This window comes from Aythya marila (genome assembly GCF_965140915.1).
Source record: "Aythya marila genome assembly, chromosome: 2".
NCBI classification, from domain to species: Eukaryota; Metazoa; Chordata; class Aves; order Anseriformes; family Anatidae; genus Aythya; species Aythya marila.
Window position 1 is genome coordinate 23,783,445 of NC_139043.1, and position 72,089 is coordinate 23,855,533.

Here is a 72,089-nt window from a genome sequence, read left to right on the forward strand (position 1 = left end):
GCTAGACAAAACAAATATTTGATTACCTCTTCATGATTCAGAGAGAAAACACTCATAAAATCCAGACAGAAGAGCCACAGAATCAGGCAGTGATAAAGAGTGTGCTCAGTAGGAGACCCTAGGTGATGGAAACTTAGTATGAAATTCTGCAGGTATCTTAGCATGACCTTAGCATTACATGAGTAGGTGCTAACTGAAGAAAGAAGCTGTGGCAACTAAACTAATGCATTCGTTTTCTTAACTCCTCTTCAGCACTCATCTTTTTCTCCTCTAAATATATTTGGATAGCAAACAAAGATACATGTGGGTAAGAAATAAAAGAGAATTCATATTTTATCAGAGCAGACAGAATAGCTTGGCTAAATCAATATATTGCAAACAGAAAAGGACATTTTTTGAAACCAATCTTGAAGTGTTCATATAAAATACATGGAAATGGAAAATGTCAGCAAGCAGTGCTGCACCTGGTCCTTCAGTTTTCAGGGAGTTTTTTCAGTTAAATTAGCATTATGTAACATAGGCATAAATAACCACTGCTTTTGTTTTCCAGTCCAGGAGTTCACACCAAAAGCAAACCACTCAAAGTGGCAATGGACAGAACAGATCGGCTTTGAAAGCTTACCTTTCTTAGTAAAAATGAGCACAAGTCAACCATTTAGGATGGTTGGAAGTAGGAAGCTTATTTTTTTGTAGACGTTCCTTTTGTTTGCTAGCACAACTCTATAAAATTTTCTGGGGCGATTATTACTAAAACCTTTCTTGCCCAAACACTTCAAGGAAGAGCTGCTCTGCCTTGTTTTCCCCACTAGAACAGAATACTTTCCCCCAGAATAAAGTATGAGGTGTAGATATTTAGCAAGTTTATGAGTAAGATTCCAGTCAGAATTGCTACAGGCAGTTAATAAGTTTAGCAATATCCTCTTCTTGGGAGAATTTGAGGTACACCTCACATAAACACAGGCTTTGGAAAATGCCTGTTCTATGTATGCATTGTTAGAAGTTACTCAACCATTGTGAAGGTAAAAACCCCTGAAGCAGATTTGTTTCACAGCACATTTCTGTCTCTGTATATGTACATCTTCTTGGTAATATTTTACAGATTTTTCGCCTACATCTTTTCTACTCCTTTAGCACTTTGTTTTCTGTGTTGTTTTTTCCCCCCAATAATGCCAGTTTGTCCAATTTATCCGTAGCCTTGGCTGTGAATCCTGTACATTAGCTAAAAAAAATAACTTTGATCAGGAAGGAAAAGAAACAAAATAGAGACGACTGACAAAAAAGACAAAAGAATTGGCAAGTCCATTGGAAACATGCTAATCTATTACTCAGCTTCCAGGAAACACAATTCAGTGGAAGATTAGGAAGCAAAGCAACCAATGTTCTTCCCTTCTTCTCAGCAGACTTTCTAGAGCCTTGCCAGAGGGGTTCTCAGCATTTACAACTAATATTGCTACATACTCACTCACCAATATGAAGTTACCAGTCACCAAAAAGTATTCCTTCTTGCTGCTTTCAAGCAGTCCTTTGCTCTTATAACATCAGCATGCTGTGCCTCTCCTGGTCTCTCTTTGGTAACATCAGTGTAATTGATCTTTGAGCTCTTGTAGCCATTTTCATCCCTTTCTTTTTACATCTTAAGAAGTAAGGAAAAGATGACAGAATTCCAGTATGTATTCCTTCCAAGGCACAACTACGTTTGAGGAGATCTGTTGTCTTTAATCCCTGCATTCCCTCCTCCATGTTGTCCAGTCATAAACCTCTGCAGAAGGAAGTAGCCTTGTAAACCTGAGTGACAGCTGCTCTCCCTTTCACCTTCTGAGAATTAAACAGATTGCTTTCTAGCAGTTAATAGCTTCCACAGCGCAGTCATCGTTTATTGCTCAGTTGAAACATCTTTTCTGTTAGCATCTATACAGATGGGCAGCTTTGGCTTTTTGAGGCTACCACTGGTCAATATTTGTCCTATGATCCAGTCCTGCCACCCAGTTTTATTTTACTGTTCCGCTACCCACCAGTGCCTTTTTCTGCACTGGTTGCTGTCTTTTTGTCCAAGCCTGCTTCAATCAGTTCCCATGAGTTTCCTCATTTCATAACTGCTCATTGCTGTAATGCTGCAGTTGCAGGCACTGCTCTAGTCTTTGAGCAGATACAGGCAAAATCAAGTGCATCGTCCTTATAACAAACACAAGTGTTGTACTGACACAGCCTCTTGCAGTAAGTTTTTACTTAAGTAGCCAAGGCAGCCAGTCTTGCCTGTTCTTCTGGAAAAGTCATTGTCAGTAACTGCAAGCTGGGAAAGATGACATTTCTTAATGGGAATTTCTAGTGCAGATCCGCCCTAAATAAACAAACAAATGAACAGAAACCCTGCAGAACACTAAGTTGTGTGGAGAATGTCCTCTTTCTCGCTAAGCAATGTTGTTACTGTCAAAAGTACAGCACTGAAATACAACAACAGAGGCAATTAAGAGCCTAGTGGAAGAAAACACTGCCAGTAGCTGACAAACTCCTCTAGGACTGTCTTTGGAGCCATATTATTACATCCATATTATTACATGAGTCGTTGAAATAGACCAGTACATACTACTAGCAGGTGCCCTGCCAACACTTCAAAGAAGCATACAACAACTTTACACAGGGAAAAAAAGAACTGAAGAGAGTCTCTATGCATCACATTTTTTTCTCATCCTTATACTGTTAGTTCTTAATGTTTGTATCAGTACTTGCTAGCTTCCATTTTGACCATTATATACAAAAACATACATAGATGTGTCAAAACTAGTTTGTAAATGGAGTTTAAAAAAGCATTAAAATGATTTTGAAAATTCTGGGAAGAGGTTGTACAGCATTTCCCTCCTGATTCTTTTTCAAGAATTGTTGCAGTTCTCATCAGAAAACCTGATGAAGAAATGGGGGATATGATTCATTCGTGCCTTTTTCTCTGCTGGCAGTGATATAAAAGCAATGACTGCAGGACAGCCACACCACCAAAAATCTGCAATAATTTATCAGACATCAGGGTTGATAGTATTGTTTACAGCCTGAATTTCTTACCAGAATTTCTGTTCAGATGCTGCATTTGCCATTTTAGTATCCATGAATGATCATCTTGGATTGTTTCATTTCTTACAGAATTGTTCTTCTTAAAGAAACTTAAATGCTACAGCATATCTAAAACCTAAGTGGCTCTGATACGTCTCCACATTGGCAAAAATAATGGATAAATATTGGCAAGTTAAAAAACATGGTAGCGATCTGCAGAAATTAATGAAAGTACTTCTCCTTTTATACCAGTTAATCCTTGCAAATGGTATTGGCTCAGACATTCTCCTGTCCCTAGAAACTGGTTAATCTTGATGCAGAAAAAATTCTTTTGCTATTGTAGACCCTAATAGTCCTTTTACCATGGTTTGGAAAAGTCAATATATTAACTCAACTCTGCAGATCAGTGGCATTTAAAAGGGCAGATTCACAGAAACTGTGAATGACCCCCCCAGAAGAAAGACTTAGGTTAAGTGATAAGAGGTCCTCTGCAGGGTGCTGTGCAAACCTTCTACTTGCCATTTAATCCAGTACTACCCATTTAAGAACTGCACGGTTGCCTTGTGCCATTCTGCCCAAATCCCATAGTCCTGATATTCCCATTAACTAGTGGGTAGGAAAAGGTAAGGGATGGTTTATGCAAAGTTCAAACTTGTGGATATAGGTCATAGTGAGGAAGAAGCAAATGGCTCTTCTTGAAGCAATAAAACTTTGGATCAATAAACCCGGATCTCTTCCAACAGAGTTGCACTGTTCCATAATAAGCATGAATCTTGTTGCCATCTAACCTCATAGGTGAGAAACAGGAAAATTGCAAATCCAGCTGAGTTTGTTCTGGTAATTTCGCTGAGATTATTCCTTATTTATCTACATGTCTTGTAATTGACTTTCATTACTTACAATTTGGACAAAGATTATTTTCATTCAATTTTTACTGCAGCCTATAGATTCTAGTGTTTTAAATCAGTGCTCGATTCAGTTCTTAGTTGGACACGTGAACTTAAAACCAAATAGTGCTAATTTAAAATAGCGCATTGTGCATTAACACAATGTCTAATAGAAATATTAAAATCATGGGTTAGAAGTGTCTGATGAAGGACCAAGTGCTGTTATCTCATCTTTTTTTCCCCATTTTCTCTTTTTTTTTCAAAGTCTACACTCGGATATGTTGCTCTGATCATAAGTACTTTCCACGTACTGATTTATGGATGGAAGAGAGCTTTTGAAGAAGAGTATTACAGATTTTATACACCACCAAATTTTGTTCTTGCCCTTGTTCTGCCCTCCATTGTAATTCTAGGTAAGATCATTTTACTTTTGCCATGTGTAAGTAGGAAACTAAGGAGAATTAGAAGAGGATGGGAGAAAAGCCACGTTATAGAAGAAGCAAGTGGGTCTGCTCCACATCTCTCCCCAGAAAGGATAACTGTGATGTGATGGTAGACTATTATTTGTTACTACTGTTGCAGATGGTCTTTTTTGTTTGTTTGTTGTTCTTTTGTCATAAACTTATATTTTCAGGAGTTTATGTATTGTCTGAGTAAAGTCACTGTGGACTTGCTTGGCATACAGTACAAGCTCTCAAAAAAACTATAAGACATTTATAATTAGGAAACTGCTCCTTCAGATAACTACAAATACTTTATTTTGAATTACAGAGGGAAGATAATTATGAAATCAGAACATTTTAATGCGTCTTTGCACAGTTGTATCATGGCAGTATTTCATTATAACCATACTTTTGAGATATTTCTTTGACTCAGAGCATGTGTCAGAGTGTTATTTATTAATACCACATTTTTCTGGGCAGTGTTTCTTTTATTTAAACGACACTTCCGTGTTAGGGAGTTCAACATATGGGCTAATAGAGTTAGTAATTTAGGAAATAATCAGGTTTTGAAGCAACTGAAATTAATTTGTAATGAAGTATTGCACATATTTATTTGTGTGTGGTTTTACAACTTTCCATGATTTGAATATGCAAAACCAATTTCAGTTATGGTTTAATTATACATCTTGTAAGCAAATAGTATTATACTAACATGGGTTTTTTTAAAAAGAATCACATAGAATTTTACTTCTTTATTTCTTTTATTCTTTATTTCTTTATTTCTGTAAGTCATACAATGAAAATTCAAAACATTCTTGTGTAAAAAAAACATGCAAGTACACGTGCAAGCAACTAGTTTTTGATTTAAGAATGATTTTGAAATATCGGAAATAATACTGAGAGGTCTGCAAAAATAAAAGTCTGTTTTCACTTTGAAGCTCCAGTATGTTGCTACAACATGGAAGCATCACATTACTCATGCTCTGTGTTTCTACACTGGAGTTTCAGTAGTTACACATGAATTTCCCAGAATCTGTCTTAAAATCTTACTATTTTTTTTGTGCAAATACAATCTTCTATTTTTATAAGAAAGTCTTACTTTTACACCAGATGTTTCTGGGATGTGCATCAATTTTTAAGAAACAAAATTATTCTTAGACCTAAAAATGAAATTTTACCTCTGAAACTTGGCATTTTCATTTCCTGTGAGATTCAGAAGAACATTCAAAATTGTTTATTACCACTGCTTGTCTGGTTTTATTCTTAACAAAATAGCCAAACCCAACTCATGTACCTTCAGGCTACCCCTACTTATTTAGGAAAAATATTTATTTTAATGAATGAGAATAGGTCCAAATATTCCTTAGATATATGGAATTATATTTTTCATATCTATTTTTGCACTATTTAGGATCTCTGACTTTCTTAGCTGAAACTTCACTTACTATTTCCAGGAAATTGTCATTAGTATATGATGTCTGTCAGAAATACACAGTACTTAAGTTGAATATATCCTTAAACGTTATTAGTCCTGTAAATCTGAGTACCTCTGTAATGAAACCAACAGCTCCACAGAACAAATAAAATCTAGAATCAAATTCTGCTCCCAGTTACACCAGCCTAAATCTGAAGAGTTTTTGTTAGTTGTTCATAATTCCAATTCAGACTCAAAAATCTACTACAATTTTATTTTAATTAAAGGTCCCGGTATAATAATATAATGTAATAATATAAGGTCCCGTTAGACTGGAAGCTGGCAAATGTTGTGCCGATTTTCAAGAAGGGTCAGAAAGAAGACCCTAGCAATTACAGGCCTGTCAGTCTCACTCACGTCAGTGCCTGGTAAAATCATGGAGAAGATGGTTCTCGAACTTACTGAGGCGCACCTGGGGGACAAAGCAGTCATTGGTCCCAGCCAGCATGGGTTTGTGAAGGGTAGGTCCTGCCTAACTAACCTGATTTCCTTTTATGATAAGATCACCCGTATGATGGGCCAAGGGAAACCAGCTGATGTGATTTTTTTGGACTTCAGCAAGGCTTTTGACACGGTTTCCCACAGGATCCTACTGGACAAAATGTCCACCATACAGCTAAATAAAAACATCATACGATGGGTGAGCAATTGGCTAACGGGCAGGGCCCAAAGGGTTATGGTAAATGGGGCTGCGTCAGGCTGGCGGGCGGTCACCAGTGGGGTCCCTCAAGGCTCCATTTTAGGGCCGGTACTTTTCAATATTTTTATAAACGATCTGGATGTAGGAATAGAAGGTATTTTGAGCAAGTTTGCTGATGACACCAAACTTGGAGGAGTTGTGGACTCGAATGAGGGTGTAAAGGCCTTACAGAGGGATCTGGACAGGTTGGAGAGCTGGGCGATCACCAACCGCATGAAGTTCAATAAGAGCAAGTGCCGGGTCCTGCACCTGGGACGGGGAAACCCTGGCTGCACGTACAGACTGGGCGACGAGACGCTGAAGAGCAGCCTAGAAGAGAGGGATCTGGGGGTCGTGGTAGACAGCAAGTTGAATATGAGCCAGCAGTGTGCCCTGGCAGCCAGGAGGGCCAACTGTGTCCTGGGGTGCATCAAGCACGGCATCGCTAGTAGGTCAAGGGAGGTGATTGTCCCGCTCTACTCTGCGCTGGTGCGGCCTCACCTCGAGTACTGTGTGCAGTTCTGGGCACCACAGTATAAAAAGGACATGAAACTGTTGGAAAGTGTCCAGAGGAGGGCTACGAAGATGGTGAAAGGCCTTGAGGGGAAGACGTACGAGGAACGGCTGAGGTCACTGGGCCTGTTCAGCCTGGAGAAGAGGAGGCTGAGGGGAGACCTCATCACAGTCTACAACTTCCTCGTAAGGGGTTGTCAAGACGCAGGAGACCTTTTCTCCATTAACACTAGTGACAGGACTCGCGGGAACGGGGTTAAGCTGAGGCAGGGGAAATTTAGGCTGGACCTCAGGAGGGGGTTCTTCACAGAGAGGGTGGTTGCACACTGGAACAGGCTCCCCAGGGAAGTGGTCACTGCACCGAGCCTGTCTGAATTTAAGAAGAGATTGGACTGTGAACTTAGGCACATGGTCTGAACTTTTGGGTAGACCTGTGCGGTGTCAAGAGTTGGACTTGATGATCCTTAAGGGTCCCTTCCAACTCAGGATATTCTATGATTCTATGATTCTATTTGTATTCGCCAAACGTCAAGCCAATGTTATATTTTGGGTTTGTTGCAAATCAAAAAGCAGCTAGATTTTTTTTTTCCAATTTCAAGTACATTCAATTCCAACGCTGCAATGAAATTTTCACACCAAATATATTTGCATGCATTTTTTTTCCAGAATTAAAGCATTTATGTCTTTAAACATTCTTTGTATGTAACATGTTGTCAGTAAATCTTTTTTCTCTTTGAAAATGGAGGTTTCTGAAAACATGTTTTGGAAAAAATAGAATTCAACCATATTTCATAGAATAGAACCATATTTCAATTGTATTTCATAGAATCATAGAATATTTTGGGTTGGAAGGGACCTTAAAGATCACCCCTTTCCATCTCCCCCCCTGCCATGGGCAGGGACACCTCCCACCAGACCAGGTTGCCCAAAGCCCCATCCAGCCTGGCCTTGAACACCTCCAGGGATGGGGCATCCACAGCTTCTCTGGGCAGCCTGTGCCAGGGCCTCACCACCCTCTGAGGGAAGAATTTCTTTCTTAATATCTAATCTAAATCTTCTGTTTTAGTTTCGAACTATTACTCCTTGTAATCACTGAACTCCCTGATAAAGAGACCATCTCCTGCTTCCTTGTAGGGCCCCTAGTGATTGTAGTGATTTTCATGTTTGTCAGCAGAAACATGAGAATTGCAGGAGATCAGGAGCAGAAAGAGAAATCTATTTTTTTTCACCTAGTTTTGAAAAGTAAGCTATTGGTTAGACAAGGGTCCATTGAGACTTTTCTCCAATAGCAGACTAGTGGCAGATTCTTCCAAAAAGAGCATCTGTCCAGTGATTTATCCTCAAACATAACCCCTCAGCACCTTGGAAGTCAATGATTTAGGGCTTCTTTGGGACACATACTGCCTCTGGACTATTGTATTGTACTTCCTCCAAAAGTTAGAAATTAGAAACTTTGAAACTTTCCCATTTTTTTTCTGGAAGGAAAAGATGGAAGAGAAAAAGAAATACATTAAAAAAAAAAAAAAAAGTTTAATAAACCTATCAATAAGCCCATCAAATTAATTTAAAAAAAATGTGTATTCTTTCTCTGTTCTTAAAAAAATGAGCAGATAATTTCAAAGCAATAACCTTATTTTCCCTTTCCCAATATGCAGCTATTTCAGTGATAAATGTGGTGATGCACAAACCCAATACTACTTTATCAAACAGTCTGGATACTAAACAAAATATCTGTTATTGTTGCATATAGACAGGAGCCTAAGCTAGTAGATATCCAATAAAATGAAGCACAAGTGACGGTTGCAACTGCTAATTTTGCCTCTGCGTAAATACACTCCAATACAGAAAGTTGTATATTTTCAAAAGGCTTGCAAAAGTTCATGTAACTGAATTTCCTAGCTTCTTATTCCATTATTTCTGACAGAAACTACACAAAGCTTAGGCATTTGTGCTCCAGTTCTTTAAATAAAATTAATTAAAGAATTAGCATAAATAGTTCCACTGATACAGCTTTTCTCGTGGTTATACTAAGTCACACACATAGGTGTTTGCAGGAATATTTGCTTGTGAGCTGTCTGGAAAGGATTTAATCTTCACACCCGTGGTATTGTTTGTGTAAAACTATTTCAAGTCCTTGATATTAATTTCATGCTAGAGAAAACAGCGTGTGAATAATATTAAAATACACAAAGTCTTGGAGTATTTTAATGAGATAAATTCCGTGCTGCGTTCTGCCCCAGAATGGTGCCTGTACATGAAACCTCATTAAAACTACGGGAATTGGACAGTGTAACTGAAAGCAGAATTTCATACCTATGAACAAATTTAGGGTGGAAACCATTGCTGTTGACAAGCTGATTACATTTCATCATTATGTATGCTGCTATTATTTTTATATTAATTCAACTTATGTAATTAACATTCATCTTGCCTATAATTACCTAATTCTTGTTTGATGCAACAGCGATAGTGTTGCAGAAGAAAGATGCTGTACTATTTGAGCATTACTTTCTAAGTCCATGCATTGTAATGTATCATGCAGCCACTCGTGGTGTATACAGAAATGTATTTGCCCTCTTCCTATGCAAAGTTATTTCATCATTAAACTTCTTCAAGATTGTTAAACTGTTAAATTTTGAACTGCCAAAGGTGTCCGGCGGGAATAGTGGTGTGCTGTTTATTCCTCAGACTGCGTGTATTGAAAGTCAAAAATGTGGTTTAATTTTATAAGTTACTTGAAAAGTTGAAATACTGAAGTATTAATAAATATATGATATTTTTAGATAAAATATATGAATACATTTTGTGAAATATTTGTGCTATTAAATAATATATGGTTTCCAGTTAGGCCATGTATTTACTTCTAACTGGAATGATAAGATGACTTGTTTAATCTCATGTAGTGTGCTTTATTTTAAGGACCAATTCACTCTAACAAGACACTGTAAGTCTGAAAATAAAATGACACTCATGCATTTATTACACATTCTGTATCATACCATGTATATGTTTAGTCACATAAGGAATCTTTATTCATGTGATCAAACCCATTGGTTTCTATAGGAGAACCTGAATAAGGACTTCTCATGGGAGTGAGACCTGAGGCTAAAAGTTTGGTTTCAATTGCCTAAATATATGAAAATACATTAATTTAGATTTTTTAGTTATTTAGGAGAATAAATATGTATTTTGAGGAATAGCTTGCTATGTATATTTTTTGGTAAAGTTACATAAAGTGTTTACTGATTGTGGGGATGTCCTGCCTAATGTGAAAACAACCTTCACTTCTCTCTATTACTGTTACATAAAAGCAAAATAGTGCTTGATATATAGTGCAGAACTTTACACATATTAGAAATTAGAAACCTCTGTGTATTTAGCAACAAGTTATTTGTTTTCCGTGGATGTGAAGGTATTTCTTCTTAACGCTGTTTGAAATGCAGTTCCATTCCAGATTCCGTATTTGTCTTTAATTTTATTTTACAATTCTATTAATGGTGGCAACTATGTACAAGTTAATTAGGTCCTCATGTTCTTGAATTATTCAGAGATTAATTATTTTGAAATTCCATTTTGCAAGTCCTTTGCTTATCTAGCTTGCGGTAATGGTTATTGTGAATTGGTGCCACATTTAACGTTTTGTTCTAACATTGTGCATAATATGATGTGCCAACACGAGAAGGGACATTTGCATTTTTACTTAGCATTAATTGGCTATAAAATATTGTGTGTCTATGTATGTAATTAGCTATACATGCTGCCCAACTTGCACTAAGAAAAATTACTGTTTAATATAAGGCAATGAGTTCCCAAGTGGATATAAATTTCACATACGACTATAGCTAGGAAACAGCTTTCCTCTGAATGTGATAAAATCAAAGTTATATATAAATGCATAAAGATTAGATAGATTGAGTTTGAAGTATATTTTCAATGGTAGCAATATGCAGTGGTAGTAGTTACATATGCATAGTTCCTTTCAGATATATGTCTCCTAATGCACACATTTTTGATTTCTTGGATGTTCATCCTGTAGTATTTTCTATAAATGTAATAAGTAAAGTTGCAGTACTGATACTGTATCGTTATATGATACTGCTTGAATTAACTAGATTGCAGTCTTTAAGACAAGTAACACATTGAACTGACTTGAACAACTTGTCATTGTATATTGTTTTTCATGCCTTGCTGGCAGTGTCTTGCAGTGAACATAGTTTGTCTTCCATATATGCAGTCTTTTCCTGGTATTCGGTTTGTAGTCATTTGTCAATTTGTTTGTGCTGTCTCTCTGAACAGGGCTATTATAAATTATTAGTAATGCTTTTACCTATTTTTCCATAGACTCTGTTTTTCACAAAAAATCAATAAAAAGTCAATGTCAGGTATGTGGCTTTTTCTTCTGTGCTTATGCATAATAGACTTCACTTTGCTTTTCTTTATAACACATGTACTCTGATTAACATTTTCCCTGAGATGCAGAACTTCAATGCGAGTTCATAAAAAAAAATAATCAGAAGAGCAGATTCACAGAAATAAACTGGAGAATTGTTTCCCGTATTTCATTGTAATGTACTCTCCGTGTTTTCAGAACCCAAAGTAGATACTGCAGTACTACTACCAGTAAGTATTAATCCACTAGTCATTCAAGAAACATCTGTGGCAAAAGGGAGACTGCTGGGCACAAGTAAGGTGGAGCCATTCTTCCTGTTTGGTTATGCCTTACTGTTTGTGAAAGCTTTACTGCTAAAATGAGAAAAACGGGTGAAGCACTTTGCAGTCCTTCACTTTGAAAGTATATGCCTTTTTTTTTTTTTTTTCCAAAAAGGCTTATGCCAACACAAGAGGAAAGAGGAAAAGGATACACACAAGGTGAAACTCTGCTTAACATAAACAGCAACGTAAACCATTCTGAATTCAGTTGAGATGCAGAAGTCAGTGAAGAGTGCAGAAGCAGAATTCACATTTACATGTATTTCGTATTAAGTTACATAGCTTTCCCAGATCCCTGGACAAAGACACTCCCTAGAAGCAATGGAATTTAGATATGTTTTAAATTAAAAATATTTTATATTTTTGCTATGCATGTCATAACAATAACTTTTTGGTCCTTGAAATCTGTCTTTTCTTAGATTCTTTAAATCTTTGCCTTGTTTCTGTACATCACAGTGCTTGTTTTACCATGTTGATAACTATATTAGCAACTGGGAACCCCAGCTTACTTTTGTCCAACTGGTACTGTAGAAAAAAAATAAGTTCTGTCTGCTGTGACTTACTGTGCTTCCTTTTAACAACAAAAATCAGCATGAAAGTCCCTGTCAAATCCCTAGCACACAGTGACCTAAGCACTGCATTGTCATGGTATAAGCAGGTAAATCCAGTTGTTGAAAGTTCTGTTGATTTCACAGGTTTAAGGTTGAGTGCTGCCAATTGATTTTCAGCTTTTTTTTTTTTTTTTCTCTGATGGTTATCAAACACAGGAGATCAGGAAGTACAGTACCACATTTTCCCATTCCTGTGTGCCCCCTTCTTTTTCCCCATCCTACTGACCAAAACAAGAAATAAGACTGAAAAAGAAGTCAAGTAGTCAGCAGACTGATTTCTGTACTGTAAGGAGCTTAGTGTCGTACTTGATACAGTATAGATGGCTTTGAAAAATGTACACATTCAGTACAGCCAAGCAAAGGTTTGGCTAGGGCAGAAGACCCACACAGCAAACCCACACCTAATTTGTAAAACAGCAAATGAAGAGTAGGAGAAGAACACTCAGCAAAGTCAGCAGGAGATTAATGGCAGACCTAGATACTGAACCTTGATCTTCCAATGCACGGCTGTGCCCTACGTGTTTGACTACACAGTCCTGTAGTTTTATGTAATTCAACATTACCTCAAGAATTAAAATTTACCGAAAGGTGTCTTCACAACAAAAGAATCTGTCTTCAGTTAAAACGGAAATCTCTACATCAAGTCTACTTTTAAAATATATTTGTTAGCATTTGTAGGGCTTAGCAGCTAATATTTGTGAAATAATATTCTCAGAGGTAAGGTAATACAGCCTTGATGTCTTAAATATTATTTGTTCCCGGTGGAAGAGGTAGGTGTGATAAGAAACAATATAAACTAGTTGTTTGGGGCAGAAAACTTAAGTAAATATTTTCACAGTTGACTGCAGCTTTTTGGGGATGGACGTTTGCCAGTTTGCCAAGGGCAGCAGAATCCCTGTAGTCAAACTTGCACAGTGTAGCTGCCACACAAATTTCTAAAAGCTTCATTTATGAAGAAGGTGCACAGTGAGCAAATGAACCGTTGCAGTATGATCTTTGGAACACTCAGGCTGTGTTTGGAACACAATGGGATGTGACCTAAGCTTATAATTTACAGACTATGTTGCCCAATTTAGATGTTCAGATACATTCTCTATACAAGTTTTGAATGACATTTGTCAATCAAAACACAAGCAACAGCTTAAAATTACTTGAGCCACAATAAATGTAAATTTTATGAGCTTAAAATTCATGAGCTTGAAAACTGGTTTAATGTATACAACATCAGCAAGTATCTGGGCATGAAGCAAAAAAAAAGTAAATCAGTTTGTTCAGCACTAACTGCTTGCAAACCTCTAAGCATTATCATTATGATTATTCTCAAATAATAAACAAACCTCTACAAACACAGTGTCTGAAAATATACTCAAACAAGTATTTAAAAAGAACATGGAAGGCAGATAGTAAAATGGATAAAGGAATAAAGATACATGTACATGGATGAATGAAAAACATCAGCCGGTAGCTCCGGGACTGGTTGTCACATTAGGTGAATGCACTATAGTGTACTACAGGTCCTGCCTTTGTATCACCTGTGTTTCTATGAATGCGACTCAGAAGGTTAAGGATGCCAACACCAAAGTGGTCAGAGCATTTTTCAAATTCAGGTACCATTCTGTCACTCAGAAGATCACCCAGTTCCAACCCCCTGCCATGGGCAGGGACACCTCCCACCAGACCAGGTTGCCCAAAGCCCCATCCAGCCTGGCCTTGAACACCCCCAGGGATGGGGCAGCCACAGCTTCTCTGGGCAGCCTGTGCCAGGGCCTCACCACCCTCTGAGTGAAGAATTTCTTCCTAATATCTAATCTAAATCTAACATCTTTTACCTTAAAGCCATAATCCCTTGTTCTGTCACCACACCCCCTGACAAAGAGTCCCTCCCCAGCTTTCCTGTAGGTCCCCATTTAGGTACTGGCAGGCCGCTGTAAGGTCTCCCCGGAGCCTTCTCTTCTCCAGGCTGAACAACCCCAGCACCCTTGGCCTGTATTCATAGGAGGTGCTCCAGCCCTCTGATCATCTTCATGGCCCTCCTCTGTACTCACTCAAACAGGTCCACATCCTTCTTATATTAATTAATAAAAATTCACATTAATTAATATGAAATTCTCCAAAGAAATGCCCAAATCCTACCAAGAGCAGCTGAACTGGGAATCTACCAGAACACCTGTGAGGACACCCAGTACGAGGCCGTTGCCTTTTGCTGTTACTATCTGGGGATACACAGCTCTCCTCCTCCAGGTGTATCAGCCCAGTGTGAAGGACGGGGCAATCCCAGACAGGTTGGAGTTGGTGGGCTCTGCCATGCTCCCATTTGGGAGAGAGCATCTCAGAGCACTAACACATGCCTGTTTCATGGGGTACACACACACACCTGTTTCATGGGGTACGCATATCCCATGGAAGCTATGAGCAAGTTGAAAATATTATGTTTAATATACATTATGTTTATGCTTCTGTCCACTTATGCTTCTGTCCCTTCTTTTATTACTTTCCAGGCATTAGTCACCCATGTTTTGTACCGGTCTATGCAGATAAAAAGAGTCTTTTCCCCCTTTTCTCTACAGTGTGGCTTCCCCAGAGCCACAGTTTATCTACAGAGGTGTCTCATCGTGAAATGTGTCATGACCAAAAACTGGGGATCTGCCAGCCGCTTCCCTCCAGCTGTCTCTGCATTGTGTATGGACGGGGAAATGGTTTTCTCGCGGTCTAGAGCAGGCTCAGGAATGGCACTAGCGGTGGGGTGGTAGCACCACTGGTGCCAGCACCGGAGGAGTGGCAGCACCGGCGGGTGCACCACAGGGCACTCAGCAGCCGGGCTGTCCCCACAGCGGGTCCCGCTTCCCGCTGCAGGCTGCCGGAGCCCCGAGGTGCTCCAGCCCCAGCCCCAGCCCGGCGTGGGTCGCCCACCGGCCGGGCCCCCACGGGCCTGGGCTCGGGCAGGCGGTGCCGCCCCGCTCCCATGGCAACAGCGCCGATGCCGCGGGCGGGCGGCGGCAGCCGGGCTCCCCGTCCTCCATGTCCTCCCTGGCCGAGCCCCCCGCCTCACGGGCGCTGTCCCGCTCCCCGGCCCGCTCCCCAGCGCTGTCGCCGGCCCTCGGCCCCTCTCGCTGCGGCGGGGAGCGGCGCCAGGGAGCCCCGGACGGCGGAGCCAGCCAGGTGAGCCCCCGGGCGCGCTGCCCTCATGGCGGCCCGGGCTGGGGCTGGGGCTGGGCGCTGCAGGCAGACGGGCTCTGCCCGGCCTTGGGGCGTTCCCTGTTGCATCAGCGTGGCACTCGCAGGTTTTAAGGTTTAAGCACTTTTTAAGGTGAGTCTAACGATGTTAAAAAGCGTGGCTGTTTTCTAGGAGACGCGGTCAGCGGATCTGAATCATGCCATCAGGCTACTTGGAGATTCTGACTCCGTAAGTGAGACCTCGTTATTTCTGTTTCACCAGCTGTAATGGGCTCAAAACAAACAAACACAATTGCAGTTGTATCTATCCCAAATAAAACCAGCTGCCACTGGTGGCTGCAGCTCCAAAGCACAAAGCTGAAGTATTTGTACTAGTCTTTGAACGCTTTTTAAAAAAGATGCCCTCTTTAATAGGAAATGACGTCTATGAATTGAGTTTTGTGGGTGTTTTTGTTTGTTTTGTTAAATATCCCCGTATGTCCTCACATGGGTACTTTTCCAAGACAAGACAAAAGTGTGTGCATTTATAAACTAGATGTGCAATCTTGCTAATCTGGGAGTTTTATGGTGCTGAAACCCACAGCTGAAAAATGGAAATACATACAGACTTATTCAAAGTATGACAGGAATTTATCAAATTGCCCAAGTTAACTGCTAACACTTCTCCAGGGAGATGATTTTAAAGGAAGGATAACTATACAATGTTCAGCATTCAAGAACAAATACAACTTCCTAGCCACACAGGAGAGCAGTATCTCATGGGCTTCCACAGACTGGTGTTTGTCTCCACAAGAAGATTTGGCAGACTAAATTCACTAAGCCATTAGTCACTTTTGATCTAGAAACTTAATAATTTATATTCTTAGGAATTGTTTAAACATACCACCTTCTAGTATTTTGTCCTGCAGAGAAATAGAGAACTAGTTCATGTCTTTTTTCTTTTTTTATTCCTTCTGAATAAGGAACACTCAGAATAAGTTTACAGACTGAAGAAAAATACTCTGCATGATATTGTTTATTGCTCCTCTAGACAGCATAGGGTATCTGATGAAATGCCCTCAGGATTCTGGGCTTGTAGATTCCTGAAACAACTTTCTGGCCTGCCTCAATTTGCAGTGCTCTTGCCCAGTGTGGAGGTGCTTGGGAGAGCTGGAATGAACACAGATACCCTTGGCACACCCTGCCATATCCTTATGTCAGTTGTTTTGCAGACTCTTTCCTAGTGGTTGTAGAGCTTCACTCTAATAACCTCAGATCTACATTTTTACACATTTATGTCATGTGTAACATAGGTTTGATTTTCTTAGCAAGTTCTCATGGAAACCCAAAGAATTTAGTAGAAAGAGCTCACACATTTGAACAAAAGATGCAGTTTTCAAAAGTCTCTTTAGTTACATTTCTAAGTACTGCACTCTTGTGGCTTGATCAAGGGGCTAATCCTCCTGCAAAGCACTTTCAGAATTTCATTTGTGTCTTGTGACTTTTTAATCTGATTTCTACTTTCATTAAAACTTAAAAGGGGACTAATATAATCATTTCATGTTCTAAAGCAAACTGCAATTAAAATCTGCTTTCTGTTTTCGTATTTAAGAGCAATTTGGAAGAAAAACAGTTGAAAGTTCTCAAGAAGGTAGTCAAACGTTTTGAAAATGGGCTTGTATCCTTTTTGACACGGTAGAATTCTAAAGTTGTGGTGTGTTATTGTTATGAATGATAATATTTTGACTTTTCAGCAAACCACTTTTAGGTCTGCTATGCTTCCACATGGAGAGCAGTGATAGTCCACGTGTTCTCATTATTGACCTTCTTATGCACTCATAGCTGAGGTTGGTAGGTTAGCGAGATTCTTGGCTTCCAGATTGATTTGCTACAAAATTAAATAGAGGGATCTCACCTGTACTGTGGTTGGAGGTGTTCAAAACATAATTAGTGTACTTTCAACTCAGAACAGACATGCATAATAATTTTAATTTCTTAAGAAGTAGAAAATGAAATAGCATTGACTTCCAGTGAGTAGATGTTCTAAAGAAAAACAAAGGGTATTTTACCTGAAACATTTTTGTATTTACAGTAAAATTGAAAGAAGTAATGAGAAGTACTAGGGAAAACGTAGGCATGTGGAAAGAGTGATTAATTTCATACATTTCAATTAATTGTCATAGTGATTTAAGCTATCACATTTCTTCTCAGTTGAGCTGTGGCTAAGCTCTTAAAGACAGTTTCCTTGAGTAAGTGCATTGGTAGTAACTTGGAAGTCTCAGTGACCAGTTAGTTTCAATCTTGTGCCTCTAAATTAGATTATATGTGTTCAGATCCAAACTTTCAATCTTTAGTACCCCAATTTAGCCACTTAGGATTTAAATGCCTCAGGGCTGTTTCAGATAGAATTTAGAAAGGTAAATCTGTCACTGTGATATAAAAGCTTTCCATCCCTTATTTTTTTTGGTACTCAGTGCTGAACCACCAGTGAGTTCAGCTGATGAGAAAGCTAAATAAGAGCTGCAAGAGTTCTGCTTCCTTAAAAGTAAGTTTGCTTCTGAAGGCCTAAGTATAGATTCGTACGCTTCATTTTAGTCATCTGACTTTGACAGCATTGGCCTTGGTTGTATCTTTGGAGAATGATAACTACAGTTTTCAAGGTTTTCTTCTAATTTATAGCAATGCAATCTGATTTCCTTAACTTTAAATTAAAAGCCCCTTAAGGATTTAGCACAAATAATTGACATTCTTAACCTGTGTGCAGAAAAAGTAAATGAACAAGAAGCTTTCATCGAGCCTGTATGTGAACTTATTAAACTATGTGGGTAAGTATTTAAGCCCTTCTTTTAGAGATCTCAAACACTATTAATTAACATGTTCGTACATTTTCTAAGGCAACTCACTGTATGGCACCTATATAGAAGGCATCTTTATCTGCAAGGCATCAGTTGTGTCATCCTTCCTTATTATGAACTGTTACCTTGAGTCCAATTTCTGTTGGCATGAAGGATCCAATTTAGGAATTGAGTATCTGTGCAGCCATGTATTACATCATGAAAAACTGTATTATAATTGGCTCCAGTGTGCTGGAAGCAAGATTCCCCAAGGTGTCTCATTGCCTAGAGTAACTTGTTCAGGGACTGCTGGCCCCAAGAGATTCAGCTGTTAAGTCTTGCTGAGGTGTGTTGCTGTTTCAAACAAGCTTTCTAAGTGAGTTTAAAATATTGACACTTCACCTGAAGGTAAACTTTATGAAATGACAAGCCATATTGGAGAAGAAAAAGAATCATAATAGTTGGAGGATTTGGGATTTATAATTGCTTTACAAATGTATTGCATTTTTTTTTTTTGCTTTTTTTTTTTTTTTTTTTTGCATTGACATACTGTACTTTAAATTATTTGTAGAATAGAATTCAAGTGTTACATGTACTTGCCCATGGTTTCCTTCTTCTGAAGAGCTTAATAAAGCCACTTACGGGATTTTTGTAGCTACGGTTACTTGTGTATTTAATTATAATTGGTGAGAACAAGGAAGAGAAAAATTATGCCAGACAGTAAATTTCTAAGCCGAGTATTCAAACAGGATTTTACATTGCTTCATTTCAGCAGTTGGTTTTAATAAACATACAACTTCTGAGCTGAATATTTTACTTTCTAGAGCAGTTATACTGCTTTCCTTTGCTGCCACACAGTGGAGAATGAGAAAGTACCTTATGAAGTTTGATTTTCTTCTGTGTGGCAGAAACATGACAAAACTGAGAATGGGGATATAAAGTCAATAAAAGTAGTACTTGCATAGTGGTTCAGCAATTTTGGTTTATGCAATAAATATATTTTGGAAGTTTGTGCCCTTGGGTTTAGCTTTAATTTTTATATTATGGAAATTCTCCTACCATTCACTACTATTTCATATGACAAAGAGAAGCCTGTAACTAGAAGGAAGGGCTGTTATTTAAAAATTCCTTTCAGATACTAGAAGTCACATAGTAGAATTTTCCACTCTTTCGTAACTACTGCTGTTTGCTGTCTTCTTCCCACTTTTTTTCAGTGTCTGTTTCTTTTTTTGTTTTCCCTTTTTATTCCATTATTTGATCTCTCCTTTCTTTTTCTCTGGCTGTGTTTACAGAGGTAAACCAACCGGAAAGCTGTTTCTGCACTATGAGCAGCAGAGACCTTAGCATAACATGGCAATGTTTACTGTTAGAGAATTTTTAGTACTTACATGTTTATGCCGTATCTGAATGTTTTGCAAATGTTATTGGATATTTCTTAATATCCTGTTTTTAAAAATGCATGCGTAATTGGACTATTTGGAGTCTGTTCATTGGTTTTATTTTCATCCATTTCTAGAGATCTTGTTCAGGGATTTGATCCTTTTTTCCATCTCTGCACATGTCTATTCACAGTGAGACTCTGGAATAACATGATAGTGCCTCGGTTCTAGGAGTCCATCCTCCACACTGAAATGACATTTGCTTGTTCAGAGTTTTTCTTATTGTACAGAACATGAATTATAGTACATACTCACAGACAACTTCTCTATTTGCCAAAATGTAACTGCCAGATTACGGAACTGAACTTTCAATGTTGTAGAATCAACATTGCAAAGATGTATTTTCCCTGGGAAAAGTCTTTATTTGCAAATATATATATATATGTAAAGGCAGAACAGAAAATCTGTTGAGCTTTTCTGGTGCATTATTGGAGAGAGTATTCTTCTGTAGTGTTTCAAGTATTATTTTAATGTTTTTTTGTAGGTTACCATTTCAAAAAAAGAAATTATCAGATGAAGTAAGCTATTCTGTGACAGTTTCAAAATCCATTGCACAACTTGGTGAGTGTATACCGAGATGCCACAATGCCATCAATGTGATAAAATTAACTGTATCTTTATCACAATTTTAATTGTTTGTTATTTCCCTAGTAAGTGCAAGTAATTTCTTTCAATTACTTGGTACTTTTTAGCATTTAGAACCTGTTCTTATTTTGCTGTGCAGCTCACCCAGAGCTTAGCTAGCAAAGTTACCTGTTTGCCAGTGTCAGTAGCTATGAGAGATAGTTTTAACAGTACAGCTGAAGAACTAAACCTGTGTGTATCCTGTTTGATTTCATTTCACTCTGAGAAATGTGTGTATTGCTATAAACACTGGGATAAGGGGAATACACTTCCTTCATGCTTCTTTGAATCCAAATGGAAGAAACAAGTGAGAAAATTATAACTCTTGACTCCAAGCTTCAACATCTAAAAGCCTGAGATTTATCACTTACAAAGGCAAAATACAGCAAGTCAGCGTAGTGCCATGCCTTTCTAGGAGCATCTTGCATCTGAGCCATCGTCTTCTGTTACTCAGGAATCCATTTTAAGAGAGCTTTTGAGCAAACGGTGTCCCAGTGTCACTGGATGTTGTAGTAGCAAAATATCTTATGACTTTGAATGTGGTATTTTTAATTTTCAAAGAAAATGCTGCAAGTGCTATAGGTCAAGAAGGATAGAGAATGGAGTACCAGTGATCTGTTAGCTAACTTGTTGGAAAGATTTAAATAGAGACGTAACGCAATCAGCCTGTCACAAGTGGAAAAATACTATCCCTGAAATGGGTGAGAAAAAAGTAATTCTTAAAAGTCTTTATTTTCACAGGCACGGGTGGCAGAATGGCTTCTCAGTTTCTGCTAGTTCCAGATTCTCTGTAGCCTGTCCAAAAAGACATTACAGTCAGAAAGATCATTTATATTATCCATGCTAGGCCCTGGTAGGTCTCAAAGGCTCTCTTCTTATCTTGTGGAAAAGGAATTCTTTCCGTGCTCCCATTTTGTCATATCATGTCTGCTAGAAGAAGAGTGCCTGACATCGTTATGATGACAGCAGCCTCGTGTAGTAGCTTAGTGCTGAGAGTACCTTCTGGAATAACATCCAGTCTCCTATAAGAATCTGTAGACATAAAGCAGAGGAGGTCACTTTTTGATAAACTGTTTGCTACTCCTCCGAGACCACTTTGTCCTATTGATTGTTATAGTCCTTGTCCCTGGAGTGTTTTATAATCAAACTTCTCATGATGTGGAAAGATTTGTAAGGGGGTATGACCAAAGGAGACACTAAGTACTGTAATACAAGTGTTAAGATGAATTTCTAAAACAATTGTAAACTTTGTAAATTATTTTTTTTTCTGTTTCTGATAGGTTATCTGATGAGGGTGCCAAGCTCTCAAGTTAGAATACAAATCTGTAAGTGTATAATTAGCTTTTATAAGGCGGAGCTACCGAGAAAACTACTCTCAGGTAAAGCACAGTATTTATAAGTGTCAGAAGAAATCTGTTTAATAATCCTGACTAGTTTGAAATGGCTTTTTAAATGGGATGATTTTTTCTGTATAACTATAGTTACTGTATCTCAAATATTAAATACATTGGTAGGTGTACAATTCATATTTTTATACACATAAGCACTCAAAATCTGAAATTATTTATCAAAGTGCAATGAATTAATTGTACTTATGGGACTAGGATTAAATAGTATCCAGAAAACGTGAAGTAGTCACAGGTTCTCTGAAACATGGCTAATGGAGGAAGAAAGAGTAATTAGGATCAGAGTTAAAAGAAAGGAAATATAATTTTCAATCATGTGTGTGTAGCCTGGAGAGTAACAGCTCTGGTTTCACTCATGTTGCCTTTGAGGTGATCTGCACCCATCTAAATTTGATCATATTCATGTTATATGGAAACATTTGAGCATAGGCTCTGAATAAATTATGGGACGTATCTTTGGAGAAAGAAACTGATGATGTGGGCAGATGAGCTCAAGCACGATCCTGTGATACTATGGAAAGGCGTGCAAACTCTCATCAGAATCCACTAGTATTTATTCCTCTTAGAGGGGCACAAAATCACATGCTGCAAGACAATACTAGGCTTATAGACAGCCAAGCTACAGTTGAGCTTTGGCACAGTGTGGATTCAGAGCGCAGCTGAGGTAGCATGCTGGACTTTAATATGCTCCCTTGCTGTGTTCCTACAGTGTGGCATTAGCTCCTGTGCCCTCTTGCTAGTTTTTATTTATTTTGGGAATCCTAAAGAAGCTGCTTCTACAACAGCCCTCACAAGATTCTGGAAATACAAAAACATATAGACTTGGTTTTCCCTTACAAGAGGGACTCCAAGTTCTACGAGCACTTACGTGTGCATTTAGTTGTATATATCTGTAAATCATTCCAACAATGTAATTGAATATTAAATACTGAGAGATGTTATTCTGCAGATTTAGAAAACAGGACGTGCTATCTCAAAAATAATAATCAAATATGTGTATATATCTCAGTCTGATTTTTTTTATTTTTTTATTTTTTATGAAATTCTTCATCTCTAAGTATATTTGAAATCATGCCAAAGTTTGGTCCTGTAAGATGCTGAGCGTTTGGGTCTGATGCAGCCAAATCCAAATCACCTTCTTAACTTCAAGCATCTGGGAAGCCTACAACTCAAATAGTTATTACTTTCCTTGGTATTTTGCACCTCTGAGGGCTGATTTCGCAGTCATTCACAGGGTCTGAGTTATTACAGGCAGTTTCACCATTACAAGAGCTCACCATGGGACCCAGGATTGCTTGGAATAAAGGAGTCACGTAAGGTGTTTAAAAATAGTAACCACAGAAGAATTCTAATAAATCATATAAAGTTGTTGTTTTGCTGGAAACCATGAGTGTAGAATAGGAACATAAGAATGACCATGTGAAGGTAAATAAATGTAGGATATGACAGAGCAGGTGATCAGAATATAAGAAGAATGTAAGCAAACACACCATGATATTTTCTCACAGTATATTGTCCCATTTTCAAAGCCTCTGTTTTAGAGGATTCCTAAATTAGGATTTCTTTTATTTTTTCTTTTATTCTTAACCTTGATGGGTTTTATTCTTAACACACCTTGATCTCACCTCTTCTGTGAGATTTTCTAACTGTTTTCATATCTATTTACATTTCCACTATTCATACAGTTGTGAAAAAGTTGTTTTAGCAATTGGAAAATACTTTCTTTCTATTTGTCTTAAATCTGTTGATTTTGAACGATATTATCTGCTATTCATCTTGTAAGCAACAGGAAAAAATATTCTTTATTAATCTTCTTTGTGCCATTTTTCATTTTATGTCTCTCCTATCCTCTCTTAATCACCTCTTTTCCAGGTCTAGAAGCCAGATCAGTTTGAACTCGTTAGCTTTTCTTGTAAGCTTTTCAAAGCTTCTAATAGTACTTGTAGCAAAAACTTGCTACCTGTAGTTGTTTTTTTTTAAAGGTCTGCTCTGTCTTTTGAGATGTGGGAGGCTGGAATTGCTAAGTCTACTAGATACTGGCATGCCAGGCACTGTCTCAGTGCTATTCTGTTTTATTTGCTGTACTCTTTAACAATTCTTAATATTTCCTTTGATCTTTTTACCATCCCCCAGAAACTGAGATGATGATTTCCTAGAGCAGTCCATAAAGTTTTATTACCTGTAAAATTATACCAATTTAGAACCCATGAGAGTTTATGCTTAATTAAAACTGCCTTTCATCACGTGCATTATTTGCATTTATCAGTTCTACATTTCTTATCATCTGCTATTTATATAAGCTATTTAAGATAAACTTTACATTCAGAAGTTAGCATATATAAATTTATTTTCTTGATGCTTTGCCTTCCTCTGTAATTTAGTAATGAAATATGGATTTGCATTTGCATGGACAAAATGTCAAAACAGGGATGCATCAGAAATTCAGGCTTTTAAATCAAAGGTTGGATCCATGTATTTTAAGTAACATCATAGTAGAAAGCATTAATTCTCTAGTGAATAGGCTATGGGAAATAACTAGGTCCTGCACATTGCATGACCTGAATAAGGAATTTCACCTAGTGAAGTATGCCTACTTCACTTTCACTTTGCTAATTCTAGAAAGCAATCTATGTGTTTGTATAGCATTTTAGTCTTCCAGAGGGGTAAGTCTATTGGATACGGCTTAGGCACTATTAATACTCCTATATAAGAAAAGTAGCTCCTGTTTATTAGATTTTTTTTTTTTCCATTGGTTTTAAATTTAAGGAAATATGGTACCCCCATCTTAATCTTTTTTGATAACAAATTTATGAGTAACCAAAATTCAGAATTTACTGCATTATAACTAAAGCTCTTCTATGTGCAGGTTACCAGCCAACAAGCGCAAACTATAAGATTGAGATGGCTGAATTAGGAGGATTAGCAGAAACTTTTGTTTTATCTCTAGCAATAGTTGAAAATGAACTTACTGAGAAGTTGTGGGTACTCAAAGCTCTCCAGCATCTCTCCAGCTCTGGTTAGTACAAACAGTTCTTTCAACAGTCTCACTACCTCTGATCTTAAATCATTTGTTCTCTGAACATACCTAAAACAATTGGTAACCTACATAGAATTAATTATTCAGATTTTCATGATTTCAGGAGTAAATTGCAGACACATGTTGAAGGCCCAAGCAGCCAGCAGACTCTGCTTGTATCTAAATGACGTTGATCCCTCAGGACAGCTGGTGTTCCGCTCATCAGAAATCCTATGGAACCTGTTAGAAAACACCTCAAAAGAAGAAGTCGTTAATCAGCTCAGTAGCTTGGAATGTGTACAGTAAGTACATTGAAGCATTTTATGAATTAGTATTTTGTTTTTGGAGACAATCAAATCATTTCTGTTGTGTTGTATTTTGTTTTAAATAAATTGAGAGAAAATACAAAAGGGGAGTGAAGGTCTGCCATTAAGTCCTCATTAAGTTTTCAGTGTTGCACATCTGCTTCTCCAAAATTAAAGTACTGCAGAATCAGTCATTATAGCCGAGCAGCACATGATTTAGACCCCTCAAGCATCTGTTTCTGTTTCACTAAGTTAGATAACACTGTTGCCTATGAAACGCCAGGAAATTATATATGATAGGAGAAGTGCCTGCTGGGTAGCTTACAAACTTTGTGGTCAGAGTCCTTTTGAAAGCCCATCCAGTAAACTCTGAAAGTATTTCATTGTCAAACCTGACTTTATTCCATAAACCACTGTGATCTACCAGCAGTTGTTTCTGTTACAGGGCAAGAGGGAGGTCAAGAGACCTGTGCTGTGGTGCATATGTGCAAGAGATATAGGCCAAACTTCTGCTTGATGAAAAAATAATGGCACCATTTTCAAGCTCATGTGTTAGGCCCAGTAGGTCAATATTACTGCACCATTGAAATGCATATAGTATAAAATTAGTAGGAAAGTGTGTGTTATGAAATACAAGGCTTAGTTCTTGATCATCTGCTGGGGTTGGTAGTGGGTTCTCCCTTAGTGAGTGTTTCCACTACTTGGTACTAGGCCACCTCTTCTCAATAATCACTCAACAGCAGCCAGTTCCTTGTTTGAGAAAATATTAATTTACTTTCAATTAATTCATTATAACACATACACTAGAAGCTGTGGCTGGTAATACATGCACCTTGCATGTATCCTTAAGTTGAATTTCTAGTAGTACACATAAGAATCCATGTCATAATATTTTTTTTGCTGTTGAACCCTAAGGCTGTGAAAAGTAAGATGCTGAATGAGGATCCATAGAACTCGAGCTGTCTAAAATAAGAATATGAAGAGAGTAAAATACCTTTCACTTTCTTTTAAGTGCATTGAAGGAAGTATTCATAGACTTGCTCTTACATGGTTTCCGCCATTATGATCGTCAGCTAAGGAACGACCTCCTGGTGATTGCCACATTAGTGGCTGAAAATCCTGCAGCACCTATGATTGTAAGTATTCATAGTTATATTTTTAAGGCTACTAAGATTTCCTTTAATATTATGTGCTTAATATTTTTCCTTGTTAAGAAAGAGCTAAGCACAAATGGAACCTTAGGTCTGCTGAGCAGGAAACCACTTTCTACAATTCTACCTCAGAGAGATTTCAAATCCATGTCATTAGCTTGGAGCACTAGCATCAACCAACCTTATTTGGTACCTAGGAAATTAAGCTTACACCGTTCATGTGCAAAAGCAACATTAGCTCTTGCCTTCCTATACAGATTCTCAGATATGCCATTCTGTTACAGTGAGTTTTGCACTAAATCTAATTTGTTGTTTGGAGACATAAGAGTACAAGCTGTATTCAAATAGCACAAATTCATCTGAAGTACCTTTACCTTTACCTTTTGAAGGGTCCTTCAAAAATAAGCTCAGAAGCTCTAAGATGCTGAGAAGAGAATGAATTAGATCCACTTAATGAGGCACACGAATTCCTTCTAAGACTAGGTCACCTAATGTAGTCCGTAATGCATTATCATGACTTGCCTAAAAAGTAGATGACTCATTCTTTTGTTATAGAGTGTTTGCATTCCAGAATTTTCATGAGGAATCTACATACATGTAGAAGTTGACTTTTTATAACTGTTGATATTCTTTTACTGTCTTGTTTTACAGTTGAGGTTTAGAACTTTAAATGAAGTTGTGACGTACGTATTGAATAATTAAGTAATCAAATTCCTGTTTATGTAGATCTATTGGTTGTTCAGGAATGGATTACTTTCAGGGAACTCATATATAAGCTTCAGTAGAAGTTTCCCAGTTGGCTGTATTACCAAATAGATTTAATAGTCTGTAATTAAGATTACAGATTCTTCATTCATTTTTTCCATTTTATCACTAACCATTATGAAATGTCTGTTATACTATTGCAGCAACATATCTGATATCTAAACATTCAAATTGTCTGGCTGCAGAAACAGGGTGTTTTTTCCTACAAGAAAAATAACCAGTGCACAGTATTTTAATTCCTTGTACTACAACGATGAAAAATTGTTTCAATGTAAGCAAAAACTTCCAGAGCTAGGTTGAATGTATTCAAGCCCAGCTTGTCCAGGATGCATTTAATAAGCTGCTGCACAATAAGAACAGCTTAATTCTGCATGGATGTCTGTGCTGTGTTCTGTTAGCTCTCCTCATGCTGGGAGCTGGTGGAAGGCTCTGTGGTGGCTCTACCAGAGTGCAGAGTCCAAGCTAATGTATTTTGTTGCTCAAGAAGAGCAGCATCCTGTTAACCATGTTTGTATGGCTTATAATCACCTCAGAAATAAAGCTCTTTTGCCTCTAGTGTGCTGTGTAGACAAGCCCTCTCCTTGGTCCTATTCATAATTTTATTAGACGTAACTGTCTTCCTAGCTGTCTAGGAGCTGTGAATTACAGGATTTTATTTTCTGAAATGCATCTTAGCAGCATTTTAGTATATAATATTTGTAATGCAAGTTGCTCATACGTGCTGTTTTCATATGCTTACTTGTAATGCACTGAAGTTGAATATAATAGTGTGCATAACTGAAGGCACCAGATTGTATGCACTGGTCACCCTGATGGACAAACTTGCATGTGCACAAAGGCATTTAAAAAAAAAAAAAAAACAACACGACTCTTACAGTACTGAGAATGCTGTTTTCTTGTGTGGTAGGTTACAATAGTGAATGCATGTGTTTGGGACTTCCCCATACAAGTTCAGACTTGTACTGAATGAGACATGGATTTAATTAATTGTACCCCTAACACTGTATTTAGTATTGTACAGTGTCCAAATTGTTGATCTCCTCTTTGATAAAATTCTGTTTAGTCTGCCATAGGATACATTGTACTCTGTTCTGAAGAAAAAGTAAAACTAAAATTAAATTATCAGTTTTAATTTCACTATAATTTATTTTAATTAATGTATTTATTTTGAATTCCTATTAGGAAAGTGGATTTACAACACTGTTAATAGTACTTGCAACATATACTGAAGGTAAGAGGTAATAATGCATAATTATTATGAAATTATAATACTTCTAGTGAATTTACTTCTATGAATTATAATACTTTTAGTGGAGATTTTGTTGTAACATACGTACTGTTTCCTTCGCAGTTAAAATTCCCAATCCCTTGTTAAAAGGTCTTAAACTTACTTTCTCTTATGAAGACTTTGAGATGAAGAAGTTGTTGTTTAATATTATAGGAATCTTATCTAAAGACCCGCGTGCTGTACAGGTGAGTTCTAACACAGTGGAAGATACAGTAAGCCAAAAAAAGAAAAAAAGTCAAAAGATTCACTATTTAGCTGTCCATCTAACAGTCCCGAAGATTTTAAATTAGTTCTTCTCTAAATCAAGAATTCAGAACCAGATACTACACGTACCAAACCGAGTTTTGCTGTTTGAAAGCAACGTACAGTTTCTGCTTTTGAAAAGTCACAGACCTAAACCATGCTAAGAAAGCTAGCTGATGAGTGACTGCAAAGCATTACTGAAATACAGGTGTAGAACATAACAAAGTTTTACAAACCACAGACTTTGTGAATGCTGCAGAATATAAACAGAGCTTGTCTGTACCTGTACTGTTCCTGACATCTTTTCCCAATAAAAAATAATTTCTTAGTGTAGGACAGATAAAGTAGACTCATCGCTTTAGATTTTCCTTACTCACACGTGAAGCCTTTAAGCTGTATCTCTTTGTCTTTTGAATCTGCAGCTTCTCAGTGAAAATGATGTGATGCCAGCTTTGCTTTATTATGTAAAACCACATCAAAAGCCTGGATTTCATGACTGGTCTGCTTCCCAATATGAAGAATTACAGCTTCATGCAATTGCTATTCTGGCTTCAGTGGCTCCCTTTTTAGTTGATAAATATTTGTCCTGCCAAGCGAATACACTTCTCCTTGTGTTTCTAGAATGGTGTATGGGTCAAGGTCAGTAGATGCTTATGGCTTTCATACACAGTAACCTCAAAACACAGCTCACCTGGACTTAGCTTCTTTGGCAGGAAGGACAAATGTAAAACTTGTGAAGTCCAGATGATTCCTTTTTACATACATCACTTAGGAAGCTAACCTTTAGAAAAATTACTGTAATATTTTTCTTCTGTTGAAGTGTAAGCTGGTATATTTTCTGTGTACCACTATATTGCTCTTCCTGCAGTTGTGCAGGCAGCCACACATCTCTACAGCATGTGCATTAAGCTAATCAGGTATGCTTATTGTCACACCAAATCCAAACAGTAATTCCTGCCGCAGGGAAGTATGTGTTAACTCAAACTCAGAGCTGCACACAGTCAGACAGCTTCTGCACTAAAACTTCCTTGTAGCCATCAGCTGCAAGTGTGAGCTAAACAAATAGATAACTAACTGCACTCAGGCTTCATGGGTTGGTTTTCTGGGGATGGGTAATTTTCATCAGCAGGTAGGCGATCTTTTGCCATAGAGAAATTTTAATTTGTGTGTGATGGAGATAAGAAGATTGATATTATTTATAATGCTGGAGAAGATATTTTAAGTTTTGGAGACTGCTCATTGACCTAGTAAAGTCAGGAAAAAAATAAAAATTAATGTAATAATTTTTAACATTAATCAAAATCAGACCTTTCTTAATGAATATTGTATGGCTTTACATAGAATGGCTTCTTACTAGATTATTTTAAAGAAGAAGCCTTTCTAACGTGAAGATATTTGTTTGCTTGTTTTAGCTAACTTGCACTGGCAAGCCAGTACTTTTTTCCCTGAGAACATTATTGTTATGAACATACACTGTCTGCCAAAGAAAATTCTTGTTGTTATTGCTCCACAGATCCTTTCTTTGGTCAAGGTAATAGTTTCCATGGAACAGGTGGTCGTGGCAACAAACTTGCACAAATGCGCTACAGTCTGAGAGTGCTGAGATCTGTTGTGTCCCTTTATGATGATGCTGTGAACCTTAATTTGTGTGACCAGGGAGCAATTAGCCAGCTACTGGGTAAAGCATGGTTTCTATTGCTGTACTTAAAATTATGTATTTCTGTTGACACTAAGAACATTTTTGTTTTTTCTTACACTGTATTTTTAGTGTGTTACTCCTTTGGTGAAAAAAGTAATATGATTTTTAATTGAGTGAAAGCTGCCCCTAATCTCTTCCTTTATTATACTGCATTTGTTACATCATAGTTTCATTGTGGTAGCCCCAAGGAAATCCAGTCATGAGTCTTGTTCTACTTAAGTCTGTTATTATGTCACTTTACCCAACTATTGTTTAGAAAAACAGAAAATCAAAGCCAGTGCATTGATATATATATATATATATGTATATATATATAAATTTATGTGTATATAAAACATTATAAAGATTAAAATCAGAATAAAACTCCAAAACAATTGTTCCTGCAATTTAGACAATTGCAGAAATACATGCCTACTGTTATATATAAGTTTTAGGTTCTGATACTGTTTTAAGTTGTTATCTTACAATAATACATTTTCCTGTAGTCTGAACTATACTGAAAGGAACAAATTGTTAAGATCTTTTGGAATTTGGAGTATGTTCTAATAGAAAGCCTAGAAATAATAGATTTTGTATTCTCAGCTGACAGTTGAATTCTTGTGAAAACTTACAAATATTAGTGAGAGCAAAAATAACAATATACCTTGCATAGCAGATTCAGACAACTTTTCTTACTTTGAGGGAGATCTGTGTCTGAATGTCCTTCTTTATGGAGTGGTTCCAGGACTAATTTTCTCAGCAGTCGTGGCATTTTATGTCTCTGTGTTTCCACTGACAGTACCAACATTTATGAGGCTGCACAGTAGAGCAGATCGAGAAGCTCTTTTCGTTTTCCTGAGTTGCTTAGTTCAAATCAGTTACCTGAATCTATTGCACTGGCACAATACAAGGAGCATCATAGAGACAGGAACAAGGGGCTGAAAGTACTAGGAAAAAGGCAGTGCAAGCTGCTGTCATTAACTGTCATAAAGAGTAAAGTGCAAAAACTATAGCATCAGAGTGCTGAACCTTCTATAAGGTATTATAAAACATAGGAGATAAAACTTAATAGCATAAGTAGATTTCTGTTAGAGTCTCCTGGTATAAATTTGATTTTTAATTTTTTTTTTTAGATCAGCATCTATAATAGAATTCTGACTTGCATAATAGAACATTCACACGTATAAAATGTATTAATTTACAGATATCCTAAAGTATGCAGCAAACAAATCTAAAGAAAGAGATGATGCCATTCTACTGGAAATCCAAGCTGATACATTATTTATTTTGTCTGCTCTCTGTGAAAATGATGCCCACAGAAAGGTTTGTATCCTTCTACCTCATACTGTGCAGAAAATAACAAAACATGGTACATTTTCATTCAAACAGTACTGTGTTTTTATTTATTTATTTATTTAATTCAAACACAGATGGCACTTGTAATTCCTTGCTAGCAAGTCAGGGCTGTTAACTGGTTTCTGTGATAGTGACAGTTAAAATGCAAAATCACTCAGAAATCCATTAGTGAATACCTCACCTATTTAATTGCTATTTTATGTAATTTTTAAAATGAAAATATGAAAACATGTTGAAGAATGGGGTTATCGGTGAGGAAGAACTAAAAATTTCTTTCTGTTATCTATATCATAAGGAATATATCCTGCTATAACAAGTGGGCCAAATTTATTACAATATAAATAATTTAAATTTAGATTTTAAATTAGATTTTCTTATATGTACATGTAGCTATTTAATACATATAGTTTAATGAAAATGTTGTTTTAATATGATATTTTTAACAATAATAATAATAATTTTCACCAGGAGCTCTTCAGCTATGAAGGAGTGGATATACTTATCCCATTCATTCAGATGGATCCAAAGAAGTTATGTAGTGGATTAGGCCACAATCGTCTCCTTTTCAATGCACTCGACTGCTTGTGGTTAGTGAACTATTTTAGCAGCAGTTACTCTTAAAAATGGTAGCTTACATATTTTAGGCCTACAGTACTACAGCCTTTCTCTGCACATATAGGCCTTATATTTAGAAACTGTAAAAATCATAGTTTGACTAATTAAAAAATAGTACAGAATAAATGGAATATTTTGCATACATTCCCTATACAGGGGCTTAGTATGACAACCTAATTCCCTACACAGCAGTAGAACTCCCTGCTCAGGATGTGACCTCCTGACACCTCAATGCAGTTTCCTAAAAGAGAGGTGTATTTTTAGAGTCTGTAAATACTTTCAGAGGAGTAAAAGCAAGATGAGAATAGACCAATATTAGCTTAAAAATGTGCAGTCATAAAAAGTGTTCCTAAACAGGCAACTTTGGTCTAGAATTTTTTTAAAAGATTGGTATCAGAGAAATTATAGTTTAGTACTCAAATAGGATAAACAAAAATTAATTTGTTTTAAGGCAGGTTGATAAATATATAGAAAACTAAATAATTGCTGTCTGGGAGAAAAGACTGGGCTTAGTGATGCAGGTAAACCCTCTTGTTTCTGCATTGATGATCATGAAATGAGGAAATAAGGAAGCAATAGCATCATTAGTGCTGGTTTTGTGATCATTTTAAGGTGGGAGAAGCAAACTTTTGTGAAAAGAAATTCTTACTTGTCCCACCCCCTTGATTCTGCTGGCAGAAATATTCACACAGCCCTGCAATGAGCCAGACCAGCAATATGATCTAGCTAAATGTCAGCATCTTTTATGGAATGAGTTTTAGTTCAGATTGGTATTCTAATCCATGTTGTACTTAACCTGCCAAATTTCTTGGGCTGCTACAAAGAAGGTGTGCCACTACAAGAGGAGAAAGTGTGGCCAAGTAGGTTATACTTAGTGATACAGTGCAAATGAAAATGGAATTTGTAAATGCACAAGTGCAGGCATATGAAAATCATTTTTCTGCTCCCTGAAGGCATGAAGTTTATTGCATACTAAATATCTTTATGCAATTCAGTAAAATAAATGAGATGTTTTAAGAATGTTCTAAAACATAAAAGTGTTTCCACACGTTGAAATTGTTTCTATTTAAGGTCCTGTGTCGTTGGCTGTTACATTGGAGAAGATTATTTTCTTGAACAACAGGGCATTTTTATTCTTCTGGATTTGCTGGCAGTAGGTATTTTTATTGTTGCAACAAAATAAGAGTACTAAAACAACTTGGAAAATTGAATTTTTAATGGTATGTACAAAGACTATTATAATACTAACAAGAAGTACAGTGTATGAGAAAGGAACGTAATCCACATGCCATATCTGCACGGAAATGATTGGAGAGATCTTCCATGTATCTTTTTTGAAAATAAGCAGTTGGCAGAAAGTCTTAAATTTACTCTTTTTTACAAGGAGACTGACATGTCTGTTTAGAAAAGCACCTCGGTTCTTCATATCAAAGTTAGTAAGAGCAGAGTTAGTATACACTTTAAGGTTTTAAAAGTTTTGATATTTAAAGTCACTTTGTACATGCAGGTTATGTATAGCTATTTCTGTGGGATTTAGGTATACGTATGGCCCAAGCATTTCACCTCAAGAATTTCACGAGATGAGCATGTGCATTGCTGGTTTCATTCCCTCCTCATTCTTGCCAGCCTCCAATGCCCTTGCAATTCAAAGCTACAGACCCTTTCCTACTCTCATTTGCTGCTGAAAGATCTGACCACAGAATAGAACAGACACTCTGTGCCACTGCCTTCTAAATCTGTTTCTTATAAAAATAAATATTATTAGCAGTACCTTGTCCTGAAGCTTTAATTCTCCTTCCTATGAGCCTGGAGGCGCTTATTATGTAGTTCTACACACAGATACATGGTTCTTACATGATCCTACACACATTCCCCTCATGTTCTTTAATTTATGGAACTTTGTATGGCAAGATTCCAGAAACTTGAAAGATTTAAAATGTATATATCTTTATTTATTTATTTATTTATTTTGGGAAACATCTGTAATGAAAAGCTTCTAATTACTTGATCACATATAGGATTTCTCTGTATTTTTTTTATTGGAAGGTAGACTAATACCGTGCTGTGAACAGGTTAAAATGTTTTTCCTTTTCTATTCACCGAGTTAAAGCAAAAAAACCTGTGCAATATAATTCTTGGAATCCTGGTTGAATTTTGCGACAATCCCAGAACCACTTTTCACATCAGTACCTGGCGAGGGGAGAAAGATCAAACAGCAGCTAACCTTCTAATACAGTTATGGAGACAGGAGGAGTTGGACCTGGGAGTCAAACGTGATCGGTACGGAAGGATTGCTGGTAAGTTTTATGATACATATAAAACTATGAGCAGTTTCACTGAATACAGTAAATTAAATATATTTATTTTTGTAACCAGAATCCTAATGAAAGAAAATTACAGTATTTATAGGTTTATGCTGCAGTTCTCACCAAAGCCAAAATACTTTCTATGTATTTTGTTGGAGTCTGGCCACTAGATGGCATTTTCTCTATTAGCTGGGGAAACTAAACCATTACTAGTAACCTGAACTGCTTTTCTAATGCTGGACAACTAAGCTATTTAATTTGTTTCACAAATTACATTGTTTTGTTATATACTGTAAAAATAAACAAGGAAGGTGCTGTGATATCACAGGTCTTTAGTCATTATAAGTAATATTTCCTAGCCCAAATTACGTTCAAACTCCTGGCCAAACTATTGAAATGGTTTCCATAGTGTCCATAAAGTAAGATGGAACTGCTCTCTTTTGAAGGAGGCATCACAGAAAAGAACATGTCAATAGCTGCATGCCGAAGGTTCATTACAAAGATAGCATTTCCTGTAAGTTTAATAGCTTTGGGAACATGCTGCCTCTTTGCTCTTCTGCTTTTGTTTTGTGTTTTGAAATTATTAGATGTGAAGAGACCTATTGTTGGCAGCTTCCAGAAACAGCAAGAGGTCATCCCCATGCCTGCCAACTCTCCCACCTTTGCCATTGTGGAAATTTCAGAAAACATACGGGCAAAACTTTATTTATTATTGTGCAAGCTAGGTAAGACAAATGAATTGCCTTGTCAGTGTCATATTTGTCATTAAACTGAATGTATTCATTGGCAGTCAGTCAAGTCTCTATCTAAAACATACACAAATAAAGATGAAAGGAACTTTGAGGTACATCATCAATGCTCTGTTATTAATAGATGCTTGCTCATCCTGGTCTTAAAAGCCTCTCTTGGTGGGGTTTTCAAGACTTCACCAATGCCCATTGGGGAGAGTTTTCCTAGAATCAAATCTAAAATGTTGAAACTTTCTGTAATTTGTTTTCCAATGCATAGACTTCACATATTTTAACATGTTATGTTTCTTTTCTTTTCCCTAGATTTAGAAATACTGCTCAGAGCGCTCATTTCCTAGAATAGTCTCTGATTATTCTCATTGTTTTTTTCTTGAATTTTTTTCAATTGTTTCACATTCTTCTTGATCTGTTGTGTCCCAGAACTGAACACAGTACTTCAGCAGAAGCCTCACAGCCGAATAGAACTGTATTACTGTACTTGTTTTGTAAATTACCATTCAGACATTAATAAAACAATTGCTCTTGTCACAATGGCATTTGTTCATTTGATTTGTGATCTTGCACAGCCTCCAGTCATCTACCATCCTGGATTTGTACAGATGACTTCCTACATTTAGAAATTTATGTTTGTCCTTAATGAACTACATTCTATGTTTTCAAGTAATTTTTCAAATTGGCAAGATTAATTTGCATTCTAATCTTTGCTTATGATATGCTGCAGTCCTTCCTAATTGTATGTTGTTTGTACACAGAATGTGAATACTCATTACACCCTTGCCTAAAAACCTAAACTGAAGTTAAGATAAGATATGTTTTTCCACATCCATGAGACTTCTCACTTGGCTGTAGAGAACTAGGCTGAATGACATGGTTTGTTTTTACTACTTCATGTTGTATAGCAATGTTTTCATTGTTACCATTTAGCTACATAAATATTATCTTTTTAAGTATTTGTCTCAGTCATTTTTCAGGAACTGAATTTGCCCACTATTCTCTGGCTTCCCCTTTTCTCTTTTTAAAAATAGGTATTATGTTTGTTGTTTTCAAGCCTGTCCTCCATGGGTAGATAATATATAATATAAAATTGGTAATAGTTCAGAGAGTTCTTTAACCAGTTGTCTGGCTATCCTAGAGAACCAATGAATCTGAAAACATCTTCAGCCTAATAAACTATAGCCCATTGTTTCTCCATTTTAACCTAGGTTCTTATTTTTTATTTTTTTTATTAGCATTATTTATGTTAATCCTGGATCACAGCTGAATTCTTTATTAAAGCTAAAAGGCATGAGATTTTGTTCCAGCTTTCTTCTATACTCATACATACTTCTTGTGATTTATATACATTGTAATGTCTCCTCTAAAGTAGGGAAATGACATGGAAGTGAATAATAAAAATGGGAAGATTTTTATGGTCTTTTCCCACTACCTTTGTCTTGGTGTATTTATACTTCATAACAGCCTGTAATGCTGTGATCAGAAATCCAGTGTTAATTGGTCTTTATTTATGGCATTTCTTACCTTCAAAACATGATGTAATTGTACTCCAGTAAATAGGTGCTGCATTCCCTGTTACCACACAGATGGTATGATGAAATTTAGAAATAAGTTTGATAGAGTATATAGAAATAGTTGGTTTTTTTGTTTTTTTTTTTTTTTTTTTTTAAATGTATAATTAACATTCAGTATGCAAAAAAAATGAGGCATAGTCCTAGCAACCATACTTCTCTTCCATATTCTTTTACATGTATTGTAAAAATATTTTTTAAAGAGGGACTCATTATGCTCAAGGGTTAAGTCTATGAGATGGAGATTATGTTCATTATCCAGTTTAGAAACAAAGTATTGGAGATTTTGTAATACAATTCTTCTGTTGGCTACTTCACAGCTAAAGCAAACTCTGTGACAAAATGTTTCTTTAGAAACTGTGACCTGTAGACTCAACTGTCTGCTTTAATGGAAGATCAAACCCTCACCACAAAACTATAGCAAATGCAGTACTATCCTGGCTTTACAAACAACTGGGAGATCACTGAAGCCATTTAAAAGTAAAGAGTTAGTGTAGAGTGAATTTATTATGGAGATTTTTTTTTTAATTGCTTAAAGCCTGATCAGGATTGGAAGAGTGACTGATGTACATATGATGCAGATTTTGTATATGCTCATGTGATAAATAAGATGGTGTCTTTTTTTAGACTGATATTTTAAGATAGATTGATCATGCTGTTAACACCGAGATGATTAATACTCCTTTAGGTTTTGAAGATTTGCCTGGCTTATCTGCTAAGGATTTTGTCACGCTTGCTATCATACGACGGTATGTTGACTTTAAAGTAAGTATTGTGGAAGAAAATATTGCTACTCTATCTGTGTTTGCAAGAATGGCAAATTAACTTACAGGATACAACAAAAAAATAACTCTTCAGTAACTATCACTTTCCTAGAAAGTGTAAGCCTGTATTTAGCATCAAAGGAAACTATCCTACCTGCATCATTCCAGCACTCCCCAGACTCTTATTTTGTACTTCTACAGATGATTGTAAACCAGACCAGAAACCAATGCCAGTTAAAAATAACTCAGGAAAAAATAGTTTTAACTGCCAGCTCCAGAAAAAGGAATGGGCCAGGATAGGTGTAAGGAAGTGAGGAAGGGCTGGAGAGCGAGACTGCCTCTTTGTGCATCAGAGACAGATTATGTATGGGTTGGGTGTTTTTCTGCTATTAAAGATGACATTAAATACACATTCTGATAAAAGGTAGTTTTGTGTTTTGTTTTTTTTTTTCTTTTTCTGTGCTTTTCCATCCTTGTGCCCACACTCAATATTCATCCATGTTGTCAAAACTTAAATTGTTACAATGTTGTTCCTATAGGAAACAAGAACAGGATACAAAGTTTTGTAGTGAACATCCTGCTCAAAAGATGCTTCAGTTTATGCCAGTTTTTGGCTTAGGAATGCAGTCTGTGAAAGCTTGAAGTGTTCAGGATCTAGTAAGAGTCGACCTTTAATTGGTAATTCCAGGTTCCTTTTGTCTCATTTTATAGTTTGTTCTGATAATTCACGCAATTTGAGTGAAAAGACAGTAAGGCACAACTTTTCACTCTTGTAATGTGATGTCTTGTATTTGTATTTCCTCAGTTTCTGCAGTTAGCAGCAGTCCTGTTACTCTTCTGTGGAGAGAAACTTGGGTGTGGGAAGAGTTTAGGGTAGATTGTCATGAATGAATTTGGCATAGCATTACTGAAGTCTAATTTGCATAACAATTCTGGGAAGTGAAACAACAATAAACAGAAAAAAATATTACTTGTTACATTTTGAGTGAATGGAACTGAAAGAAGACATAAATATCAGTGTGTGTGTATTTGTGTTTCATGCAGGTTGGAGAAGTCTGGAGTGAAGTGTGTACAGAGCTAAAAGAAGAATTCAGGCCTGTTGCTTCAGATGAGGAAGCCTTGAAAGTTATTTCAGAGGTGTCAGAAAATATTGGAAGATCGGTTGCTGCTCTCCAGACTGAAGTGCTTGAAAGTCAACATCGCCAAGAAATCCGAGAGGAGGAAAAAACGTATACAAAGGTATGTTTGTGCAAGTGAAGTCAGTGGAAAGTTTTTGTCAAGTTACATGAAGATTTTCTTATCGTATAATGTTCAAAATCCAAAACAGGTACGTTGTTTAAGATGTTTTAAAATTAATTTTGGTTAACCTCAGTTCTCTTAGTTTGTATAATTTTGTTGCTATTTAGAAAGTAATATGAAAAAATGAAGTAGTGTCATCAGTGATGCATCAGCTATGGTATAATATGAAATGATAATTATGTTACTATAGGAGTTGCACCTGTATAATCTGTAGCAGGTAACAATTTGAAGTACCTATTGTAAATATATCCACTTCTTAAACTGAAGTGTAAGCCTCTGTTATAAACTCCCTTGGCTGAATATTCACAAAGCTTCATTACTTCGGAAAGCAGGGCTTTGTGCTTCCCAGCATGCTAAAAGTAAGCAGGTATAAACATTGTCCAGCTTTGATTATAAGGCAAGCATTAGAGATTTTGGCTGTCTCATCCTCTCCTACCTTCTGAGAAGTAAAGGTAGTCAGTCTAGTTTTCTAAAAGCTCATGCTAGTGTTTTGTAGGGATTGTCTTGCATTATTGTACATGTACTTTTGTCACCAGTACCAATTCCATCTTGCATTTTGTTAATCTCATTTATATCACAGATCCAAGCTGTCCATAAGCAGAAAGAAATGGTAAACAAATCTTGGGAAAATTTCTTGACTCGGACATCAAACTATGAGGCATTGAAGGTAAAAAAATAAATAAATAAATAATAATAATTAAAAAATCTGAGTGGAGGAGCAAAATTTTCATTCACAATGTAGTTATAATAACTGGGAAATTCCAAACACATTTCTTAGTGAATTATGAGGTTATTCAAGTAGAAGCTATAGTAAATTTTATGTTCACACAAATACAGAAGAAAGAACCACAAGCCTTATGGGCAAAGCTATGCAAACTGTGATACTTCTGCTTTTCTGATTATGGTCACAAATTGGGGTTCAACGTGGCTTATGCATTTGTGATTAGGTAAATATGTATATATAGGGCAGTGAAGCTATGAAATTTTCAATAATGACTTGGATATTGGATAAGTGTGTATCCTCATCATGTCCATACATGACACCGAGCTGGAGGGAACAATCCATATGCTGGGAGGTAGGGTCTCCATTCAGAAAGACTTTGACAAGTCCTACGGGTGGGCTGATCAAAACCTCAGGGCATTCAGGAAAAGAAAATGTGATATCTTTCATCTGGAACATACTAAGGCTTTCATGGATCCTGGGGTACAGCCTGGGGACTGGCTAGCTGTGTAAATACATACTGACTATGGGGATCCTGGGAGATGACAAACTGAACACGAGGCAACAGTGTGCTCTTGTGGTAATGAAGGCTGACAGCATATTGGGCTGCATTAGAAAGAATATAGCCCACAAGTTTTAGGATTACTCCCTTCTGGCACTTGTGAAACCACGTCCCTTCATTCTGCTTTCAGGTCCCCAGTACAAGAGAGTGACAAACCAGAGAGTACTTCTAATTAAGGGACAATAGAATTGTTACTTCATTTATTTTGTCATTTGTATATTTTCTAACAGTTGCAAATGATACTCGTCATTCCGATTAAAACAATTTTACCTTTTTTCTAACAACCTTTAGAAAGCAAAAAGGCTACAGGAAAAGTCAATAGAGGCTTCCAGATCTAAATTGAAGACTCAGAATGGAGCAGTTCATTCTACTGATATTAAAGGCCTCAGCACAACAGTAAGTTAATAACAATAACTTAACAATAGTTAATAACACTGTTTTATTTTCATTAATGTGCAAGTGGCTTGGGGTCTATTCTGTTTGTATTTGTGCTGCTGCTTATTTTTTCTTCAGTAACATTTATGTTGATAAGCTCCAGGCATGTCCTGCAAACCACCACCTCCCCCTCTGACACATCTTCAGACAGGTCAGAATGAGATTCAGATCTGAAAATGTCTCAGAAAAACTGTGGGCAAGATGGTCCCTATGTTACTTGATGTGGACTTCTAATGGGACAGCCTTCTATGAAAACTTTGAGGTCAAAATCTTTTTCCTTTTTTGTTAGGTAAATTCGTGCAATCCCTAGTATGTCAGTAAAGGTTTCTCTGACTCTGCAGATAATTCACCTGTTATATCTTCAGAAAATATTTTTTTTTTGCATCCCTATCAGTTAACTGAAATGTGAGATGACACAAGCCATTGTTAAGATCTTACAAAGGTATATCCGCATGTCTGGATGTCGAGTTCTGACAAGCTGGGGTAAGACATGGCAGAATCTCCGTTCTAGTCAGGACCTGCGTTTGAGCTAGCTGAGTAAGCTGGCTGTGTAAGTAGCACAGCTAAGGGAGAGGGGTTGCTTCTTGATTGCTTACAGGGAGTTACACTTGTAAGGAGAAGCAAGGAGGAAAAAACATGAGCTGCTGTTTTCAAACAAAGGAAAGAGACTATTATCCTGGGCTTTATTGCATGGATAAGTAAGGATGGGTAAGGTGGCTGCATCCTGTAAAAGCAAAGAGGCACTTCGTGCGTGATGTGATGAAGCCAGGATAAGCTTACCACTAAGCAAAGGGATGGTCTTTGAGTACAGAACTAGGATTTCATCCTCCCCTACACTTTTGAAAGATACAGAGGGGCATATGTGTGAATGCAAGATGAAGTGGTCTGGAAAAATTTTCTAGTTACATGCATATAGCAAAATGACTGTTAACCAGCAATATTTTGCTGAAAATATCTGAAAATTCTAGATATAAACATGAATACCCAAAATTTTTAACAGAGAGTAATAAATTGTTAGATTTTATTTTAAAGACTTGAGCCTCAAGACAGAATTATTCACTTCTTTGGAGGAAGAGGATTTACCAGAAAATATCTTCACAATTCTATAATATAATTCAGTATTTCAACGACTGTAGATAAAAACAAGGAAGAGGTTAGTCCATTTTGACAGAGGAGAGTTTTAGGAAAATGAATGCACCAACAACATCAGATAAAATTCCTTGACTGCATTGCTTAGAAGTATTGCAAATGCCAGATATTGCTAGCTTTTTTTTTTTTTTTTTTTTTTTTAATGGAACAATCTTCTTTATTTCTCTCTGCCAAACATCTTAAATAGTGGGAGATGAAAATGAAGCTAAGATGCTTGTTGAAAACCGGTCAAGGTTAAGTAATCGAAATGTGAGCCCCATGCACTCAGAGAGTGGCATTGTTTGTTTCAGTAGGTCATGGTTAGAAGATAGAGCTGTCACTCAAGAATTTTTATTCAAAGACCTGAACCTATTCAGTATAAAGAGTAGTAACAAAACTGGAAAATATATCTCTTTCAGTCTTGGAGTTTTCATGGAGCAGTAGTTACAGGCAATTGCATTCAGAGAGAAACAGATTCTGTTCTCTTTTTTTTCTTTTTCTTTCTTTCTTTGCCTTTTTTTTTTTTTTTTAAAGTATTAGCATATAGCAAAAATCTGAGGACAAAAACTGTGGCTGATATTATGTATAAATCCAAATAACACTGCACAGCAAACTTCTATTGTAATAAAGGCTCGATTTTCTTTTCCTCTATTCATAAGTCAGACATGAAAGCAGAAAAGCAGAGTACAGAAAGGTACAAAAAAACACTCTTTTTCTTTGTATTGATGGGAACAATTTGTGAATTTAGTATAAAGGATAGTTTGAGTGGACCTAGGAAACCTTAGCATGCATCTCCACCAACTGAATAATATTTTCAAAAGACCAGTTCGTGGTTTAAGTCTTATCTCTTTTTAAATACTAACATGAATGTCAAACAATGCATCTATTTTGTTTTTCAGATCGGATCTGGTCGCTTAGTAACTGTAGAAAGTACACCTTCTCAATTAATTGGAGGGCCACTGTCTGGTACAGACCTTGCTCTTGGAAAGCCATCTGTTTGTGAAGGAGCCTTAAAAAAGATCAAAAGAGTTAAAACATTGGACTCCATCAAGAAAGATTTGGGACCTGTGGAATAAATAATGTTCTGAGCAGTGCTTTTAATATTTTAGTTAACTGCATGTATACTGTAGATACAAGATAAAATATATCTGTAATGTTTTCATGAATTGCACAGAACATCTCGATAATGAAATTATATTTTGTATTTTTTGTAACTAATATAAACATGTGGGTGATTTACTAAAAAAAAAAAAAAATACTCCATATAGTACAAAGGCACACAGTTTTGTGTGCTAGTGTCAGGTTACCGTGATGCACTATCAGTAGGTCTAGTATTTGGATTTCCATCTTCTGTTGACACACTCCACACATTGTAGTTTAAGTATCAATTTGAGCAGGGTGATGAACATTCACATAAATACACTCAGCTCTTCATTGTCCCAGACAAGGTACCCTCATGGTGTTTGTTCAAGTCCATTTTGTTCCTTGAACTGCCACCTTTAGCATCAGGACTTCAGCTAACGGCTCACAAAGACACAAGTCTGTGCCAACAGTTTCTCTGAGTCTGTTTGGCAGACAAGCTCTTCATAGACTTCTCACAGCTGATCATACAGTTCTAATTATTCCATGGGTTACCTCCAGTAGGAACTCTGTCTGTTCACCCTAGCATCTGTACGTAAGCCAGCACTTCTCATACAGCAGACTTTTTTGTAGACGACTAAATTCTTAAACTATTGTTTCCTTTCCCAACTTGGGCAAAGCCACAGTTTGCTATATTATATTAGAACAAGATCTCCTGAGGCTGTTACTTCATTTTAGATTGAGTTTCACAGCATTATGGCATAAACTCCTGTGACACTGCAAGAGCTTTTGTAACATACACACATTGTCAAGTAGTCTGTTATTTTTGTCTGTGAGCAGTCTTTTGAGAAAAGCACAGTCTTTCACTTTGTTAAATGCACACTTAGAAAGTAGAAATAAATTTGAGCTAACTATGTAAAACTTAGTTTCCAACTCCCTTTTTTTTACCTCCTGAAAGATGTAATTGGCTATGTGTGTGTATAAGGATTTCTTAAAAATTTGTTCCTGTAACAAGACATAGAGGTGGTGGCTTTAAAACTGAAATAAGAGGATTTTTGTTTTAACATTGCCTACTTAAATTCTATAAAAATAATGAAAAATGGCAAAGTAGTGATATGAAATGGTACTCAAACTTTGAAGATATCTCTACATGTTTAGTTTCCAAAGATTTGAAGAGTTTTCTCATGGGCAGATCTGTTAAACATTACATTGTGAAGTAACAGTCATCTACTACTTACAGCTAGAGAAATTAAATTGAACTATGTTAATTTAATTTTTATGTTGGCCCCTTGCTAATTGATAATTTTTAAATGTAATTAGTTTCATTGTGACTTTTTTTCCAAAATAATCTGCATGAACCATAAGCATGTTGTATTAAACAAGCCACTTTGTTTTCTCTGGCTGCAAGAAAGATAAGGTATATAGAAATTATCTAACTATAGGTCCATGTGTCAAGTGAAGTTAGCTTAGTTATTTATATTTCTCTGCCACAACCAGTTATGCTGCTTTATTACTATTTTAGAGGATATGAAAATATTTCACACACTGGAGCCACAAAAAGTATGCTCTGTTTTCTGTTAAAAAATAAAAGCAAACAATAAATACTTGAGTGGGACAACACGGTTTCTGTGGCATTTATTCTTTTATTATTTTCTTACATATATGTGAATGCGTGGATGACTCCTTACTACTCTACTGGCAGCTAGGCACTGGCCCATTTTTTCCAAAACAAAACAAACCCTTCACCATACAGGATTCATTAAGTCCTTCTCTTTTCTGAGTAAAAGCTACAGCAGTACAATATAGCCAAGGTATGGATGTGAAAGAGCTTTTAACTGGAAATCAGTTTCAATTTATGCTTATGCAAAAGCTTTAAATTAGGCACAAAGTGTGCAGCATTTCTCCCACAAGTGCATTGTGCTTTCATTACAGGCTCTCTGATGTTGCAGGCAAGCAGCTTCAGACACTTGTTAAGTGGAGAAACTGGAGAAGGAAGAGGACAGAATTTCCCTAAATGCTTACCCTTATATCTCAGAACTGAAAGCTAACACGAGGCTTTGCAGCAGCATAGACAATGTTTGATTTTAGCAGCCAGTCATGTGCTATGGTCTGGCTGTTGGGGAGGAACCTAAAAAAGTTGGGCTTGCTGTTCCTACTGCAGCTGAGAGATGGAAAGAAAGGGAGTGCTGACTGCTGATGAAGGAAAATATCATCCCTTTCTTAGTTTCTCTTGTATAGAGCCCAGGAGAAGCAGATTACTTCTGGTGGCTGTAGACAATGCAAGTATATCCACCTGCAAATTATTTCTTTGCTTCTTATTTTGCTGTATTTCTGTTCACCCACAGGATGACTGTGTTCAGTGCTTTAACAGCCCTGCATAGCTGACACAGTCACAGGGATATCCTAAAGAGATGTGAGGCAGTGGGAAAGTACCCAGAGGATAATAGATCTAAAAATAGATCTATAAGAAAAAAAGTGAAAAACAAAGATTTGAGTCAGGTGAGAAGATATGATGAAGGTTTCCACATATGTAAAAGACAGTATGAAACAGGAGATGATCTTACATAGGGAAGAGAGGAACCCATCCTTGCTGACACTCTACTACCCTTGGTAAAATCCTTCTTTTGTTCCCCTCTTGTGTGAAGTGCAAAGGGCATACGTGCCAGCAGGAAGCCAGCACCCAGCACACCAGGACAAGAAGCAGACTGTAAGTGGACAGGTGTGTACTTCAGATATTGTTGGCATCAGGACTTACACTGATATTAAGAGACATTTCTCACTACTTTGTACTCCTTCTGGAAGGGTGAGAGAAATTTTACAAGATTCAGTTCAATATTGTATATACCTAGATGAACATTTACAAACCTATGAGAATTTTTGGATGTTTTACACACTATATAGGAACTAAGCATAATGTGTGATGTATTTCTTGTTACTTACAATGTTTCTGTGCTGTTACCATGCAAGTACTGTTCCCTGTAATACTGAAACCTAGTTGGGAACTCCTAAAAGGCTAGAACACAACAGAAAATGAACAAGCTGCGTTGCCCAAAGAGTAGGGAACAGTCAGCATCTCTGAGTCCTCCCATTTGTTCTCAGGCCACTCTGTGCTCAGGAAAAGTGGATTAACTAGGCGGTTACATCTTTGCCATGATGGATGGTGTCTTACATTGCGAGCTGTACTCAAGCCGGTCTCTCACTCTTTCAAACCATTTCATTCTCAGGTCTTTTCTCAGCTGTGATGTTCCCTGCCATGACAGGGATGGCTGGCTTCTATCCCCTTACCTGTATGAACATGTGAATTAAGAGCAGTCTTGTGCCAACTTCTCTTGTTAATGTAATGCAATAGCATTTGCAAATAATATGTTAATAAGAAAATAACTATTATACAGACCTTGCTGCATAGAAAAATATTTTAATTAATCCATAGACTAGACTAAGCAGTGATAAAATACAAAGTTTAGACTGCACAGGACATACAATAAGAATAAACCTTCCCTTTAGCTTGGTGCCACACTATTTTTGCAATTCTTAAAAGTAAAGAGGACTGTATATGCAAGACAGTTTATAAAATATGCATGTTGACACTTTCTCCATTGCTTAATGTATAAAAATATAGTGGGTTTCCATCAAAATTAACTATTAAAAAAGAGAGTTATTGGAAAAGATGTGCCTCTACAAAAATACCACACTGCTTCAGACTTACAAGCTTACCTGAGAGAACAAAGGTGTTGACTCAAAACAAAAGTATTCTCATGTGGTGGGAAAAATGCAACTTTGTAGGCTGGAAGAAAGGAAGCAAAGGTGATCTTGTGGGAACTGATATGAGTTTAGCAATGATTAAACACTTTATACAGAAAAAGAAAAAAGTTGAACCACACTAACGGATTTGTCTAAGCATCTACAATATATGCTGTGCTTTTGTGCTCCTTCATTTTGATGTTGCCTTGCTGAGGTATCTTCATTTTCTCCCCTTTTGGGCTAAAATGGGTTGGTGAAAGCAGACCCTGTAAGATTATGAAAGAAAGGCTGTTATTTTCCATGCAATACATCTAGGAATTAATGATTAAATGACGTCCATGTTCAGTCTACAAACCTAAAACATTTGACTGGGTAATCAGGAAAAAAAAAAAATCTATTGAAGAGGAGTAAGAAAACCAATAGATCTAGGGCTGGTTAATAAGACATTAGGCCAATCACCTATATGATCTCAGTTTAGACTCATCTGGGACCAGGATGACCAGAATCTATCACTTTGTTGATTCACAGTGCCCATGAACTCACATTACACGTCAGCAGTTTCAATGGGAAGAACAGGGATCAAGTGGTCAGAGGTTTGCATTTCCCTTCTCACAGAGGGACGATTCCCCAAAGTTGAGACTGAAGTCCAAATACTAGGAAACTTCCAGTATTGTAATGCCATTTATACACACACAGTGATAAACAGAGCATGCAGCATCCATTTACACACATTTCCATGTGCCTACTTGCCATTATTTGCACTTTGTTAAACACAGAAATTTAGCACCCTAACTACTTTTAACTCATTTTAACTTTTAACTTTTTATTGTGATAGTAGCTACTGCTGAAAGACTCAAATACATTTGAAAAGTGGAGACAAAAATGGAGAAGATTTTGTTGAACTGCCTAAACAATCAGAGACAGAACAATGATTCGGTTTAATATTAGTACACAAAAGACTAACATCCTATCCTATGGTTACCTTCTAAAGTTCTATGTGAGTATGTAGAAGAATATTTGGGAGATATTAGCTGTCTTCTGCCCATTCCATGGGATCTTGAGAGCACACAGTCTACGTACATATCCCAGAAGTTCTGGGCTAAATCATTGAAAAGTTCATTGTGCTTGGGCTTGGGGGATTCCTTCAGGAACATCATGAAGTCCCAGAGAGCAATGACTGTGTCTGCTACCTTGAGTTTCTTCATTTCTACCAGCCCATGGGATGACACCTCCCAGCACTGATGGTCAATCTGACCCAGGCTCGATGGAGTTTCCTTCTGAAAGTCCAGATTGGCACAAACCAATTTCAATATCAACACACAGCTGAGCTGAAGATACCACCTTCTTTTCCATAAAAATTCCATACTCCAAGAAGATACCTGAAAGAAAAAGTATAAAATCACAGCGATTCTGCCGTCATGTAATTCATTCTCACATAATTTAGAAGGATACACCAAGGATACACCATATTTATGCTTTGTGGTTCTGCATCATACTTAATTCTTACAGGACAATGTTTCTTTTCAAACCATGGAAGAGACACAAGACTGTTATTTATAATTTTAGAGTTATAAATAGACAGTCTTTCATGGAACAGCCCAAATCAGAAAGGCGATAATGAAGGGAGAGTAAACCATATCATTATACTGGATGGGGTGAGCACAGACAATATGCTGAACTCACTCAGTAACTGTTGCAAGACTGGAAAGAGGCAAATTCCTTTCTAGCTTGTGTTAGAAAATTAAGCAAAGTTCTGGCACAATTATTTGTAGTATATATGCAAAATGCCGAAACTATCCAGAGAATCAGAGATGTAAAGAGTAATAACACAGGAGGCATAATGAGAACTTCAAATGCTTCAGAATATGTAGTCATTATTATACATGCACTCCCTCTGGGAATACTGCTGTTTTCCTGTGATGTAATTCCATAAGCTAGAAGCAGGTTTAAACAGAACATCACGAAAACATCTGATATTTTTTTCTCAGTCCTTCCTATCAAAATAAAAGTGTTGTGGGATAGGAGAGTAAACAAAAAGGGAAAAAAGAAAAAAAAAAAGAAGAAAAAAAAAAAAAAAGAAAAAAAAGCTAGAAAAAGGTGAACATGCAGGAAAAAATATGAAGAAAAAGGTGACAGCCAAGACTGAGAAAGTACTCCTTACTTAGGTGGCCCAAATCAATCCTGTGTTAATACCATGCTCATTCTCACAATTTGCAATCCTCTTGACAACTCAGGTTGTAAGACACAAACTACAAAGTGATGTGATGTTTTTGTGCAGGTACAAGGCAATGTTTTAGGCAGCTGTACAAAATTTATTTTTTATTGGTCAGAATTCCAACAGCACTCCTCCACTCAGTATTCATTTGGGCACTGGCAGTGAGAAAAGTTAGTTTTTTCAAAGTCATAACACCCTGGCATCCTCTCTGCAACTCCCAGTGATGCAATTAGAGTGGATAATCCACAGATAACACAACATACATGTACATGTATATGTGAACTGTCAAGAAGAATATAGAGAATATAGAGAATATAGAAGAATATAGAGTTCAGATGGCACCATGGAGTTCAGTCATACCCATTTTTGCCACAGCCTCAGGGTGCTGGGGTGATTTTTAGTTTGAGCACATGGTTACACCACTGCAGCCACCTGAGGTCCCTAATGTCATGTAGTCTCTTGGCCATGACAGCTAATTCACCTCCAGAACTTGAGGGAATGGGGTGGACAGATACTGACCAGCCTAACTCCTTTCTAAAACTCCACTTGTTAGTTACACATCAGCAGGCAGTACAGTTATCCTGAGAACTTATGAATATGCAATAAAGTTTCTCAAGTTTATTCTTCCATGGGTTGTTAGACAGCTGGCTGCTGTAAACAAGTAGAGATGGAAATGCCTCTCTTCTCACTTCCACTTCATGAGGTATCAGCAGTCAGAGGAAGCACACTAGTAATTTAGCTACAAAGTAAGACAATAGCAGCCAGAGTGCCACCAAAATATTGACATGACTTGATGCTTTAATCTAGCTAACAACTAAAATGATAAGGGTACATCTGAACACCTCAAGCAGGAGCAGAGACCACAGCAAGCCTCACAGACTTCCCATGAATTACTCCTACCATTCAGTGCAAAACAGAAGAGTTTCACAAAGGCAATAACTAAAGAGCTGTAGTGGAAGTCATACTTACAGTGCTTTTGTGACGAGATGAGGAACGCTAGCCCTGAAACAGCAGTGATCAGCCACTTGGAGAAAAAGCAAGCACTTCCTGAATGGGCTGCAAGCGCTGACAGCGGGGACGACGGTGATGCTGGCAGAGCAGCAGCAGCAGCGTGAACTCAGGTCAGCAGGAAGGCAGCAGCAGCTCGGGCTGTGACAGCCCCACCTCTTTCTGCAGCAGTCACCGAGTGCCAGCCAAGCCCCCAGCTCGGAGGTCTCACCTGGAGAGAGGGCACATGTGCGTGTGAGGGAGTGTGGCCAGGGCACGGGGCTGCTGGGGACACAGATGCAACAGACAGCACATCTTTCCCCAGACCAATAATACAAACGCTCTCCTCATTTTATCAATCCCATCTGCAATCCTGTCCACCCACTAGAGACCCTTACCTTGGCTGCCAGCATCCCCAGAGGGCTTTTTGGAGCTGTTTTGTTGTACTTGGCAGCAGCCCATCTGGGCCACCATAGCCAGCACCAGCACCATGCGCTGCAGTTTGTGTCCCACGTGTGCCAGCCAGGATGTCATATCAGATGTTGAGGCACAAGACTGAAAAGAAAAAAAAAAAAAAGAGAGAGAGAAACAGATTCTTGATCCAGCTGCTGTGGATTTTCCATGTGTTTATATGTTGTGAGTTACCCCAGCCAGACCCAGTACAGTATATAAAATAATTTCCATATCCTGCTAGAAAAATGAGGTAAAAAAAAAAAACACAAAACATTTTAATTGACAGGGGTATCAGGGAGCCCAAAGCATTACAATCTATAAAGGCCCTTGAAATCCTCTGAAGGAAGATGATCTTAGTGCAAAGTCTGCTCCCAAGGGCAAATGCTTTTCCATAAATTAGCAGTTCTGTTTCTCCCTTGGTCCTGGTACTCCTTCTTGGATAGCTCGGGCAATGCCACATTCAGGTAGCTGGTTTCCTAGCCCCAGTTCTTGGTATCTAACACAGAGACAGACCTGATTCAGGACAGGTTGCCCAAAATTGAATTCCACAAGGTAGCATTCCACAGCTACCTTGTCTTACATAATTGATATTTAGATTTCTATACACAGATTTTTCTGACAAACTTTTCAGCACATCCCCTCTCAGATCACCAAGGAAAATGATTTGGGTCCTATTCTAAAAGGTATAGGTATAAAGGTATATATTTGTCGGAGAACACCTCATATACCGCATGCATGCTTTCTAAACTCTCCAAGGACATGTTTTCTTTCAAGGAAAGTCACCAGCCTTTCACCTTCAAAGGCACCTGAGTTTATTGAGATTTGTCAGAGCAAAACCATCAGCAGCCAACATCGTTACACTCCAAGCATTTTCACAAACACACTGCAGTTCCATGTTTTTTCCAGCCAGCAGTGGTTAGGTGTCAGATTATAACTCAGCATGTAGCTGCCTCTCTTCCTGTCATAAATTCCTATGGCTGGGGAAAAGCAACAAAATCAGCTGTGAAAGATGTCAGTGCTACCATTCATTTTTATAAGCCCCCCTTAAGAATTGAAAAGCTGCAATGAGCTCACTCCTGAGCCTTCTCTTCTTCAGACTGAACAGCCCCAGCTCTCCTCAGGAGAGGTGCTCCAGCCCTCTGATCAACTTTGTGGCCCTCCTCTGGACCCACTCTAACAGCTCCACATCCTTCTTGTGCTGGGGGCCAGCAAATGGCAATGTTCAGAATAACTCTCTCTCTTTGGGAAGCCTTTCTAGCTTAGCAATGTAAACTGTTTCAATATCTTTTTCCAGGATGATACCTACACAGCAGTATAGAAGAAAACATCTGTAAGACTGCAGTGCAGTTAGCTTACACCAGATCTCCTTGCACCATCAGAAGTAGTTAAAGCTGTCTTAGATGTAATTGCTCCTCCAAACTCTAAAGCAGCATTAATAACCAAGGAGACTAAAGTACCATGCTGGTTGTGCAAGGAACCTAACTTTAAGGAAACTCAAAATAGTTTTCAATATTCAGTTTTCAAATTAAGAAAAGCTTTTCCTCTTTGTATTTGCTTTATGCAATATCAAATCTACCAGCATGATCCTTCTTGCAGTGAATGAACCAAAATCTGAAAGAGAGAGTAAAGACTTTAAGGCAGTCACATTTTAAAAGCATGTAAAGAAGCAGGTAGGTGCATAGCTTCTCAGCCACCGCAACAATTCCTTCATGTCATTTAATTCCCACTTCAAAGACGTAGGTGTGCAAGCACTGGCATAAACACAGTGATTCCCTTCTGCTCGAACTGCCATTGATGACAGTCTACAATCCCTTCTCTTCATCATACAGTTATTTTTATCACTCTTCTCTTACTTTTCCTAATCTAGTTAGTGAATTCACCAATTTTTGGTCTTAGTATGTCTACAGAAGACAACTGGAGTAATTAAAATGTGAAGGAACATACTTTTCTTAGGAAAATCGTTTCAAATAAGAAATGGACTTCACTTTTTCAAGTCCCATCAATAATATTCTCTTAAGAATCTATTTATGCAAAAGTTCTTAATACCTAAAAATTCACCTCTTCAACTGAAAATGGTTCTGAATGCTGACTTTCATATTTCATGAGAGTGATAACCCCTTTGGGTTAGTTGACAGTCAAACACTGAATGATTACCAAGTAAGGGAGAGCACAACCAGGCACAAGGATGAACCATTGGATTTAAACTGACAGAGATCAAAGTTATTGGTAACTGATAAATTTGGAAGGATATTCCATGAAGTTTGTAGGATGCAACTAAAGAAGCACGATGGTGAAAAACATTGATCCCATTTACTAGGTAAGCATTGTTACTACAGTTCCTATTTCAGAATAGGTAAGGTCAAAGTCAATTTGTGACCTTCTTCATATGTCTGACATGCTTAAAAGCTACATAAAGGCTTGGATTTCAGGGAAAGCCTTTAAAATGGAAGACTCTGCCCACGTGCTTACAAAAGCAGATTTTTCCAGTTGGTGAGTAAATATAAGTGAAATTTTTGAGAAAAACAGTGTTGTATTCTGCATTCTGCAGGGGTTCAGGAAGATGCAGTGAACACTAAGTGGAAAGCCACAGACACCAGCACAGTATTTCAAACAGTAAGTTTTGTGAGAAGGCACGGGTAACTCTTTCCATAATTTTGAGCTTTTTAATTGATAACCAAACTTATGCAAAACAAAATGTTTCCTTCAAAATTCTTCCAGCATCGACAGTTTTCTGTAGCACAAGTTTTGAACACTTGTACTTCATCTCACTCTGACTATTGCAGTTGAGGTATCTCCATCTAGTGGCACGTTATTGTAATGAAGAATCTATTCTTGAGAGTGGTCAAAACTCTTCCTTTAAAAAAAATTAATTAAACACAACTGTAAATGCACTACAAGATTCATTTTTTATTTTATTTTATTTTAATTTTAGCATCTGGACTTTGGATATGCTGGTATAACTATTTCGTGCCACCCCTATGTCAGCTTTGCAGCATTGTAAGGAAGCATTGTATGCATGTTCATAAAGGCAAAGAAAGAAAATTGACCTGCATTTTTTTTACCTATTTCAACTCTACTTGAAAATAAGGCTATGCTGCTACAGTGTTTTCAGTTATTTTTACAAATATTTCCATCGGTGTTAGTTCTTCTCTAGATTGAGAAAAAAAAAATGCACATAAAGTCCACATTTCAAAAACTGCTTCTAGAAGCTTTAAATGCTTGTGGAAAGAGAATTGATGGTTTCTTCTTGTTAATGTTGATGAGACAATTCACTGTCTAGTGATTTTTATCATGAGGGGAAAGGAACAGAGTGGTACAACCGTGATTTGATGTACGTTTGTGATTTTTAAGGTATGACATACAAGTATTTGAAGTACACAGCAAGAACAGAAAGAACAGAAGACAAAGCCTTGATTAGCATGGAACTCAGAATATGTATTGACCGTGTATAAATTAGTTTGGAGAGTTTTAAAAGGCTAGCCTCTGTGACTACACACCTGCACGCTCTTACGTAAACAGGCCTCACTGAAGATAAAGAATTGAGTCACCCTCCGCATTGCTGATTAGCAGTGTCTGAAGGAAAGGAATAACAAAGTGATGTTCCCTGATCAGGAGTGACAGTGCTCATGGCCCTGATACTTCAGTTCAAGTACAGCACGGCCACTGTGTGATTAAACAGCCAATGCAAATCAAAGGAAAAAGATGACAGAGTCAGCGCTGCCTTGGCAAAACAGGGTGTCTCTTCAGGTGAACAAACACATTTTTTGAAGTGAAGTACTGAGAAAATAAACCACCTAAACATCCTAAAACTTTAGGTTTTTAAATGATTGCAGCATAGTTTCAGTAATTGCTAGCATCTTGTATGTGTGCTCATGTACTTAGTGGTACAAAAGGTTCCAGAAAATGCACAGTGGCACATTTCAAAGGAAATGTTACCTAACTTCCTGCTGCTAGGAGCTTGTTGGTATGGGTTTGCTCAGTGTGGTAATAAATCTAGAGTCAATGTCAGCGGATTTAATACCTTCAATTCACAACACACATAGGAGACCACTTTTTCCTTATTTCTCTTTTCTGAGGTTGAGCAGTTAATTGATTACATGCAGTTGAATTAACATTAATTAGGAGCCCTGCTAGTATCCCTGGACTTGTCTATAGATTAACCTATTGTTGGGTTTGATCTCCTGCTGCGTGTTAGGGAAGCTCAGCACATTGAATATAGGGCTCTACTAAGTCAGCGAGCTACAAACTGAGCTCATTTCCATATTCAGAACCTTAGATGTGGACAAAATGTTCTGCTCTTTTTACGATGCCTTTGCATGGTAACATGGAACAGAAAGGTCCTCCTGAATCATATTTCCTGACACTACAGAGAGCTCTGTTGTACAACCACCTCATAGATTTACCAAGCGCCGTATCAAAAACAGGTATATTTTTGTTCCCACTAATTCCATGAAAAAGCTGTTTCAGAATTTGATTGCCATAATGACTAGAAACATTATTCTAATTTCCTGACTAAATTTATCGATGAATAGTTCATATCTGTTTGTTCTTGTATCAACATTGCCCTCAAATTAAATGGTTTTCATCCTTCATGTTTACTTTCCTGATGTATTTATAGAGAGCACTCCTACCTCCTCTCTGGTTTTGTTTTATTGAAGTAAACAGGCTGAGCCAAATCTATTCATATGAAATGCTCTCAGTCTCTCTGGTGACCCACCTAATCTCTCTGCTTCAATTCAACCTCAGCTCAGCTATAGAGCAATTAGAAACTTTCACAATACTCCAAATGACAGTTCACCCAAGTCTTAAACAATGACACTGATATATCCCTACTTTAAATGAAAATACATCTCCTGAGGTATTTTCTGGACTTTTGATGATTCCTAAGCATATATCATCACCAGATTTCAACAGTATGTTCTTACTAATCTTATCAGGACTCCTAGAAAAACTAACAAATATCCTAAAACCAACCCTTAAAGACTGACATTTTCCTTTTAGCCTTAGATAGCCACCTTACTTGTGGCTATCTCTCTTCACTATATCTCTCCAAACCTCTGTATACTTGTTCATCCTCAGGTGATACTATATCAAATGCTTTATGGAAGTTTTTGTTTGTTTGTTTTTGTTTTTGTTTTTGTTTTTTCCTGAAAGCAAATCTCTCTGGCAAATCTGAGCTTCCCTAAAGTTTTGCATGTGATTGAGACCAGACTTACAGGTCTGTGGTTGGGCAGATCATTTGTCTTCTTTTCAAAGATAAGCAATGACAGCCCAGGTTCAGCTCACCTGACTTCAAAGATTTAACACACAGAGAGACGGGGATCTAGAAGGAGACAATTACGATGTGACTTGTCTCTGCAGATGCCTCTCTCACCAATTTATAGAGGCAGTCTAAGCCAACAAGCCGTCCAACTAGGATCCCTCAAATAAATGCCTCCAGTAGGAGGCCAGGCCCACATTTGTTATTTTTTGAAAAAACTTGCTACTAGATTTTATGTATTAACTGTTTCAGAATTTCAGATGTTGTCTTCACAAAACCATAACAGGGAGTTTTGCATTTGTTGCTGCTGGCGTAATTTCTGTTCTGCCATGCATGCTGTCCACCTTGCTTTTGTCCACGTGATGAAACTATGGTTTGAACTGATGGAAACTGATGGTCACGACAGGCATACTTTGAATTTGCGTAATTTAACTGAAGCTCAGTAGGATACTGTCACATCCTTTCCCACTTTCGCATTTATATCACTGAAAAATTTTCTTCTCTTAAAATTCCATTACAGTATGAGGCAAGTACATCCACTAAGTAGAAATTTGGACTAATTTTAGCTGAAAGGGAATATATAATTGATTAGTAAAAACAACAGGAAATGGCAGAAAAAGCAGGTCAGAAATAATCAACTAAGTAAAAACCTTTTCGATTTATTTGTTCCATACACGTGTGTGGAAAGAAAGGAAATACAAAAGTGACAAAGGCCTTCTAAAAATACTGATAAAAAAAGCATTGAATACGATACTTCAAGATCCCTCCCCCTCCCCCCCCCCCAAAAAAAAAAAAGCCATTTCATACTATAGTATCTTGTAAAATTTTATTAATTTCAAGTATTGTTTTATTCATTTCATTCACTAAGATCATCAAAAGCCATCAGGTCCAATCCACCACGCTTCTTCTGCACTTTTTTCTGAATGACCCCGTTGCAAAACAAACTTTTTTTTTTTTTTTTTTGTCATAGAGAGGTATGGGCCAGCTGAAAACTACATGATTAGGAGTTCAGATTTTTTATTCTTTCTTTTGCTAATTTCATTCAAAACCAAACTTTTTTTCTAATTTATTTCTAAAATTTCAGCAATTTGGAGATTCCTCTACCCCAATTAACTAAGGACTATATGGAACTATACATAGGCAGTCTTTTTTAAACATAGTTAACTCTTATTTTGTACAAAATAAAGCAAAACTGGAATAGACTTAAAGTCCAAACAATAATACACAGAAGGATAAAGAGATGTAGCTACTATTTTGCAAAGATTTTGTAAATCCTTTCCAAATCTTGCCCTAGGCCAGGAAGCAACCAAGACAAGCTCTTAAAATGGCACTGGACAACACCCCCTTGTTGGGGAGCATCCTGAGTTTTGATTAAATGTTCTGTTGGGCTATTTAGCATGTATGCAGCACTCTTTTGTAAATTATTGTTATTTTTATTGTGTAACAGGTAAAATAAGGTGTTGAACTTAGTTTAAGTATTAAATTATTGGAAATGGTACTGACTGCCCTCAGGTAGCTTACGGCTGCAGTTGAGAACGTATAGCCTAGTGGAAAGGCTGTAAGAAGGAATGAGAGTATTCACTTTTTCATGAAAATTTATTAAAATTTATTAAATTTTATTTAAATATATATATATATACACACACACTGAAAAGACGCTCATGCAATCTGAAAACTACGTATCTCTGAAAATAAAAGACTTATGAAAGCATGTAGTCATGACCACGGTAACGTATTTCCTGAAAACTAATCTCAGTGAAAAGCCAAATCTTGATTTCTCGGAGTTTCTTGCAGGTTAGCAGCGCTCATTAGGAGGCTTTAAAAGCCAGAACCAGCAGCAGGTTTTCCGGCTCCCCGCCGGCCTTGAGGGCGCTGAGGGCCGCGCATGCGGGCCGGGCCGGGCCGCGCCCCGCCTCAGCGCTGATGGCGGCGGGCGGCAGCCGGGTGCGCTGCGCCAAGCGGAGCCGCTGAGCCGCCCGCCCTGTGCGGGGCTCGGCCGGCGCGGAGCATGGTGCGGGGCAGCGGGGCGGCGCTGCGGAGGGTCAGTGCGGGCAGATATTAGGCAGGGAGCGGGGTGGGATGGACGGACAGACGGACACGGGTGGGACGGACGGACACCGGCTGCCCGCCCCTGGTCCCCGGCCGCCGTCCCTGTGAGGCGCCCTCCGCGCCCTGTCCACGTCCGTCAGCCGGTATCGTTGCCGGGGATGAAATATTAAACCTTTCCCTTCCTACAAACTATCTGGAAGGGTTGCCTGGCAGTTTTCTGTGCTGTATTTTATTGCCAAAGCTTTCAGTGAAAAGTTCTGCCTCAGGTGTTTCAGCCCCGCTGTGCCTCATGCCTAAAACGAAAGATAAACAAAGCGTATTGCTGATGTGAAATGTGTTTTCCTCTCAGTATGGCACCTTCATTGACGATTTGCGGCTCTACGTCAGAGGAGGAACTGGTGGCATGGGCTACCCTCGTCTAGGTGGGGAAGGAGGGAGAGGTGGTGACGTCTATTTCGTTGCCCAAGAAAGAACAACCTTAAAGAGCGTTAAGAACCGGTATCCACAGAAGCGAATTGTAGCTGGAACAGGAGCCAACAGCAGGTCAGAAGATACTTGGTCAAAGTTATTATAATCATTTTTCCTGGAGAGCAAAATCCCAGCTTAGCTTACTCTGCCTGGTTTAATTTCTCCCAGTGTTAGAGCACTGAAAGGTGAAAAAGGGAAAGACTGTGAAGTTCACGTGCCACCAGGGATTTCAATTCTCGATGACGATGGGAAGCAGATTGGTAAGGACTTTTGCTTTGCTTTAACATATCCTAATAGGTGCTGTCATGTTTATTGACAGCATCCATCAGACTCCTAAATGTACTGATGTTTTAAGATTGCACACCTCCCAAAATACTTTGTTTTCCTTTTAATGAACAAACAGAACTCAACAAACATTGCACTGCAAAAGTTGTTGGACAAGCAAAGACCCCTGCCAGAAATTAGCAGTAGGTAGTTTGTATTGCTCTATGCAGCAGAAAGGAAATTGGTCTTGAAACAAGTCTTTCACTCTGGAAGCCGTTGTGATCTTCCATGGGACCACTAATGACCTTTTACATAAGTCATGTGTCCTTAAGCTCAATTAAATGTCCTCCTGACTTGCCTGAATGTGGCTTAAAAAATACAGATTCTTGCTAAATCTGTATTTCAGACTACCTAAAACAATTTTAAAAATAGTATCTATTAATAACCACCTCATCTTTCTCAGTACAACATTCTTGAAATAGCACTCTGTGAAAGCATACAGAAAATTTGCTCTTCATTGAAGACAAACTGGGTTTAAGTGGGAGATCACATCTGACCTCTTGCAGGGGATTATGTGTTTTCAATAGTGACTTTATTTTCAGGAGAAGTTAATGCAGCAGGAGAGAGATTCCTAGCAGCTCGTGGAGGTCTTGGAGGCTCTTTGGCCACAAACTTCTTGCCTTCCAAAGGTCAGAAGCGAATTCTTCATCTTGATTTGAAACTTATAGCTGATGTTGGCTTGGTTGGGTAAGTACTGCAGTTCTGTATTGTAGTTTGAGAAATGACCTTAGAAAATTGACTACTAAATCTGAAAAGTGATTTCAAAGAGATTCTAGAGATAGTTTGAGTGTTATTGTAAGTTTGTCACTTAAATTACTTCCAGTTGGTAAAAAATAAGAGCTTAAAGCCATTTAAAATTATTTCTAAAATTTAGAAATGTAGATTATGCTTTTGTGGGTGAAGGGCTTCATGAATCATGGCCATTGGTTTAACATACAGGAATTTAGCAATTGCCGTGATTATCAAGACCTTATTACAATTTATTTACAAAGTAAGTAGGAGGTGCAAAATGAAGCCAAGCACAGCTTCCATACTGCACCTTGCACATTTTGGTACTGGCACAAGTGGCTCCTTTCAGTAGTAGTCTTAGAGAATTTCAAAGGCCATGCAGCCTGCTCTCCCAGATAAACACCATGGAATGTGGGAAGGAACTTGGGAGCTAGAGCAATAGGATTTGCATTTCTTTTGCATTCCTGCCTTTAACTGTCTCTGCTTATTAACAACACAGATAAACATATTTATTTGGAGAAAGCTTTTAACAAACAGTTGTGTAAATGTTGGTCTGTCTACCTTCTGCTAATATCTTCCCCCATGTTCCCTATTCGTTAAAGAAAAAAAAGTGTAAAGTGAGAAGAGTGGTTTTAGGTCGAAATAATCTTAATTGATATATATCCTTATAGAATGGAAACTTGATTTTTCTTTTCTTGCTTGCTATAAAAAACTTATAGCTGTGTTAATAACAGAATTTACCTATAGTTAGATAATTTTTCCAGTGGTCTTCAGTGAGTACATGATACAGATTTATTTTTTTTATTTGTTTTACTTCTCACACTCTGAAACATGAAAAGACTTCTGTGACACTGGTGTTTCTTTAGTTTGGCTTGTACTTTAGCTGATGGTTTCCCTTCAAAAAGCATAAAAAGAATCATCAGTTAATTTGAGGAGAATATTTTCGTGTTTTGAGTATCAATCAACCTCTGATAGTTTGTGATTGTACTTTGATCTCTTTGAGTTTGTTATTTTTACTTCAGTAGATATGCAAGTGGTTTGCTATTAGCTCAGGTCAAAAAAAAAAAAGGAGACTTGAGAAAGGGCTATCAAGTTCGGGTACAGGTTATGATGGGTAGTGTAGGCTGCAATTTAAACTTCAAAGAAGATATTGTGCCTCAGTGGAAACAAAACACTTGCTTGAGGAGATGACCACGGTAACCTTCAGGTTGTCTTTAAGGCACCTTTTGATATCAGAGAGCATTAAAACTACCCTCTATAATATCAGTGTAATAAGGAGTTTCATTATGTCTTTCTTTTTGAAGAAAGTTCCTTAATGTAAGTCTTGTTTTTCATTAGCTCACATTCTTACTAGTTGTCCTTGTTAACAGGTTATGATCGTGTGTATTCAAGTGAAGAGTGTATGGTTTTTTTTGTATGATACATTCTGAGTGACACATGCCTTTGTGACCAATAACCAATTGCCCATGGACAGTTGTCTTTGATCCCTGTTGCATTGAAATGCTATGATGAGTAACCTTAAATTTGAGTGGGACACAAGTCTTGTGTGGTCTCCTGTATGGAACAGATGGCTATAAGACTATAGTGTATATCTTGACTACAGCATTAGCTTAATGTTTGACAGGGTTCAAGGCTATTAAGTCTTTTACAGCTCATATTAATCTTTAAAATAAGCGTGGCCACCTAGAGCAGGCCATTCCCAGGACCACATCCAGGTGGCTTTTGGTGTTCCCCAAGGAGGGAGACCCCACAGCCTCGCTGGGCAACCTGTACCAGTGCTTGGTCACCCTCACAGTGAAGAAGTGCTTCCTGGTGTTCAGACAGAACCTTCTGTGTTTCAGTTTGTGCTCACTGCCTCTCATTCTGTCATTGGTCATCACTGAAAAGAGCCTGGTCCTGTCTTCTTTGTATCCCCTGTTCAGGTATTTGTACACATTGATAGGACCCCACTGAGCCTTCACTTCTCTGAGCTAGAGTCATGATTCGAGGATAGCTCATACAAGTTTGTTGCCTTAAAAACATACACAAATACACCTCTCACCGGCCTGCAGCCCTTGGAAGCATTGTTGAATGTATAAAAATAATTTGGATTTGATTTAAAAAAAAAAAAAAAAAAGTAATTATCTGTTTTAAAAAGACAAGTGTGTAAATGAGTCTGTGCACACACATACACATATATATCAATGAGTCTAAGGTAATACAGTATATTTGGTAATAAAATATACAGGAATCACATATATGTTTATTCACTGTATAAATCCTGGCTTTCCTTCTAGGTTTCCAAATGCAGGAAAATCATCCCTGCTAAGCAAGATTTCTCATGCCAAACCTGAGATCGCAAATTATGCGTGTAAGTTCACGCTTGTATTTTAGTGCTGTAATATTTAATGAGAGCAAGAATTCTTTTCTCTGTCTTGATTTACAGGTTTATAATAAAGAATAGGGGATAACCTTGTTGCATACTAATTATGTTACACAGATTATTAATCAGAAGAAATAGAGGGAATTTGCCATTTCTTTTTACAATCTCACTTTTTTTTCCTGTGTTCACCCTCACAGTGATTGAAACTGCTGGTACAGGGTCTGTTTAGCATTTATTTTAGTATCAGCACGTTTTATTTCTTCTGGGACTCTACACGGTGTGCAGTATCCTCACTCTGCTGAATATGCACTGTTGTGTCGCTTTGCATAGGCATCTTGTGTGCTCTGGAAGTAGCTGCCACCTGTTCTTGGAACAGTAAGATGTTGTTTTTGAATCTGTCCGCTAAAAATGCTATTTTTATTAGTTTTCTTTCAGTAAATAAGGATTAGCCATCTGAGCATTCTTTAATGAAAAAGCAGCCTAATTTGGTCTGTGCTGCAGCTGCCTGTGTTTTACCTAGGTTATTTGCCCAGAGTTTTACCTGTGAAAAGGTGTTGTCCTTACCTGCTGTCTCTTCAGATGCTATGTGTTAATAGATACATGTTGAAATCTACAGTAAGGCCCAGTAATCCCATTGGGGATTTCGTGCATGACGAGGTCACTAGCCAGATAGCCATCAACGTGAGCTTATTGAGAGAACTTGGAGGCTAGTCAACATTATTTAATTAAGCAGATAACTTGCAAAGCAAGCTGCCAGAGAGAAGAATAATGCTTTCAAATACCTACAGTGGTTTCACAGATGGAGGCTGCAGATGTTTGCCCTCCTTCCCTTTCTTCTAAATTTTAGTCCCAGATTTACTGATGAAAACTTAAGTCTTTGCATCATCATCATCAATTCTGCACCTAGTGATAAAATGCGACAAAACAGAACTGATCTTTGTGATCTCCATTATTTTGCCTGTCTCCATTATTTCTGTTTTAACATCAGTCTTGAGTAAGCTCTGTAGTAGCTACCATTAAAAATAGCACAACTACAGAACCTGCATTTTCTTTTTTTTTTTCTGACAGCGAGCATAGGGATAGACTGCCTGTCCTAAAATAATCTTGAGGTTTCTGATACCTAGGGCAATAAAAATATTATAGGTAGAAATTATAACCACACAATGTTGAAGGAGACGTTCATCAGCCTTCTGAGTGGAACCAAAAGCAGATGACTGAGGAGGAGTACAAGAATGTAGAAAACACACTGGATACTTCCCTTATGTGGGCTTACATGAGATTCAGGGAGTTCCTGAGCCATCCACAATTTCTGTGTGTTTAGTAATCTTCTTTGCCATACCATTCTCTCATTTCTCCCTTCTCAAAGGAAGAGTGAAAAGGAGAAAATATGATGGGGGGGGAAGCTTACAGGGTGAGATAAGGATAATTTAAATAAAGGGAGGAAAAAAAGTCAGTGCAGAGGCAAAAAGAGAAACAATTATTCTTTACTTCCCATCAGCAAGCAGTGTTCAGCCATGTCTTGGGAAGCAGGGCCTCAATAGATGTAGCAGTTGTTCAGGAGGACAGATGGTTTTATAACGAGAGCCTCCTCTTCTTTTTCATCTTTCCAAGCTTCTATTGCTGATGTGACACCATATGGTTGTCACAAACCCTTTAGTTGGTTTAGGTTAGCTGCCCTGGTGATGTTGCCTCCTTACCTCCTGCCTTCCCGCAGCTTACTGGGTTTAGGGGAGGTTGGATACAGTCCTGATGTTCAGCAATAGATAAAACACTGGTGTGATATCAGGGCTGTTCTAGCCACCAGTGCAGAGCACAGCACTGTGTGGGACAGGGAAGTTAACTCCGACCCAGTACATGCCCATAACAAACTGTTTTGAGTAGCTGTGTGTCTTGTGGCAAGGGGTTCTCTAGCTTTAACTGTGGTGTTTTGAAGACCACCCCCATCGTTTTGTGTGTGTTTTGAGTTTGATGCCACATTTCCTAGTGATGGCCCCTAGTGTTTATACTGGAAGAGTACAAGAATCCCAAGTACTAATAACTCCTACTGACCTTGTCTTGCCACTCCTGATTCTGTACAGCCTTTTAATGTTTTTCTTCAGGTTGAAGAGACCTAGCTTGCTTTGCCTTTCCTTATTTGGAATCTGTTCCATATTCTGGATAATCCTTTTGAGTCCAAGAATTTCTGTCTCTTCTACTCCATTTTTGGGATGAGGGGATCAGTACTGCATGCGATATCAAGATTTGGCAAACCCTTTGGTTTATAGAGTAGCATAATTTTATTCTCTCATTTTTTCTTTATTACTTTTCAGTAATTCTTAACATTCCATTTGCATTATTTTTCTGCTACTGAATACTTATTTTATGTAAATATGAAGTGAGAAAATTCTGCAACATTTAAATATTTTCTAACATTAACATTTTTTGAAAATGTTAACAACTGTTTTGTTTTCTTCCCCCTCTTCTTTTTCTTCCCTTGTCATAGTTACAACAATACAGCCTGAACTAGGAAAGATCATGTATGCAGATTATAAACAGGTTGGTGTGAAAGTCCATTCTTGTTGGTTTTTAGTGGTATATAATGGTTATGTATGTTGCTTAACATCATCTCAAAAAGAAATGGAAACATAACTTGAGTGTTGTGGTTTTTTTTTTTGTATGGGTGTATATATAATGCATACATATAGTACAATTACGTGAATTTAATGGAATCTGTGGAGAAAACACTATTTTATCCAGTAGTAAAAGAACATCTTATATAATATGACAGTAATAAAGCTGTCTTGCTGTCTTATGTGAAGTTGAACTTATTTTGTGTCACTTTAATAAACGGCTTTTCATTTTCCCATCTCTTTTCTGTTTCTAATCCTGCTTTATAATCTTGATTAAAAATAATTGTTTCAGAGACTAACTTGTTATTCGTATTTAGAGGAGGCACATGTTGTGCAAGTTGGCTATACTGAGAGCTCTGGAATAAATTCTCAGAATGAATTTTAAATAGGGGCAAATTTGTCTAGCAGCTACAGATCCATAGTAGCGAATGAAAAGGAATATAGTTGCTATAACTTACTGTTCTGGCTTGGCTGCTCTGATTTTTTTTTAATTAAAGAAAAAAAAATAAAGTTAGAGTGATTGTCTGAACAGCCAGAATAGCGCAGTACCTGAGGGGTGAGGTACCTTGGTCTAGTTCCTTTTGTAGCATGCTGGAGCTCTAGTCTTCTGGAGCAACAAACCACCTTGTGTATTGTGAACCCAGTTCCACCCAGCCTCCTCAGTTAATGTTGTCAAATAATTCTAGGGTGCCTGGAATCCTTTATACAGCATTCCCTGGGGGGAAAAAAAGCTAAATGGGAGTCCTACTAGTATTGTCCTACAGAGTTGGACCCCTGGTTCATGTAAGGCTAAAGCAAACATTTTGATTCTTCAAGCTTGAAACTTTGATGTGTTATTAAGTGTATGACACAGGCAGTGCTGGGCTCTCCGCTTCAAAGATAAAAGGCAAATGAATAAAAGGGTTTCACATGAGTTAACCAGGAAAGCATACCCTTCAGTTATGAGAAGACAGAAAACACTTTTCCTTTTCAAAAGGAATAATCTTAGGGGATTCAGTAGCTGATAGTCAAAACCTTTATTTATCACCCTTTAACAAAATTGTGTGTTAAAGGAAGTAAGTTTAACTTGCCAGGCTCTTAAAAATATGCAGGATTTCAGGTGATCTGTACAAGTTAAGACAAATGTATCAGTCTGTTGAATATACAAAGTATAGCTTTCTCAGAAATGTGTTTGTCCCTTTGAACTGGACAGTTTGCTGTAGAGATGCATACGTCTAAGAGAAACTTCCTTTATATTCGTTTTAGCTGCTAGTTAAAGGTAACCTATCTTTAAAAATGGTGCTGCAAATAACAGGATTGTTCTTAGTCTGCAAAACTACCTGCCAAGAGTCAGGAACTCCTGCTCTTTCTGCTGTTATATTCCAGGAGGATAACTGCTTGCACTCCTGGCTTGCTTTTCTGCAGCCCGTTTGATGTCATTTTCAATGACCTGTACTTCTTGGGTGATTCTGCATTTCATAGTTTTTACACAACAGTGCTGGGTGCTATATAAGGACTGTCTGGACAACATACCCCTCTCCTAAAATCAAGGGAGCTGCTGATTGTGATCACAGTGAGCAGCTGAGTAAGAGGAAATAATTCAGCTCTCAGTATTGCAACTGCTGAAAACAAGAGGTGAGCAAGTATGAGCAATAATTGAGGTGACTGTCCTGTCATTCACAAGAGGGTGGTTCATTGTATCTTTCTTTTTCTCCATGCAGAACACTGAAGTTTTTCAAGAAATACATAGCAGTGCAGTTATTTTAGTATATTGTAAAGAAGAAAATAAATGCTAGTTATGTGTTGCCATCTGAGTCACTATCTTTTTACTTGCAAAAAGACCTTGTTATACAATGACACAAAAGTGGAGGATCTGAGTATGAGGCTGGGGTTCAGGTCCTAGCACAAGATCATGGAAGTTGGCAGATGCTTTCACATATTTTACCAGAATATCTGAACCAAATGCTGTTTGAGAGAATCTGAAGTTCTTTGAGCTCTATAAAAATATTCTTTGAAAGACAAGTCAGGAAAAGAGTGGTGATGCCAGTACAGCACCAGAATGCATCACATCAGAAAGCAGATCATTCTGTTCCAGCTCTGTAGTTACTCTCTCCCAAGTCTGCAGTTCACCCAGCTCTCTCTCATGTCCCTGTAGATCAAAAATTCTGAAGCAAGGACTGAAATATTTAGGAAAATGGTTAAAACGTGACAGAGAAAGGGGAGTGAAACTCACTCATAGCAGAAAGCCCCCTTCAACAGTATGTTGCATGCTGGAAGTCTTAGCATGCTGGCTTGCTGGCTTTGGGCCCTGCTTAATTGAATCCAGTTGTTGTCTAAATGAGTATCAGAGATTTGAAGCCCCTGCTTTTGCCTGTTGCTTTGCTCTGTCTTCGCTTTCTGTGAGTTACTGAGTAGATGTGGGATTTTTTAGTATTATCCTCTTTTTCAGTCTTTCTTCTCTCTTCTTTACAACTGCACATACTCTTTCCAACCAGCAGAGAAAGTGACAGGATCCCTGTCCAGTTTGGCAGCTCTAGCTGGGCTCTGGTTGGCAGCTGGTAGGCTAATCAAAATGTCATTGCAGCTGAAGAGCAGAAGAGAAATTGTTGGAGCTTCTCATGTCCATAGGGGCAATGTTTAGTGGGATTGCATTTGGAATAATGACTCTCTGTAGCCACAAGGAACAAACTTCATTTTCTTTTCCACTGACAGTTTGAATGCTATACAAACTTGATAGCCTGATTTTCCCACATTCTAGAGTCTTTTTGGTCTCAAGTAATAGGTAAACTTTGCAAGATCTTTGCAGAGGAGCTATTACCCTCTATTTTCGAGTTTGCAGCTACAAATAAATAGATGGGGGAACATGAGGAGCACGCTGCCTTTGTAATAGCAGCATTTTGTTGAAATCTGTTCTAAATGTATTGGAACAGCCCATGCATGCTGCCAGAGAACTGATTCTCCATGCTGTTCCAAGGAGTACATAGTTGTTGTAACAGGGGCCTCTCAAAATAGATTCTCCTCACATTCCTGTGTCTGGATTCTTTTCTTTATATAAAATCGTAATAGATGTTAATAGTTTAAAATTACTATTTTTGCTTATTGGAAATCTTCTGTTTGAAACTTCTGTTTTCCCAGATACTGGTAGCTGATCTCCCTGGACTGATCGAAGGTGCACATGCAAACAAAGGAATGGGGCACAAATTTCTCAAACATGTAGAAAGAACCAAACATCTTCTCTTAGTAGTAAGTTGAATAAAATCTACAGCTCATTGAAATCAAAGGCTGTGCAGTAAATGCATCTTAATTGCAGTATAGTTGGAATTTAGGAAATTGTTTGTGATTTGCGTGGTTTTTAATAAATATAGCTGCAATACTGTTTTTAGAATGGAAAGTTGAGACAAATGTCTGATGATAAATCCTTAAACAGAATTTATGACTAAAAGTTGCCAATTAATTTAGAGCAGGGAAGTGTTCCAAGCATAATTAATGTTGGTGGGTAACTCTTTTTTAGTCCCTTCCCTCCCAAGATCTCCTTAAAAAGAGGTTTGAAAGTCAGAGCTTTGAGAAGCACCCGGTCAGAACCAAGCACTCTGGGATTTCAGTGTCTATGGTTTTCCTTTGGTACTTTGGTATATAGTTGCCCCCTGCTATTTAGCCAGGAATGAGGACATGTCCATGGGCATTGCCCTGCGAAATGGTCGATGGAAGATATAGCATAATTTCAAAAACAAAAAGCTCTTTTTTTGTAATTTTTTTTCAGGTGGATATTTCTGGGTTTCAGCTGTCTACTAAGACTCGTTTCAGAACAGCCTTTGAAACCATATTGCTTCTAACAAAGGTAACTTCTCATCTTCCTAATTGTCTGTCAGTTGTAGTTGTGTGTTGAGCCAAGAAAGAGGTTCAGTTTTGATCAAGAAGTTCCAAATCTTAATGTGTTTTCTGGATTTACAGTACAGGGGCCAATTAACAAGTTTAACATTCTTTGGAATTATAAAATCTTTGTTTTAATCATGCAGATGAAACTGCTTTACTTTGAGCATAACAGTTCCTTCATTTATCTGTGCAACATTTCTCATGGTGAAGTGACAGTGGAAAGATGCAACTTTTTCAGTTTTCTAGTTCAGTAGCCTTTTAGGAAGTAGAAATGGGAAATGTAACTATACGTGGGTACAGTTAAAATATCTGCCTCAGTGCCCTTGCTACATAGCCTAATAGAGATGAAACAGGCCCCAGTTTTGCAGGAATTCAGTGTTACCATCTCTTATCCTTACTTCTGATTAAAATAATACAATTTACCTAATTTCAAGTTTGGCAGCTTTTCTCTGTAGCTCTACAACTTGAGATGATGAATCTGCTGATGTTCAGCTTGTTGCTGAGTTTATTTTTAGCTGAGTGATGCTTGTGATTTTTTCTGGTATAAACCGTTGTCCACTAAAATGCTTAAGAATTAAAAAGAATTCCAAAGAATTTCCTTATGCTTTGTAGATGTGAACTGTTTTCCTTCTGTCAGACTGCTTTGATACATCAACCTTGAGCTCCTGAATAAATCTCAGAGCTCTAGGCGCAGAGACTCTTTAGACAAACAAATGAGAGAGTAGATGTAACATTGAAGAAGCACTTTTTAAACTACAAATACTTATTAAGGTGTATTTACTCATCTTCTAAGGAACTGGAGCAGTACAAAGAGGAACTTCTGACAAAGCCTGCACTTCTTGCCATTAATAAAATGGATTTGCCTTGTGCAAAAGATAACTTGAATGAGCTAATGAAACAACTACAGAATCCTCAAGGTAAAATATATTTCAGCAATTAACTTTGACAAAAACACTAAAAAGATGTAATTTGGGTAACTTTGTGTTGGCAAGCTGTTGTTAGAATCTGAATGTATTCTTTGTGTGCATCTTGAGTGCTCTGGCCTCACTGTTGGGGAGGTATTTTAATATAACAGAGCAATCCTGGAATACCTTGCCCATCTATTGTATGGGAGGGTAAACTTCCCGTTTAGCTATCCTGAATAACAATAACATCCTTTGAAAGTGCCATTATGGACTCCAAGGTGTATATACGATTTATGGCTTAAAGACTTTGGCCAACGCACATGAAGATGCTGGACAGTCCTATGTAGGTTTGCTTCAATTTTGCTGTTACATTGGGGTGAATTTCTTCATATTTCCTGGAGTGTACAGGAACCAGGAAACCTTAAAAAGATTCATTTTTCATATTCTACAGTGTGGAATTTCTTTGTACTCATCTTAAAGTAAGGACAGACTCAGCTTGTGAGAGCTTAAGCATGGTAGGATACAAGTGCTAAGTTAGTGCGTATCTTCTAAGACTTCAGCTATTCTTTAAAGATGAGTTAAGAACCAATACTTCTGTAATAATTCTAGTTATGCTTTTCTATTGTAATTGATGAAAGTTTGTTTTCTAAATTAAATGGGCTTAAGTGGGCTTTTATGGGCTTTGCAGTGATGTGCTGTATGTGTTTTACTGACTCTTTCAATATGGTGTTTCAGACTCCTTACACTTACTACAGGAAGAAGTGATTCCTGAGAATACACTCAAATTCAGAGATATAATCCCTATATCTACGTATACTGGAGAAGGAATCGAGGAACTAAAAGCATGTGTAAGAAAATCACTAGATGAGGAAACAGAGCAGGAGAACGCAGAATATCGGAAAAAGAAACTATTACTTTTACAGACTTCAGGAGAACAAAAGCACAGAGGCTAGCATTCCTGGCTAGACCCAACGCATTTTAATATATTTTTGTATGCACATGAGCCCATTGCTATGCAGACATTTTTATTTTGTTCCTTCTACCATCACTGCCCACTTCTCTGTTCTCCTCCATTACCTTAATTCCTCGTGGCGCTTGGGTAAAGCGGAATGCAGGAAAAGAACAGTTTTTCAGAGTTGTGTTGGCTACTGACTCAGCGAAGTAGAGAACAACGTATGTGCATCTCAAAGCATTGCTTAACAGCTGATGAACCCTGAAATATTGTTTGTCAAATGAGATGGAAAGAAGAACTTAGAGCTGTCAGAGATAGTGAAGGAGCGACTTGAAGCACTTGTGTCTTTTGCTGTGAATGTCAGAAGTACCCAGGAGATGACGTACTGCTGGAGAAATTTTGCAGGGTCCAGTGCTTCACAGGTGAATGAGTTCTGCTGCTTGGATGGGTATCAGATGGTGGGGTTTTGTTGTTATTTGTAAAGTTCTAAAGGAAAACACAAATAAATGTTTGTAAGGAAGTGACTTGTAGGAGCATGACAAAGCAAGGCTTGTGTCTGGGTATGTGTTTGTGTTTTTTCTGCACACATGCTAGTGCCTACTGTAATCCTCTTGACTGTGTAAATCCTGATTCCTAATTTCCAAACCTACTTTGGCAGTTGTGCCTTCTGTGGAGATGTGGATGGATGCTCAGCTCTGAGGATGCACGTGACAGCTTTTCAACACAGCTGTACATTTTGGGGAATAGTTGATGTTCCAGTTTTTGTGTTACAAACAGCATGTTTACATTTCACATTAAAAAAAAAAAAAATCGGAAGTCGGGTGTTGAAAAGGGTGTTTTCCTCTTCAAAGCTATTCTGATTGCAAAGCAAATTAAGGCAGTCGAAGGGTTCCCTACTTGATCCCTCAGTGTATGCCTACTAATCAAACCCTGTCTCTGTACGTTTTTTTTTAAAGCAGTCACTGGGAAGAAAGCTATCGTTACGCATAACCCATTTGTTTTATCATTAGTATAGGTTTAAGATTATTTCTCCGTTTTAGGATTATTTACAGCCTTCCCCTGAACTGGGGACAGCGGCGGGGCCTGAGGCGAGGCGAGGGGGCGGCGCGGGGGGCGCTGGGAGTTGTAGTCCGCGCGGGGCGGCGGGGGCCGGCAGCGCGGCGGCGCTGGACTACAATCCCACAATGCCGCGGGGCGCCGCCTCCCGATGGGCGGAGGGGAAGGGAGCGGCGGTGGCGGTGATGATGGCGGCGGCGGCGGTGTTGGAGCCCCGTGTGCGGGAGCGGGTGTCGAGTTGAGCCGGGGAGGTTCAGGTGGGAAATGAGGAGACATTTCTGCTCAGAGAGAGCGGTCAGGCACTGGGACGGGTCGCCCGGGGAGGTGGTGGAGTCACCGTCCCTGAGGGTGTTCAAGGAGAGGTTGGACGTGGTGCTCAGGGACACGGTTCAGTGGTGACAGTGGTGGTAGGGGATGGTTGGACCGGATGATCTGGGAGGGCTTTTCCAACCCTAATGGTTCTGTGACTCACTTTACTGCTTCCATCCTGTTTTACTCAGCGCAGGATGTATCAATCCATGTAACTTTCCTATTTTTCTCTTTCGTCCTTTTGTTTCATTTCATTAGCTCATGGGTAGTGAATTAATTTGCCAGGTTTTGACCAGTTCCAGCCCGCAGCTCTTGTTTCAGCAACATGGGTCTTTAGGCTGAGGTAAAATGTAATGCTGTGGGAAAATGTATTCCTGAAGTGATATTAGGACTGGTTGCTTTTCGGGATCAGATACCAGAGCCTCAAGTATTACAGCTGTAAGGTGCTTTCTGTGTAAGGAGCTTCAGTCTGGACTCAAAGGTAAGACTGAGGTTCCTAGTTGTTCCATGCTGCCAGCGATAAAGAAAAAAATCAGGTGGCCTAAACCATGGCAGAATAAAAACTGAACTCCACATCCACAGAAATGGAGGCCTTCCTGCACTGGGTGTTGCAGAATATTCCGTACCTGCTCCCTGTATGTGTGTTACAACAGCTGGTGACCTCAGGTTTTCATCAGTTAATGGGAGGGGACTCCTAGGCTGGGCACAGTGCACTTCTGACACGTATGTTCGCCAGTACTAATTTTCTACTTAATTATGGTTGTTAGTGAGCACTGGCTGATATTTTTAGGGGTGTGAACCTCCAGAAGGAGATCTGTACATTTTTTTTTTAGTTTAGGTTGCTGCTAAATGCACAGAAAACTTGATGTTTTTATTTTTATTTTTTTTTTTTAGTTCAGGACTCAAAAAAAAAAAAAAGAGCTGCTGCTTCTGTTCCAGTGGAAGTGAGCGTGGTGACACTGACCTCTGCTGCCCTG

At 37.9% G+C, this 72,089-nt stretch overlaps 4 protein-coding genes across 8 annotated transcripts in view; all 4 read left to right on the top strand.

Annotated features, from left to right (window-relative positions):
- STEAP2 (STEAP2 metalloreductase) overlaps positions 1-6,544 on the top strand; it is a 15,654-nt gene extending 9,110 nt beyond the window's left edge. For all 3 annotated transcript variants that reach the window (XM_082752438.1, XM_082752439.1, XM_082752437.1), the window contains one exon: positions 4,195-6,544. In XM_082752438.1, coding sequence (XP_082608564.1) covers positions 4,195-4,479 — 285 coding nt within the window. In that variant the 3' untranslated portion in view covers positions 4,480-6,544. The remainder of the gene's footprint in view (positions 1-4,194) is intronic.
- Positions 6,545-15,377: 8,833 nt separating this feature from the next.
- CFAP69 (cilia and flagella associated protein 69) lies at positions 15,378-43,595 on the top strand (the record flags this gene model as incomplete). Its single annotated transcript, XM_082752440.1, has 23 exons — positions 15,378-15,518; positions 15,706-15,762; positions 17,125-17,190; positions 18,228-18,337; positions 20,270-20,346; positions 21,690-21,788; positions 24,682-24,831; positions 24,956-25,133; positions 26,149-26,272; positions 28,235-28,283; positions 28,404-28,525; positions 29,006-29,222; positions 30,097-30,261; positions 31,466-31,584; positions 32,086-32,204; positions 33,304-33,385; positions 34,337-34,529; positions 35,126-35,263; positions 37,541-37,617; positions 38,661-38,855; positions 39,496-39,582; positions 40,490-40,594; positions 42,661-43,595. The coding sequence occupies 23 exons, from the start codon at positions 15,378-15,380 to the stop codon at positions 42,835-42,837; spliced, it is 2,847 nt and encodes a 948-aa protein (XP_082608566.1). The 3' UTR covers positions 42,838-43,595.
- Positions 43,596-57,403: 13,808 nt separating this feature from the next.
- GTPBP10 (GTP binding protein 10) lies at positions 57,404-70,553 on the top strand. Its single transcript, XM_082752441.1, has 10 exons — positions 57,404-57,538; positions 57,896-58,089; positions 58,183-58,274; positions 58,881-59,025; positions 61,344-61,417; positions 63,912-63,964; positions 67,153-67,260; positions 67,778-67,855; positions 68,684-68,807; positions 69,531-70,553. Exons 1-10 carry the CDS (start codon positions 57,506-57,508, stop codon positions 69,746-69,748), a joined length of 1,119 nt encoding a protein of 372 aa, XP_082608567.1. The 5' UTR covers positions 57,404-57,505; the 3' UTR covers positions 69,749-70,553.
- Positions 70,554-71,003: 450 nt separating this feature from the next.
- The window catches only part of CLDN12 (claudin 12), a 9,436-nt gene continuing 8,350 nt past the window's right edge, over positions 71,004-72,089 (top strand). For all 3 annotated transcript variants that reach the window (XR_014317024.1, XM_082754725.1, XM_082754724.1), the window contains exons 1-2: positions 71,004-71,060; positions 72,007-72,089. The exon at positions 72,007-72,089 is cut by the window's right edge and continues 5 nt beyond it. The gene's annotated coding sequence lies outside the window, so the exon portion shown is untranslated. The remainder of the gene's footprint in view (positions 71,061-72,006) is intronic.

Coding starts and splice junctions, on each gene's coding strand:
- GTPBP10 (XM_082752441.1), top strand. CDS start 57,506: ATGGTGCGGGGCAGCGGGGCGGCGCTGCGGAGG. Junction 59,026..61,343: donor GCTGATGTTGGCTTGGTTGG/GTAAGTACTGCA, acceptor CTTTCCTTCTAG/GTTTCCAAATGCAGGAAAAT. Junction 63,965..67,152: donor TGTATGCAGATTATAAACAG/GTTGGTGTGAAA, acceptor CTGTTTTCCCAG/ATACTGGTAGCTGATCTCCC.